The sequence below is a fragment of the Aptenodytes patagonicus genome, chromosome Z (assembly GCF_965638725.1).
Source record: "Aptenodytes patagonicus chromosome Z, bAptPat1.pri.cur, whole genome shotgun sequence".
Lineage (NCBI taxonomy): Eukaryota > Metazoa > Chordata > Aves > Sphenisciformes > Spheniscidae > Aptenodytes > Aptenodytes patagonicus.
In genome coordinates this window covers 41113154-41184856 of record NC_134982.1, presented here as the reverse complement: position 1 = coordinate 41184856, position 71703 = coordinate 41113154, and the positions used below count along the sequence as shown (strand labels likewise).

At 38.6% G+C, this 71703-nt stretch overlaps 1 long non-coding RNA gene across 1 annotated transcript; it reads left to right on the top strand.

The window, feature by feature from the left end:
- The first annotated feature begins 45681 nt into the window (after positions 1 to 45681).
- LOC143172686 (uncharacterized) lies at positions 45682 to 60295 on the top strand. Its single transcript, XR_012997392.1, has 3 exons — positions 45682 to 45822; positions 55263 to 55376; positions 60220 to 60295. It is a non-coding gene; the product is annotated as an uncharacterized LOC143172686 (long non-coding RNA).
- The last annotated feature ends 11408 nt before the right edge of the window (positions 60296 to 71703 follow it).

Below are 71703 nucleotides of genomic sequence, written 5' to 3'. Positions count from 1 at the left end.
CAAGCCATTAATAATGTTTTCTGCATAATACTTGTCATAGACTTCTTGGGCAAATCACTTCAGAATTAGATTTTGTTTTCAAAAGGCAATACGTATTCTAACTATATTAAAAGTTTCTCTGGAAATCCATTATCAAAAAAACCCATCATAACAAAAAAACACTTTCAACATGTACCTTACTGTGGGGTAAACAAAGTCCCATAGATATTGTGATTACTCAGCAGCCACACTTAGTTGGATTTTACATTTTGCTAAAAAAAGTGTTGCTCTGAAAACTGCATCTGAGAACCCAGTGAGTCTCTATGAGTAAGCACCTGCCTGAGACTTCAGAGAGCATGAAAAAAATCACTGTAAGAAGTGTGCACTATCCAATTTAGTGTTTTATAACAGCTGAGGCTATGCAGATAACAAATCTAAACTTTCTTTTTAAAATGAAGATGTCATGGAAATCAGTATCTTCAATTTTGGATTAATTATTGGATCACAATTGATTCTATTTTGCTGCCACAGGCCACAGTTTGTTTTCTACCGCTCTGTGTTAGCAGGAATTTCCTAAAGCTGTTGTTTTAGGAATTTTAGGAGTTTCCTACTGCTCTTCATGTGAGAGGGAATGAATTGCCATACTCATGGGAAGGAGGCTTTTGAGGCAGTCATCCAGGCAGCTCTATAGCAGCCAACACACTAGGAGCAGACCCAAGGGAACAGGCAGGTATAAGCCACTTGCCTGACCTTGAAAACGATCCCTCCTGAGCATCTTGACAAATTTTTGTCACCAATGTTGTCAAGCACAGGCATTAGTGCCCAGACAGATATGAACACACCAGAGCTGTCAGCCATCTTAGCAGCCACTTCTAGCAATTCTGTACATCCTGCATAAATTATGCCCCCACTCATCTGTACTGTGACTACATGTGTTGGTTACCTGAATGATGCAGCATTTGGCAACCTGTCCCCAGGTTTTAGGTCTGTTCATTGCATGTAAGCCCTTTCTACAGCTTTCTTTTTCTAGTCTTGGAGCATAGAAAGCTCTAAAATAGTTATCAGCACTCAACATAGACTTAAGCCTGAAGCTAATGTCATAACAGCTTTACATCAGCACAACTTAATGAGTTTAGTCACTTTACTGTTAAACTACTCCAGCAGTGGAACAAGGTCAGGCCTTTATAAGAAGAGGTGATTGTTGTGGTTTAAACCAGCAGGCAGCTAAACACCACACAGCCGTTTGCTCACTCCCCCTCCACCCCAGTGGGATTGGGCAGACAATCAGAAAAAAAAGTAAAATTAGTGGGTTGAGATAAAGACAGTTTAATAGGACAGAAAAGGAAGGGAAAATAATAATGATAAAAGAATACACAAAATAAGTGATACACAATTGCTCGCCACCCGCTGACCGATGCCCAGCCAGTTCCCAAGCAATTGTCGCCCACCCCCGCCCCCACCAACCCCCCCCCAGTTTATATCCTGAGCATGATGTCACACGGCATGGAATATCCCTTTGGCCAGTTTGGGTCAGCTGTCCTGGCTGTGCCCCCTACCAGCTTCTCTCTGGCAGGACATGAGAAGCTGAAAAGTCCTTGACTAGTGTAAGCACTGCTCAGCAACAACTGAAACATCTGTGTGTTATCAACATTATTCTGATCCTAAATCCAAAACACAGCACTGTACCAGCTGCTAGGAAGAAAATTAACTCTATCCCAGCCGAAACCAGGACAGTATCCACCCCTTGTTCTATACCATCTACGTCATGTCCAGGTCCCACTTTCCAATACATTCCAACTAATCATGACCACTTTTTCTGTCTTTTGATATATATACACACAGATATAATTCCCTATAAAATATTCATTGTGTTCACTTAGTTCATAACTTTGGGCTCCATCTGTCAAAACAGTCCTTCAGGGCAGGAGAGATGGTGCATGCTGTTGGATTTTTGCATGCCGAAGCCAGTTCTGGTTCCATTATCACTGTACTTTGCTCGATTTTTATCAAAGTTCATTTTTCATTAATCTGGGTGATTCTTACTGTAATACCATTGATATGGCATATGGTCACCATACAAATGATGATATACAATGTTATATAGTAATTAACATCATACAATTTAATTCATTGGCTATTCTCACCCAAAATCAAACTCCCTTGAGGTACACATCAGACTTGCCCATCCTCCCACATCACCCACCAAGTGCACCCAGGTCCTTGAGCAAAAGCAGTCCCACGGGTGGGTTTGCCTTTGCCCGAGGCAGGAATAACCCAGACTGTCTTCCCCAGCATATTTTTTATGTGCACTACAGGGACTTTATCCTCTTCTACAGCACATAAAAGTTTTGACTGGGCAGGGCCAGCTCAATTGGCAGATCCCCTCGTGTTGACTGACTGGGTGATTTGGCTAAATGTGTATCCCAATGTTTGAGCGTCCCACCACCCATTGCTCTCAGTGTAGTCTTTAGCAGTCCATCATATCGTTCGATTTTCCCAGAGGCTGGTGCATGATAGGGGATGTGATATACCCACTCGATGTCGTGTTCTTTGGCCCGGGTGCTTATGAAGTTGCTTCAGAAATGAGTCCCGTTGTCTGACTTAATTCTTTCTGGGGTGCCATGTCACCACAAGACTTGCTTTTCAAGGCCCAGGATAGTGTTCCGGGCAGCAGCATGGGGCACGGGATATGTTTCCAGCCATTCGGTGGTTGCCTCCACCATGGTGAGCACGTGGCGCTTGCCTTGGTGGGTTTGTGGGAGTGTGATAAAATCAACCTGCCAGACCTCTCCATATTTATATTTCAACCATCGTCCTCCATACCAAAAAGGCTTTAACCGCTTGGCTTGCTTGATTGCAGCGCATGTTTCACATTCATGGATAACCTGTGCTATAGTGTCCATGGTCAGGTCCACGCCTCGATCACGAGCCCATCTGTATGTTGCATCTCTTCCTTGATGGCCTGAGGTGTCATGGGCCCACCGAGCTATAACAATTCACCCTTATGTTGCCAGTCCAGATCCACCTGAGCCACTTCAATCTTAGCAGCCTGATCCACCTGCTGGTTGCTTTGCTGTTCTTCAGTGGCCCGACCCTTGGGTATGTGAGCATCTACGTGACGGACTTTTACAACCAGGTTCTCCACCCGGGCAGCAATATCTTGCCACAATGTGGCAGCCCAGATGAGTTTACCTCTGCACTGCCAGCTGTTCTGCTTCCATTGCTGCAACCACCCCCACAGGGCATTTGCCACCATCCATAAGTCAGTATAGAGATAAAGTAGAATCATAGAATCATAGAATTATAGAATAGTTTGGGTTGGAAGGGACCTTTAGAGGTCATCTAGTCCTCTAGACTAGAGGACTGCCGTGGGCAGGGACATCTTCAACTAGACCAGGTTGCTCAGAGCCCCGTCCAACCTGACCTGGAATGTTTCCAGGGATGGGGCATCCACCACCTCTCTGGGCAACCTGTTCTTGTGCTTCACCACCCTCAGCATAAAAAATTTCTTCCTTATATCTAGACTAAACCTACCCTCTTTTAGTTTAAAGCCATTCCCCCTTGTCCTGTCGCAACAGGCCCTGCTAAAAAGTCTGCTGCCATCTTTTTTATAAGCCCCCTTGAAGTACTGACAGGCTGCAATAAGGTCTCCCTGAAGCCTTCTCTTCTCTAGGCTGATTGCATCCCAGGATACGACTGGCCTTCTGGGCTGCGAGTGCACATTGCTGGCTCATGTCCAGCTTTTCACCCACCAGTACCCCCAGGTCCTTCTCGGGAGGGCTGCTCTCCATCCCTTCATCCCACAGCCTGTATTGATACTGGGGGTTGCCCCGACCCAGGTGCAGGACCTTGCACTTGGCCTTGTTAAACCTCACGAGGTTCACACGGGCCCACTTCTCCAGCTTGTCCAGGTCCCTCTGGATGGCATCCCGTCCCTCTGGCGTGTTGACCGCACCACCCAGCTTGGTGTCATCTGCAAACTTGCTGAGGGTGCACTTGATCCCACAGTCTGTGGCATTGATGAAGATATTAAACAGTACCGGTCCCAATACGGACCCCTGCGGGACGCCACTCATCACCAATCTCCATCTGGACATTGGGCCGTTGACCACTACCCTCTGGATTGGACCATCCAACCAATTCCTCACCCACCGGACAGTCCACCCATCAAATCCATACCTCTCCAGTTTAGAGAGAAGGATGCTGTGGGAGACCGTGTCAAAGGCCTTACAGAGGTCCAGATAGATGACATCTGTAGCCCTTCCCATGTCCACTGATGCAGTCACTCCATCAGAGAAGGCCTTCCCTAGTCAGGCAGGACTTGCCCTTGGTGAAGCCATGCTGGCTGTCTCAACTCACCTCCCTGTCCTCCATGTGCCTTAGCATAGCTTCCAGGAGGATCTGTTCCATCATCTTCCCAGGCACAGAGGTGAGACTGACTGGCCTGTAGTTCTCCGGCTCTTCCTTTTTTCCCTTTTTAAAAATGGGGGTTACGTTTCCCCTTTTCCAGTCAGTGGGAACTTCTCCGGACTGCCACGACTTCTCAGATACAACGGGTAGTGGCTTAGCAACTTCATCTGCCAGTTCCTTCAGGACCCATGGATGGATCTCATCGGGTCCCATGGGCTTGTGCACCTTCAGGTGCCTTAGATGGTCTCAAACCTGATCTTCTCCTACAGTGGGTGGCTCTTCATTCTCCCAGTCCCTGCCTTTGCCTTCTGTGGCTTGGGCGGTGAGGCTCGAGCATTTGCTGGTGAAGACCAAGGCAAAAAAGCCATTGAGTACCTCTGCCTTCTCCCTGTCCCGGGTAACCAGGTCTCCTGGGAGGTGGGCCCGGAGAGGGCCCCCATTTTCCCTCGTCTTCCTTTTATCCCCCATGTACCTACAGAAGCTTTTCTTGTTGCCCTTGGTGTCCCTGGCCAGATTTAATTCTACCAGGGCTTTAGCTTTCCTGACCGGATCCCTGGCTGCTCCGACAATTTCTCTGTATTCCTCCCAGGCTACCTGTCCTTGCTTCCACCCTCTGTAGGCTTCCTTTTTGTCTTTGAGTTTGTCCAGGAGCTCCTTGTTCATCCATGCAGGCCTCCTGGTGTTTTTGCCTGACTTCCTCTTTGTTGGGATGCATCGCTCCTGAGCTTGAAGGAGGTGACCCTTGAATCTTAACCAGCTTTCTTGGGCCCCTCTTCCCTCCAGGGCTTTGTCCCATGGCACTCTACCAAGCGGATCCCTGAAGAGGCCAAAGTCTGCTCTCCTGAAGCCCAGGGTAGTGAGCTTGTTGTGCACCCTCCTCCTCAGTGCCCTAAGGATCTTGAACTCCACCATTTTGTGGTCGCTGCAGCCCAGGCTGCTCTTGAGCTTCACATGCCCCACCAGCCCCCCCTTGTTGGTGAGAACAAGGTCCAGCATAGCACCTCTCCTCGTTGGCTCCTCTGCCACTTGGAGGAGGAAGTTATCATCGACGCATTCCAGGAACCTCCCGAATTGCTTATGCCCTGCCGTGTTGTCCCTCCGACAGATGTCAGGGTGGTTGAAGTCCCCCATGAGGACCAGGGCTTGTGAGCATGAGGCTGCTTCTATCTGTCTATAGAGGGTCTCATCCGCTCTGTCTTCCTGGTCAGGTGGCCTGTAGCAGACCCCCACCATAATGTCACCTGTCCCTGCCTTCCCTTTAATCCTGACCCACAAGCTCTCAGTTGGCTCTTCATCCATCCCCAGGCAGAGCTCCATGCACTCCAGCTGGTCATTGACATAGAGGGCCACACCCCCTCCTCATCTCGCCTGCCTGTCCTTCCTAAAGAGCCTGTATCCCTCCATCCCAACACTGCAGTCATAGGAGCCATCCCACCACATCTCCGTGATGCCAAGAAGGTCGTAGCCCTGCAGGCATGTGCACGTCTCTAACTGTTCTTGTTTATTCCCCGTGCTACGTGCGTTTGCATAGAGGCATTTAAGTTGGGCCTCCGATGAAGCTGTCTTAACAGCTGGAGTTCCTTTGTGCTGCTCTTCAGGCGCTCTCCTGCCAACCTGTGTTCCTTCTCCAGGCTCTGGGCATCTGTTGCTGGGCCTGGCATCAAACTGGTAGGAGTGGGATGGATTGAGGTTCCCCTCCCCCGGCATTTCTAGTTTAAAGCCCTCTTCACCAGCTTGGCAAGCCTATGACCCAAGATGCTCTTCCCCTTCTCTGGCAGATGGACCCCATCAGCCCCCAGTAAACCAGGTTTCTCAAAGCGAGTCCCATGGTCTAATTAGCCGAACTCTTGGCTGTGGCACCAGTCCTGTAACCATTTGTTGACTCGCCAGATTCAACTCGCCCTTTCAAACCCCTTCCCTTTGACAGGGAGGATTGATGAGAAGACTACTGCTGCTACAGAGTCCCTTACCGCCGTTCCCAGGGCTCTGTAGTCCTTCTTGATAGTCCTCAGACTGCTCCTGGCTGTGTCACTGGTGCCCATGTGAAACAACAGCAGCGGATAATAGTCAGTGGATTGTATAAGGCTTGGTAGCCTCTCGGTGACAACCCTGATACGAGCCTCCGGTAAGCAGCACACCTCTCGAGAGTGCGTCAGGTCGGCAAATGGGTGCCTCTGTACCTCTCAGAAGAGAGTCGCCTACTACTATCACCCGTCGCCTTTTCTTAGTTGCGCTGGTTGTTATACAGGGGGCAGATCGGGCTGCCTTACTCAGCTCCAGTATGGCCATAAGTACTGGCCATTTTTCTCATTCAGCAATGTCTAAAGCCAGCTGGATGGCCTTTACTTCTGCAAACTGACTCGATTCACCTTCTCCTTCAGCAGTTTCTGCGACTTGTCGTATAGCACTCCACACAGCAGCCTTCCACCTCTGATGCTTTCCCACAGTACAACAGGACCCATCAGTGAACAGAGCATATTGTTTCTCATTTTCTGATTATTTATTACACAGTGGGGCCTCTTCAGCATGGATCACCTCCTCCTCTCGTGATATTCCAAAATGTTTGCCCTCTGGCCAGTCCATGATCACTTCCAGGATTCCTGGGCGGCTGGGGTTTCCTATTCGAGCCCCTTGTGTGATCAGTGCGACCCACTTACTCCACGTAGCATCAGCTGCATGATGTGTACAGGGGATCCTCCCTTGAACATCCAGCCCAGCACCGGCAGTCGGGGTGCCAGGAGGAGCTGTGCTTCAGTACCAACCACTTCCAAAGCAGCTCGAACCCCTTCATATGCTGCCAATATCTCTTTTTCAGATGGAGTATAGTGGGCCTCGGATCTTCTGTATCCCCGACTCCAAAACCCTAGGGGTCGACCTTGAGCCTCCTCTGGTGCTTTCTGCCAGAGACTCCAGGTAGGGCCATTCTCCCTGGCTGCGGTGTAGAGCACATTTTTTACATCTTGCCCTGCCCGGACTGGCCCGAGGGCTACTGCATGAACCATCTCCTGTTTAATTTGTTCAAAAGCCTGTCATTGCTTAGGGCCCCATTTGAAGTCATTCTTCTTCTGGGTCACTTGATAGAGGGGGTTTACAATCAGGCTGTAATTTGGAATATGCATTCTCCAAAACCCACAATGCCTAAGAAAGCTTGTGTTTCCTTTTTTGCTAGTTGGTGGAGACCTGGCTGTTATTTTGTTGATCACATCCATTGGGATTTGATGACGTCCATCTTGCCATTTTATTCCTAAGAACTGGATCTCCTGTGCAGGTCCCTTGACCTTACTTTGTTTTATGGCAAAACCAGCTTTCAGAAGGATTTGGACTATTTTCTTCCCTTTCTCAAAAAATACTTCTGCTGTGTTGCCCCAGACGACAATGTCATCAACGCATTGCAGGTGTTCTGGAGCTTCCCCCTGTTCCAGTGCAGTCTGGATCAGTCTATGGCAAATGGTGGGGCTGTGTTTCCACCCCTGGGGCAGTCGGTTCCAGGTGTACTGGACACCCCTCCAAGTGAAAGCAAATTGTGGCCTGCACTCTGCCGCGAAAGGGATTGAGAAGAACGCATTAGCAATATCAACTGTGGCATACCACTTGGCTGCCTTTGACTCCAGTTCATATTGAAGTTCTAGTATGTCTGGCACAGCAGCACTCAGCGGTGGCATGACCTCATTCAGGCCACAATAGTCTACTGTTAGTCTCCACTCCACATTAGACTTCTGCACTGGCCATATGGGACTGTTAAAGGGTGAGTGAGTCTTGCTGATCACTCCTTGGCTCTCCAGTTGATGAATCAGCTTGTGGATGGGAATCAGGGAGTCTTGTTTGGTGCGATATTGCCACCACTGCACTGTTGTGGTAGCAATTGGCACCTGTTGTTCTTCGACCTTCAGCAACTCCACAACAGAAGGGTCCTCCGAGTGACCGGGCAAGCTAGACAGCTGTTTAATTTCCTCCGTCTCCAAGGCAGCTATAACCAAAAGCGCACCAGTACCCTTTTGGGTCCTTGAAATACCCTCTCCTGAGGTAGTCTATGCCAAGGACGCATGGAGCCTCTGGGACAGTCACAATGGGGTGCTTCTGCCACTCATTCCCAGTTAGGCTCACTTCAGCCTCCAATACAATTAGCTGTTGGGATCCCCCCCACCAGTCCAGAAATACAGATGGGTTCTGCCCCTTTGGAGCTTGATGCCATTAAGGTGCACTGTGCACCGGTGCCTACTACAGCCTTATACTCCTGTGGGTCTGATGTGCCAGGCCACCGAATCCACACAATCCAGTAAACCTGATTGTCCCTTTTCTCCACCTGGCTGGAGGCAGGGCCCCTCTAGTCCTGGTCATAGGACATTCGTTATTCATTTCTTGTAAATATGAGTCAGAAGTCTCTTCATTAAGATCAGAAGTGAGATCAGCCCTTCTCCTCTGTCTGGGGAACTGCCCACTGGAAACTGGAGCAGCAATTTTCCTGGAAGAACGCACTTTTGTGACTGTTTTCCCTTGCAACTCACGTACCCATGCCTCTAGGGTTGAGGTAGATTTTCCATCCCACTTCCTCTTGTCCTGTCTGTGGTCATGCAGGTAAAACCACAGGGTGGCCCGTGGTGTGTACCCACTATATCCTCTCTCTTGAGCAGAGGGATGCCTACTTCTAAGGGCTGAGATACTGGTCCGTACAGGTGGGGAGTAGGACCTATCCTCTTTGAGTTGCTGGATCTCCCAGGACAGTTTCTCCACAGCCAAGACAAGGGAGAAAGAGAGATTTTCTTCGTATTGCCAGAGTTGGCCAGCCAATTCATCCACTGTTTGTTCCTCACCATCTTTCTAAGTCATTACTGCCAATGGGTTGGCATATGACGATGGTGTGCTCCGTACAAACTTCCACCACATGGGTCGTGTGGACTTTACTTCATCTGGATCTTTGGATAACTGCTCATTGTTCAGGTCATCATAAATCACCTCCAGCATGGCTAATTCCCTCAGGTACTTCCTTGAAGGGATACCTTTCCTTCATGCCTGACAGGAGTCACCTCCAGGGCTTGTGCCCCTTTTTCAATCGCTTTGTCAATGCCCCTTTCCCTAGAAAGGGATCCCAGCTGTTTGGCTTCCCTACCCTCTAATTCCAGGCTACTGGCCCTGTTATCCCAGCATCAGAGCAGCCAGGTGACAATGTGCTCACCTGGATGACAGCTGAAATCTTTTTGCATGTCTTGCAGCTCACTTAGGGACAGGGATCGGGTGGTTACCATCTCATTTATGGGTTCTGCCTCTTCCTCCTCCTGTACCTGTGATGGCCCTGGTTCATCTTCACCCCTTACTAAATGAGCTGATTTTCTTGTGTATTTCTTCTTGTGTATAGGGGTGACTGATACCGGCACAGGTTGCTTCTCTGGTTCAGTCGCAGTGCCTGTTGCTGGGGTTGGAGTAGCCGCCATGCCTGTTGCCAGGGTTTGAGCAGCCACAGGGGTAGATCTCTGGATGGTATACTTAAATAGTTATTTAACCCTAAACAAGACGTGAACCACATTCAGGAGAGAGAGCAATAGGAACATGCTGGTTTGAACATGCCAAGGATATTCAAAATTCTCAAGAGCTGTTGTAACTTGCCTGAAGGAGAAAGGGAAGGTGAAGGAGCGGGGGAAAGTGTCCCCGTGTCTCCCCCCTAGACTGGTTCTCCGAAGAGAAAAGCTAAGGAGTGGAATTATTAATAGTTTCCGAGAGGTGGCTCCTGAGCTACAGAGATGACGGCAATGCTGAGTACAAATATCAGATTAGTCTCACAACCAGTAATTTTTTCACATCATAAACCAGTAGTGTTACACAGTGCAGCAAAATGATGTCCGTGATCCAGTTCCCAGAGGTGAGAAACAGCACAACAGGGAACACGTACAGCAAGTAAGGTGTTGCATAACACAACTTTGAGAGCAAGCACGACGACTTTGAGAGTAAATTAATCAACAGTGTGACCAGGGACCATTAAACCAATATGATGAATGCTTATAACAAATTTGCCTTAACACGCTCTGTCAGATCTGTCGTTATCTCAACCCTTATTGCCCCACATTGGGCACCAAAAGGACTGCTGTGGTTTAACCCAGCAGGCAGCTAAACACCACACAGCTGTTTGCTCACTCTCCCCCCCCCCCCCAGTGGGATGGGGGAGAGAATTGGAAAGAAAAAGTAAAATTAGTGGGTTGAGATAGAGACAGTTTAATAAGACAGAAAAGGAAGGGAAAATAATAATAATGATAATGGTAAAAGAATATACAAAATAAGTGATGCACAATGCAATTGCTCACCACCCGCTGACTGATGCCCAGCCAGTTCCTGAGCAGCAGTTGTCATCCCCCAGCCAGCTCCCCCCAGTTTATGTACTGAGCATGACATCACACAGTATGGAATATCCCTTTGGCCAGTTTGGGTCAGCTGTCCTGGCTGTGCCCCCTCCCAGCTTCTCGCTGGCAGGGCATGAGAAGCTGAAAAGTCCTTGATTATTGTAAGCACTGCTTAGCAACAACTAAAACATTGGTGTGTTATCAACATTATTCTGATCCTAAATCCAAAACACAGCACTGTACCAGCTACTGGGAAGAAAATTATCCCAGCTGAAACGAGGACAGTGATTTACATTTTAGGTGTGGTTTTTCGCTCTTTGGGTTGCATGTGTTTTCAGAGTTTGCAAATATTTTAACACCTTTGGTGTATCCATTAGTTCTAGTATGCATTCCTAAGAAACATAAATGTGGCATAATGTTATGCTCACAAAAGCTGAATATCTCCTGGTAGATGGTAATGCACTCTGCAGAGGGGAAGCAACATTTTAACATATGAAGAAATTATCATATTACTCATCATATTTTGACTCAATCATTTGCAGATCAGTGGAGGATGAAGGACTGTTTGGCACTTGTCCATCAATTTTGGTCTTCATTCTGCTGTAAAATGTACTAAGAGTCGCCAAGTCAAGCTAACAGGAGCTTAAGGACTTCGGACAAGCCCATCCTCTAAATGATGTCTGGCATGACTGAATCTACAAGTGTGTCATTTATTATGGGTTTATTTCAGGCATATCTATGTCCATGGCAGTGAAACAATGTATGTCATTTTGGAGGAGATACAACAATTGTGTAATACAGTATACTATTGTTATTAAACTTTTTTCAGGCAAAACATCCTCTTGAAGTGAACTACATGTCTGTTGCACCTCAGGGATAAAATACACATTTTATCACATGTATGCAGAATAAAAAGTACAGTTTAGTTTAACTTGATATATATTGGAAGTTAAGGTAAGCAGCAAATATCTGCCACCCTAAAGGAAGTATTTAGCATGCTCATTTAGCTGAGAAATAATACAAACATTTAGCACATGCTCCATGTTAACTGTAAGTCAGATTTTCATTAAGAGAGTGAAAAATATTTAAATGTTCTATAAAACACTTGTATATCTGAATCTAGGTGTCTAGGAAAATCCTAGGCACAACACTGCTAAATTTGTTGCCAAGCAACAAATCTCTAGTTCCAAAACTCACAGTCATGTTCCTGTAAAAAACTTCAACGAGAAAAGTGTCCCCCCAGAACAAAATTAATGGATTAGTCTTTGCCAGTTTTTGGAAAATTAATATAGCAGACAATTTTACACAAAGTGTTTTAGTCATTGTGCTACTTTTTACAACGTGTTCCCTTGCAGCTGAAAAGAACAGCACCAGAGCAGTCGGGAAAATGCCTGAGTTTTATGAAGTGTCAGATATTGAAGGAATAGAAGACGAAGCCCCTGGAGTGCAGCACTGTTCAGACTGCGGCAGTATGTGAGCTGACAGGTTGGCTCTGAAGTAGGTGATTCACTGGGATGCCCAGAATGGGATAATCAGAGTTGCTCAGGGCAGGTGGGATCTGTCTGTCCTTCTACCTGGAATTGTTTGTGTTGATGACTGTCTTAAAGTACTATCTTGGAGTTTGTTGTTTCTGACTTTTTTATTGTTAAGAAAAAAAGAAGTTAACTGTGAGGGGATCTATTTGCACTTTGTCATGGTGAGCTTGGTTGAATTGGAGCTGACCGAGCTGTGTAAAGAGCCTGTCACATGAAGATCTATCTTCTATTTCTTCATACAAATGAACCCTGTTTTTTTTCAAGGGCTGCCTTTTTAATTCTTGCTGTCTTTGAAGACAGCAGTGTGTCTGAATAAAAAACCCTCTTCTGCTGCTATTTTCTTCTGTGGATGACTACCTGTAATAAACCAGAAGAAAGAGCTTTTACTGGGCAAAGAGATTTAATTTAGCTGACTGTTTATTCTTTCTTTTGGGTGGGTTTTTATTACCTTTATGAACTCTCATGTTTCAACGTGTTTTAGACTTTTTTGAAGACAGCTGCTTTATCAGAAAAGTGTCGGTTGAGTATGACTGCTCAAATCAGCTATTTTCTGTATCAAAATAACTTCTGCATTGAAAGAATTTGTGCTGCTCCTAGGGGACGTGTGTACTGAATTAATATTGACTGAGTCCCAAAGATTTTTTAAGACAGTGTACTCACCTGACATACATTGCTCTCTGATTGGCATTTTAACATGCTGTTCTTCATAAATAAATATCATTCTCAAAAGTACTATAGGGATTCCACAATATTGCTTTATTAATGATTGAGGTATCAACAGCAGATTTTTAGAATATACATGATTAATCCTCAGTACTTGTATTATGTTTTCTTTCAAACGGCATTAATATATCCCTTAAAAACTAGATTAATGAATTGTTAAAATGAATTATCTTGCAGCCTATCTTTAACATAAAGGCATTTATTCCTGAAAACCTGATAAATGAATACAGTGTCTACTATAAACATTACATAACAGACTATTACAAAATGTTTAGTAGAAGTTCAAACCTTTTGCTTCTTACCCATTCACTATTTTCATTGATAAAAATTTGTTGAATTCAAGACCTAACTTTCATGGCTGAATTCTCTCAAATCTACTCAAGTTACTTGAAAGACTGCAGTAGTGAATAGTCTTATATTGCCAATTCCTTACCGTTCATAGTGTACTTTGACCATTTGAAATGCTATGCACGTGGTTAGGATTTGTCAGGGCAGTATTTGTAAACAGTATCTCTTGGAATAAAGGAAAACAAAGTAATTTAGGGCTCAGTTCTCATTTAATTTACATCCGTGCTTAGCAAATCCAGACTAACAGTGGAATCATTTCAATTTATAGCATGTGTAATCAGGATTAAGCCCTTAGGCTTTGTGGTAATGAAGGCAGATGTGGTTGGATTTTTATGGTACATTATCAAAAGTGCTTTGATCAGGTTCCCAAGCATTAATAGTCAGTTAATTTTTTTACTGTTATGTGAGAAACTTCTTGCAGTTTAGTTTTCTGTTAATAGTTATTGGTAGCACTTTTCATATGGTACCTGAAGTGACATCTCAATCCAATGGATATAATCACTATTTATTTTACAAAGGGCTATGCTCAATAGTTGCAACTGTTTTTCTTCTGAGGTTACATCCGTCTTTCCTGAAATCCTTCTATTTTCCTACTTCTGATATTGTTACTTTCTTTAACACTCCAGATATTCTAACAGTAGGTCAAGAAAAGAAAGCTCAGCAATTATTCCCGGTTATCTTTTTCTGTCTTCAACAGCAAAAAAAAGCTCATGGGAGTTGTAGGAGCAAGAGGAGTGTGTAGTGTTTTTACTCCTTTTACTGTCTATCATTCCATTTTAGTGTTGTAAACTGGGTCTTAATCAGCTGTGAATAACCAGCATGAGTGAGAAAAGGCCAGTATCAAAATGTGGGAGACTTAAAGGTATTAAGTTCTGAGCTAACATATATTTACCAAAGAAAAGGCCAGACTTCAATTACAGTTGTGCTGTTGGTGCTGTTACAGACACAGCAAAGACAAGTTAGCCTGTGTGTGCACCTCTAATATTGGTGGCTGACCAAGGAGTTTTCAAATTGTTACTAGGCATTAAAAAAAGAAAATCAAACTAGCAAAGGAAGAAAATCCTATAGTTGTTTTAGAATTGTTAATATGAAATAGAACTAAAAATACATGGCAAAGTAGAAATTAACTATATTTTAGCAAATCAGTTAGCATTTACACAGCTTGACCAGAGACAAGTTCTTCTTTTTTACATCCAATAGCAGGGCTGAGAGGTCAGTTTGCAGTTGTGTAGAATACAATTTAGAATGAAGACCTATTGCAGAAAAATTAAGAATGCTTGACTTACTATGGGGTTTAATACTGTACTTAAAAATTGAAGCATTCTAATTTCTGTAGAGTAAATATTGCTTAAGCAAGGCTTGCACATACCTTCTTTAAGTAGTTGAGAGATTGGGGAAGGTTTGATAAAGAGTTGGCCAGTGTTTAATTAGGAAAGTTAATTTTATATTGAAATGTAGTACAAACATTAACAAAACCACCTGCTTTAACTGACTTTGCTTGCTTGTTTTTCTGCTCAAGCTGTTCAACAGAAGTTGGGTTTAGTTCTTAGAAACCACATTTTTCTCCAAGTTTAAAGATATCCTAAAATTATTTATCACTTTAATGGGGAGCTTGCACCACCAGAGTTCTGTTCTTTTCTTTCTTCCCTCTGTACAACTCACATCTAATAAGCAATTCCAAAATGTAACTGCTTCATCAGAAAGACTACCATTATTCTCATATTTTGCTATTAGAATGTCTCATGCCTTTCTTCATCATCATTTCTTCTTATACACATTTTGGGCTATTTTTATATTTGTAATAAAAATCTCTATTTATTGTAATTTTTATTTCTGTCTGTGAAATTCGTATATCCAAATGAGGTTTTAAGGTACCTCATTTTCTCTTTCACCATGGGTGTTGAAATTAATGAATTTTGTGTATATTGATAATTTTTTTCTTTATTGAATTTTTTTGAGACCTGCTGTCTTAATAGGGAATTACATTTTGAAATATTTCTTTCCTCCTTCCTTTAAAAATTTTCTACTCTTTCACACAGAAAAAAAAATAGGTGGAAGATTTAGAATAAAAATGTATTCACTGGATTGTTAAATCTTGAAAAAGCTCTGAACCAGGGAATTCATTAAATGCTACTTACCGTTCATTTCCTTCTCCTACCCAAACTATTTTGAGTTCTTTACAAGAGTGAATGGAAGTAATCTGCTTGTTCTCAGCAAGGTAATCCTAAATAGCATTGCTAGTTAGTTGTGGAATACTGCAGACATAATTTGGTTTATTATGTACTGATTAACTTCCTCGGACACTTGTGCATTAAGTTTTATTAGCTAGGTTTTAATTTACAGGCCTTAATTCCTTGTCTCATTAGATTTCATTGTCAGCATTTCTTTTCCATTCTTTTGCTAAAATTTCTAAGTTTCTCTTTTTTCAGTATTGTTAAATTGATGCTCATTAATTTAACCAAGTTAGTGCAGCAAGTGCGTATGAACTTTTCTAATATGAACAATCTAATGTCTGTAAATTCTGGAGGAGTGATTTCTGAATGAGCACTGGTTTAATAAAACTTTTCAAATTAATTTGAAAAACACTGTAACCAGAGACCAAGGGCTGACCATTCTCAGTAAAAAAAACAAGTGGGCTGCTAAAACCAAACTCTTGCATAGATTTTCAAGTATGTGCTTGCATGCGAAACAGAAGTTTGGGTCTCAGGTAACCAAGCAGCTTCTATTAATGCATCATTGCAATTAAATAGGTAATAAATGTTTGTTCTGTTGAGTGGAAGATTTAAAAATGCCTAGAGAACATTTAGTTGAAGAAAGCATCTAAAGAATATAAGCCAAGTACCAACATTATATCAAAGGCAAATCTTTTTTTTAAAAAAAAAAAGATGAAAAAAGGAAAAAAAAGGAAAAAAGAAGGGATTCTGCAGGCAGCCTTGTTTTCCATTAAACTGTATTTAGTAAACTGCCTTTGTACTAAGGCATGTAATACATTATAACCCATGGACTTTCAATCTCATTAAAAAGTAAGGGTAAAATTCATTTAGCCTTAAAGTCCAGGTTTTCTGAATATATGTAAATAGAAAGGTGGTATTGGCTTACCTCACCAAGGGCCAGGAGACGGGGAGACGTAGTGATATAGAAAATTGGGACCTGCTTCCTATTTCCCATTTCCACCTACCCAGCCATTGCTATAACCTGAAGAATAAAATATTCTCAGTTCTTCTAACTCCATGATCCTGGAGTCCCAGGAGAGATACAGCTAAATGGGTGTCCCGTTCCTCCCTACCCTCAGCCTATTGCTACTGAAATCCTTCATTCTGAGGTACTAAAACCTCTCATCTCCACTATGTGCAGGTACCTCTCTTCACAATTCCCTGCCTCAAACACCGAAACACATACTGCTTAAGAAAGATGCTTCATAAAGTCCTGAAGGTTGTTTGAACTCAGGCTACCATATTTTTTATTGTCGTTAATTTAGAAGATTATTGTTTAACTTTTTTAACAATGATTCTCTACTCAACATGGAAGATTAAAGTTAAATGAGAAAACTAATATCTGCCATCAAACATGATAAAAAATAAATAATAAATTGGGGATTACAAGCTATAGCTATTTGTGCTGTTTACTATTTTTTGAGTTTAAAGTGCTCCTACCATGCCTTACTCTACTGCTTGCAGCAATGTTTCTGAATATTGTTGGCTCCCGGAATTCACTAACACAGAGTGGGAGGAAGGGGGACTGTCCCATCATGAACAAAAGTTCCTACACAACTTGTTCATCAGAGCAGCACATCTTTTATATTTGTGCCTATGTTTTTAATTTTGTTTAAAACTGCCAGTTTTTCATCATGATGAGATCCTCACCTTTATAAGGAGTCATGGCAAAAGAGGTCATGAAGGAGGCAATGAAGAGACACCACTTTCAAGGAAAAGTTTGGTCTGGATTCTGAATTCATGGGCACCAGATCAAGCATGGTCTAGCAAAACAAGCCTGACTGTGGAATTTTCATCAGCTTCATTTTGCTCAACCCTTTTAAGGAAATTATTGTATTTCTGGGCTGTTGGAACACTCTTTTCTAGAAATTCAGAATGGAGATGAACCAGGTGGCAGCTATTGAAAATACTTTCTATCCTTTCTGTAGAAGTGTCAGTTTTACTGTATGTACCTTGAGATTTCATCTGAACATTTTTCTTTGCCCATTCATAGTTGCTTACTGTGGTTGTCTTTATTATAGCTGTATGAAAAATGTCTAGAACCCTATTCAAGACTATACAGACACAGCAGAACTGTAAAGCTACCTCTGTTTGTTGATATGTAGCTTAAACACTGCCTATATTTAGGAGCAATATCTGGAAATCCTACTCTTAGCCAGATCTTTACATAAATAATACATCAGTGAAGTGATATTGATGTAGTGGTGGTGTGATGATTTTAATGGCAATTTAAGCTCAGGTGCTAATATAAATAGGAATGAACTTTGTTCTTTATCTGCTAGGAGTGAAATTGTATTGGTGTTTTATTTGAGTGATGTCTGGGAGTTCCTTAATCTTCTCATAAAGCAATTTCATGTTCACAGACTGTTAATGATTTACTCGCCTTGCTGGACTGTCTTCTGCATCTGCTTTTTGTTATACCACTAAGACCTATAAAGTTTTGCACTGATTTCAACTCACAGGGTGGTACATTTCCAGACTCAAACTCAGTATAAGGCTTGTCTGTGTGTTTTTATTTCATCTGTGTTAAATGACTTGGTAACGATATTATTCAAACCTTTTAAAATTTAAAAAAAAAAAAAAATTGATAACACCACTGTATTACTCCATTTTGTTAAGCATAGTGGTGGATTCAGTATAAAAGTAGTGTAACATTGAGGTGAATCAGAAACCTTAGAGGAGATCTGTAGAAGAGCAAAGTAAATAAGAAACTGAGATAATGAGATACATAGAAGTCAATAGAAACTAGGACTCCTGCAACACAGGCTTTTTGAAGACATTGCCAGAGATTTGAAATGAAGTTAAATATCTACTACTGCTTAACTTGCAGCCATGCAACCTTGGGCTCTAGTCTGTGAACATCACAAAAATTGAGTGACTTTGGCAACTTTGAATAGATGATTTCAAAGAGAAAAAACTGGCTGCTGCAATATTTCTTCTCTGAGGATATGGGACTTCTCCAGGAATGATGCAAAGTAGGATATAAGAAATCTTTTATACTTTCTTTCTTACATAGTGGCTAGGTGTGAGCAGAATGTAAGGGCAAGAAGTACTTCTGTATTGCACTGAGATGAGGAATAATTATAGTATGACTAGACATATTTGAACTAGTTAGAGGATAAGAACATCTTGGAATGCATCCACTGAGGATGCATTAGAGCAGACTTCAGTGAAGGCTGGGTGACACAATGTACTGTGACCCTTTTACCAACACAACTGCAGAATTAGGTAGAAATCATTTGCTTACACTTCCAGCATGCATTTCCAGTACAGCACAGTAATATTTAAAGATGCAGAATAAGGAGTTAAGGAGTCACAGTTGACAAGGGGCTGTCTGAATACACAGGAAGAAGTATGCCATGCCTTTGGAAGCATCGGAGTTGCATTTCTAGTTTAGGGGGTGGAACAACCTGAGGCAAAATTCCTGCTGGAGAGTTCTCCCCACAGCACTCCACTGGCCTAATAAGGATTTTTCTGGCAAAAGAAAGAATGTCAATCAAAATGCTATTTTGCCAAGGCAAAAGAAAGGAGAAAATCCTGCCTGGAGTTTTGACTGCTGGCTTGCTGGAGTGCTCAGATTTCCATGGTCTGTATCTCCAGAACCCCTGTAAAAGCTGAGGCAATATATGAGGCTGTTTAAATATCTGAAAACCCTGGTCCTTGGGACTTCAGTCCAAGACTTCAGTCAGGAGGCTCAGTATTTCTATTTAACTAAAGTGGTATGGAGAGAATTTGGGGGATTCCCACTCCTTCCTCTATTTTTCCCACCATCTACCATTTGTATTCTACAGTTTATTCTGACTGAAGACAAAATGGAGTAATTCACACTATATTTCTGAATGATACAATCCACAAATACCCAAACTTCTTTTTCCTAACCACCATGCTATGTCATGACACCCTAAATCATCTATTCCAGAGCAACCTTGGCACCTGGGATTGAATGATACAGAGTGTGTTTTGACCAAAATGCTTAAGACTAGCCTTTGAAGTGCAGAGGGGCTTAAGCCACACTGTGGGTGGCTCCCCCATGCCTTTAAGGTGCCATTTTCTATGTATACAGTTTCAGTCCAAACTTATTGAAATAACGTGAAGCTGTTTTCCTCTTCTCCAAGTGTATCTGTGGCACAGATAGGTGCCGAGAAGGAATGAAGCCTGCTAGGATTGTGCTGAAAGTGCAGTTTCTTCATAATTTTACAAGGTTTTTCCCTGAAGGACGTATTCCAGACCGCACCTGGATTTTGTGTCAGAAGCAGCTCAGCAGTTTGCTTTGGAAGAGAAACTGAAAACTAACTAACAAGTGCAGTGGCCTGGGATCTCCCAGTAAATGAGAATGCTCTTTGGTTATGTAGTTGTACCCAAAGGGATTGCTTCTGGACCACTGATATTCCCAAATTGAATTTACTTTAATATGAACTTCATGTGTTTACTACTTCACCACACATTTTTCAACACAGTTTTTTTTCATATGACACAGAAGTACTTATTTCCAAATATTAAACCCTTGCTTCAGAATTATTTAACCTTGAGGACTGGACTTTCAATGAAATGGTTAATCTGTCTGGTTTCTCATCGTCCATAATCTTTTAAAGAACTGATTGCCATTCACTCATTTAATTTTCACTAAGAAGCAAAAATTAGCATCTATTTGAACAGGCTGAAAAATTATCACATTGCAACTGCAAGGACTATTCAATAGCTAAAACTACCACTTTCTTCCCCAACCCTTTTCACTGAATATGCCTGCATAAGCAATGATGGAAGCCACCAGCAGCAGAAGGGGTACCTGCCCTGGTAATTGCAGCTCCTAGCTCTATGCAGGAAAGGGTATCACTGAAGCATCCAGTGCGCGTCACCCCTCAACTAGGTCAGTGTGCTGGATGTGCTATATATCTCACTCAAGGCGATGCTTTTGGTGTTCATTTTTGAGTGGGGGAACTGCAAGCAGATCCTTGAAAGAAAGTAGCAGAGGTTCTGGTTTGTTGTGGTGATCCAGTTGTTTTGAAGCTGAGATGTGGAGTACAAGCACAAATTCATCTTCAGCTTTCTGCAAACATGTTATTTTCATTTTGGGGTAGCAAACAAACACAGGCATAGAGCTGTTGAGATGACCTTTCTCTGCAGGACAAAGTGATCATTGCAATGATTGCTAGCGGTTGTCACTGTTAGGGCGTAGTTAAGGTTTGCACTGACTTTTAAGAGACTAATCAGCTCAACTTGGGTACAACAAGTGCAGGTAATAAGGATGGATCCAGCATTACTACCTAGATATAGAATAAATAAATGGTGTCCATAATAGAAGTTTTTGGACTGGCACTTATCATGGAGGGACAAGGAGCAAAATGTTACATTAACAAGGGGTTAGGAGTTCAGTTCTTGTCCCATCTTTACCAGACAAATGATGATTTTTTTTTTTTTATGTCCAGGATCATTACCTACTTGTTAAAAATACAAATAAGAATAAATAAGGATTCACATTTCTTCTAAATACATTTTTGTCTTTTGAGGATATGAAAATGAAAAATGTGACCAGCTTTCCTTAAGTTTTTTTTTTAAACCAACAAGATAAAATTTGAAAACAACAGAATATTATAATTTTTTTCCCATCACACGAGGATGAGTTAATAGAGTCTATTAACTTCAAGAAGGTTAGTAATAAGCAAATTATGACAGATGCAAGGAACAAAAGGGAATATAGCTTTATTGTATAGAAAGGCTGAGTGAAAAGTCACAGGGCAATGTAATCATGCCTTTTCACACAGAGTAAATAGAAAAGACAATAAAGCTCAGTTGTGTGAACAGATAGCTGAAACAATGAAGGCCAGTACACTCCAAATACGTGGAGAGGTGTGAGCGGAAACTCAGTAATGTGGCCCAAACACTGATACAAAAGTGCAACAGCTAAGGAGCTTTGGGGCAAAGATATTACCATCTCAGTCAGATTAGTCTTGTTAGTGTGTCTTTCAAAGGAAGAGCTAAGAAAGAGATTCAGAATAAAGTGCTGACCAAAAGAAGCAAGGGATTGTGAGCAGAAGAATGATTACTTAAATTCTAAGGGGAACAGTACATCCATGCAGCTTTTGTAGATATACTTAAGGAATGGCTTTGTAGCAGTCCTGCTTCTGTCTTCAGGTTTTCCAGCTTACTGGAAAATGAGTGAAATAAAAAATAATTGCTGAATCATGAGGATCAGTTAACTGTTCAGATTGAAAGGAGGCAACACTTTTCCAAAGAAAAGAAATAGGAAGTGAGTTTAACAATCAAGATTCTTGGCAGTCAGCACAAAGAAGCTGAAGAAATAGCAACTCTGCATCAATGTGAAAAGTTGTCTGTCAGTAACACCACAGAGTGCTGACATGATCTCAGAGTCTGTAAAGTGTTTTGTGTACTCGTTGTCTTCAACTCTATTGGTGTTGCTATCAGCAGCAAATATTTTGGGACATCATGTTTTGGCCTTCTGTTTTCCATATCCATAAAATCATGAATGTTAGACAAAATTCAGGAAAGGAAATAGGTTTATTTTATTTCTACCACACAAGATGTATTATAGAAATACAGTTAAATACAAATACGACTGATTTTGCCTGGTGGGTTCCAACAATATTTTTACATATAAATACTATTTAAACTTGCTAAATCAGACAAGTAGTTGGTTGCACTTGCATAATGTAGATGATAAACACTACCAAGGTCGAATGGAAAGTATTTTTTATCTGCCATATCAAAGAGCAAGATGGATGAAAACTGATCCAAAATAGGTAATGCAGATTTTTATCAATAACTTCAATAGACTGACAGCCAGAAATGCTCTTCACACTGAACTAGTACTCTCTCCTTACAGTGCAGAATTATCTCGTGAACTTCATCCTTTATTATTACTAATCCAATTTAATGGGACTTCCACACTTTTAACAAGCAAAAAAATCTCAGTATCATGACAGTGGTTTGGGGATTTTCTCATGATCTATTTTTCTTCCTGCATCAGCACAAGAAGCACAGGGAATGTGAGGTTAGCAAGGAAACTGAAAAACTAATGAGAAAATAATGTAGCTGTGTATCCAAAGAACAGGTCACAGTTATCTTAACTAAGAGCAAAAGAAAAGGAATACTGACTACACACTGTTTTCATCTAAGGTAAAAAAGGAAAAGTCAAAGAAAAACGTCAAAGTTCATGGGACATTAATTGGCATTAAAAATGTGGCAGGCCAAATTAAAAAAAAAAAAAACAAACCACAAACCAAAAAAACAAGAAGGCAAAAAAAAGATCAATTGCACCTCCTTGTGGTATACAAAAGAAGTGATCAGTCTTTGACACATGGTTTTTTCCTAAATTGACACAATGACGGCAATTATGTTTGAATATACTCTAGAAATTATACAAGAAAAAAAACTCTAAATGCATCTCTTCAGAGATGTATTTCTTGTTCTGTGTCTGTGTACAGGATCCTGAAGCAGATTACTGGAAAAATGACATTAAATAGGGGCTTTATAATTTATAGGCTATTTGCATAGGAATTGGGCTACAGGAGGTATGTTTTCTGAGCAGTGTGAATGCACCGAAATCAACAATCAAATACTGTCACTGTTACATGAAATTATGACCCAAAGGCTGGCCACACTTCTACTGTGCCCGCTATTGACCCATTTCAAGGGCACCATGTCAGGTTCTTCCCCCCCCCCCTTTATTTTTCCTGCTTTTAAATATCTTCATGTAGTAGACCTTCTGCTAGAGGGTGTTTCCACTATGCTGACAGCCACAGGGGACTGTAGAGCATTTAAGGTTACATTTGGGCTGCATACGCATCCACAGGATCTTCAAGGATCAAGTACTAATTGTACCTTGCTCTCACTTAGAGGCAACATTCCCTACAGTCATGCCTTTGCTACTGTTTCACCTTTCAGGCTGTGGACAAAACAAAGATGGAACAAGATATCTTCAGGCAACTTGTTTTCTTCCAATGGGGTGCAGAACCGAAGCAATATTCAGCAAACCAAGTATGCGTTTCCCTGGTGTTGTATGGGAGAATCTTCTAGTTGGAAGTTGCTTTGTGAAGCTAAATAGCAGAGATCTGTAAATTTATCAGGGGAAAAAAAAAACAAAACAAAAACCCAAAACCCAACCAACTAACCACCCAAAGCCCCCCCAAAACCATAAAAAAAAAGCAAGAAACCCCAGCTGCTCTAAAGAGAGATTAAAAAGAAAAAAAAAAAAAAAAAAAAGAGTTTTACGAGCTTTGACGCTCAACTTTTATGTATCCTGGGGTTGGGAGCAGTTAGGGAGACCACAGCAATTTTATCTGTGTGTTTCTATTCTCTATTTGCTTATTCCACTCAAGACAGTACCAGTTGTTTTGGTCTTCTTCTTCTTTAAGAAGATTATCTCCATTTGAGATCATGTGTGTACACAAACATAGATTTTTAAGTCTGTAATATATTCTTGATTTGAGTAATACCCTTATTGTCTGGGGTACAGACAATTATTTCGGCAGTACAGGTATAAGCCAGGTAAAATCTATACCTCTAACATAATTAATTAAGATTTTCTGAAATTAATTTCTGCATTTATAGAAACTTTATTGCCTGAAAGTGTGTTCCATGGGCTGAGAAACAAATACGGAATTCAGAAAGCCGTCCAGGCAGCTTATTATTTTTTCATTATTGTTAAATATTGCTACTTGGAAAAGTAACTCAAAAAAGCTGAAATATTTTCTGTGTTTCCCAATATTCTTTCTGTTTTTCTGAACCATCATCTTATTTATAAAATACTGTAAAATACATTCAGAAGGATTTTTCCAGTAGAAGTAAATAATATAGCTCCATTTTCAGAAAATGCTTGCATAGCCTCTATATCCTCTTTAGTCTGGAATGCTTGCTTTGATAGTGATCTTTTCTGTCATTTCTCATTCCCTGACCAGAAAATCTGAGGAAAGTTTAATTTCCACAAACAGTAACCATTGAGAGCATCGCACAGCACTGCTTGCTTAACATAGAAGGTGGACAAGGGCTTGAGCTTCCCTGAATTGTCAACCAGTCTATGTGTCCAAAGTGTGAATGAAATGGCCTACTATGAAGAAACCTTCAAATAATGTTTGATGCTCGTAGTCACATCTTTGTTGTCAAATCACAGCCAGAGGATGCTAGTTTTTGCCATTGGGGACAATGAGATACAGAGAATTACTTGTTCTATGGAGGGGAAAGCATAAGTCCTTGCAGGTGGAGAGGTTCACAGCCTTTTGTACCCCCTGGTTGTTATTATCCCAAAAGCTTGCCTTAGCACTGGTCACAAACTGTGACAGTAATTATTTGCCTACACTGACACAACTTTGTTCATCCTTCCTGCAGCTGCCCAGAACTTCCATGCAACTGTCATCAGGCTTCTCAGGAGCTGTGGTGAAGGCAAAGCTCCTCATATAGTGCCTAGGCCTGAGATTCAGCTTGTGATGACCTGACATCGTTACCAGAAGGGTCATGGTAGGATTTGATACTCCAATAGGCCTGGAAATGTAGCTTTCAGCCTAGCAATCAAGAGGGGAGCTTTCAGTAGAAATACTGTGACATTTAGGAAAGCCTTAATTGAGAGTGGGCTCTTTATTTTGCCAAATTACTGCCTTGCTTTGTAATGATAGAGGCAACAATGCACTCTCTGTAGCATTTATTTCCATCTTTATGCATGTGCAGCCCCTTGTGTGATCTGGGTTGTGTAAGAAAAACCTGGGTTTGTTAGCTCGTCTGTTTACACTAGGAAAATGTTTATACATAAAAGAATCAAACACTTAAATGGCTAAAAAACTCTGCATTCAGAGTTCATCACACAAAATTTTTGGAAGAAAGTGGATGTGATTTCACATTTTAAATATATAATCTTAAATCCACTGGTAACAAGCCAATAAGATAAAAAAATAACAACTTTGTGCATTTTATGAAAATCTTCAAAATGAAAGAAAAATTTTGAGTCACATTTTTCATAATTTTTAGAGAATACCCAGTTTTTAAAATAATTCATTTCAGTATTACTATTCTACACAAGGAGATGTGTTCCAGTTCAACAAATATAGAATAAAACCCAGAAATGAACTAGATAAAAATAACTAAACTGAATAAAATTGATTGGAACTGGGAGTAGATTCCATGTGCAAGAACCCTACAGTAAAATGTCTTCATGGAGGAGAAGTCAATGATTTAATCTTTTAGATTAAAGAAACCTTCTGCCATTGGGAAGGCAACCTGTGCACTTCAGAAAGCAAAGGAAGCAAGGATACCTGGGAGATACTCTTAGCTACACATATCTGGGATTACAAACCCTAGAAAGTTATCTGGGTTATGTCTAGGGAGCCTTTATAGCCAGGATTCCTATTTATATTAGTCTCTGAATTAAAGCAATGACTGTTTCTTTGCAACTAATAATTATTCCACTGTTAAAAAGTTATGCACCATACTAACTAGGGCTTGGGGTTTGCTCAGTCTGCATTTCACAGGGCTATTCAGAGACCTCATCAAGGCACATTCTCAAGAGTCTCATCTCATAGTCTTTCTCAGTGCTGTCAATTCTATTGATTTTATTGTGACCATAGTTTGCAATGAATTTTCCTGACTGAATCATCTTTTCTGACAGCCTGGTATCTATAAAATCATGTTTTCATCAGAGAATATTAAGGTATTTTAACTGTATCAACAAAGCAGAGAAAGCTTACAAAGTTGAACTTTCAAGTGTTTATGAAAATAGAAGACGAAAACTTGCAGTAAAAATGGTTTGCAGTATTTTTTTTGCTGTTTAAATGCCTCAGATTTTTGGGGAGGTCTGTCTCGGGGGTTTTCAATAGTTGCACCTGACAGTACTGGATTTAGTTGTGTCCAGTGGAATTTCAATTGCAGTCAGAGAATTGCAGAATAACTTCAGTTTGAAAGCACCTCTGGAGCCGAGCCCAACCCTTTACCCACAGGAGGGCCCACTGAGGTAGAGAGACCCTGTCTGGCTGAGTTCAGAATATCTCCAAGGATGGAGATTGCACAGCATCTGTGGGAGCCTGGTCACTGACCACCTCACTGTGAAATTTTGTCCTGAAATCTAGCCGGAATTTCATGTGTTCCTATTGCCTCTCATCCTCTTGCTGTGCACCTCTGAAAATGCTCTGGCTCCATTTTCTCTATGACATCCCATCAGATAGCTGAAGGCAGCAGGAGGATCTCTCCCTAACCTTCTCTTTGTCTCTCCTCATGGGTCAGGTGCGCCAACCTTTAGCTACCTTGGTGGCTGTGCTCTGGGGTGAGTTGTAACCTGCTTTATGAAAAGCACAGATAAATTGGCCAGAAGTCAGAGGTTCCAACCAGCCATGCCTACTGCTGTGATAGGGAACTGTTACAGGCATGAAAGGCTGTGTCAACTGAACTCACCACTCAAGAATTTAATTGCTTGGTTGCTGTTTAATTATTTATTAGTGTTTATCATAGAATCATACAATCATAGGATCATTAAGGTTGGAAAAGACCTCTAAGATCATCAAGTCCAACCATCAACCCTACACCACCATGCCCACTAAACCACGTCCCTAAGTGCCTCATCTACTCGTCTTTTAAATACCTCCAGGGATGGGGACTCAACCACTTCCCTGGGCAGCCTGTGCCAATGTTTAACCACTCTTTCAGTAAAGAAATTTTTCCTCACGTCCAATCTAAACCTCCCCTGGTGCAACTTGAGGCCATTTCCTCTCGTCCTATCGCTTGTTACTTGGGAGAAGAGACCGACACCCACCTCGCTACAACCTCCTTGCAGGTAGTTGTAGAGAGCGATGAGGTCTCCCCTCAGCCTCCTTTTCTCCAGGCTAAACAACGCCGGTTCCCTCAGCCGCTCCTCATAAGACTTGTTCTCCAGACCCCTCACCAGCCTTGTTGCCCTTCTCTGGACATGCTCTAACATCTCAACATCCTTCTTGTAGTGAGGGGCCCAAAACTGAACACAGTATTCGAGGTGCGGCCTCACCAGTGCCGAGTACAGGGGCACGATCACTTCCCTACTCCTGCTGGCCACACTATTTCTGATAGAGGCCAGGATGCCATTGGCCTTCTTGGCCGCCTGGGCACACTGCCGGCTCATGTTCAGCCGGCTGTCAACCAGCACCCCCAGGTCCTTTTCCTCCAGGCAGCTTTCCAGCCACTCTTCCCCAAGCCTGTAGCGCTGCATGGGGTTGTTGTGGCTGAAGTGCAGGACCCGGCACTTGGCCTTGTTGAATCTCCTACAGTTGGCCTCGGCCCATCGATCCAGCCTGTCCAGGTCCCTCTGCAGAGCCTTCCTACCCTCAAGCAGATCAACACTCCCGCCCAACTTGGTGTCATCTGCAAACTGACTGAGGGTGCACTCGATCCCCTCATCCAGGTCATTGATAAAGACATTGAACAAGACCGGCCCCAAAACTGAGCCCTGGGGAACACCGCTCGTGACCGGCCGCCAACTGGATTGAACTCCATTCACCACAACTCTCTGGGCCCGGCTGTCCAGCCAGTTTTTTACCCAGCGAAGAGTACACCTGCCTAAGCCGTGAGCCGCCAGCTTCTCTAGGAGAATGCTGTGGGATACAGTGTCAAAGGCCTTACTGAAGTCCAGGTAGACACATCCACAGCCTTTCCCTCATCCACTAGGCGGGTCACCTGGCCATAGAAGGAGATCAGGTTGGTCAAGCAGGACCTGCATCTCATGAACCCGTGCTGGCTGGGCCTGATCCCCTGGTTGTCCTGCTCATGCCTTGTGAGCGCCCTCATGATGAACCGCTCCATAATCTTCCCCGGCACCGAGGTCAGGCTGACAGGCCCGTAGTTGCCCGGATCCTCCTTCCATCCCTTCTTGTAGATGGGCATCACATTGGCAAGCCTCCAATCATCCGGGACCTCCCCCATTAACCAGGACTGCTGATAAATGATGGAGAGTGGCTTGGCGAGCTCCTCCGCCAGCTCTCTCAGCCCTCTCGGGTGGATCCCATCTGGCCCCAAAGACTTGTGAGCATCCAGGTGGCGTAGCAGGTCGTTGACTGCTTCCTCCTGGATTATGGGGGATTCATCCTGCTCACCGTCCCTGTCTTCCAGCTCAGGGGGCTGAATACCCTGAGGATAACTGGTCTGCCTGTTAAAGACTGAGGCAAAGAAGGCATTAAGTACCTCAGCCTTTTCCTCATCCTTGGTGACAATGTCCCCCCCCACATCCAATAAAGGATGGAGATTTTCCTTGGCTCTCTTCTTGTCATTAATATATTTGTAAAAACATTTTTTGTTGTCTCTAACGACAGCGGCCAGATTGCGTTCTAGCTGGGCTTTTGCCTTTCTCATTTCCTCTCTGCACGACCTAACGAGATCCCTGTACTCTTCTTGAGTCGCCTGCCCCTTCTTCCACAAGTGGTAAACTCTCCTTTTTTTCCTGAGTCCCAGCCAGGCTGGTTGTCTTCCCCACCCGTTCTTACGGCACATGGGGACAGCCTGCTCCTGCGCCTTTAAGACTTCCTTCCTGAAGATCGTCCAGCCCTTCTGGACCCCTTTGCCCTTCAGGACTGTCTCCCAAGGGAGTCTCTCAACCAGTGTCCTGAACAGGCCAAAGTCCACCCTCCGGAAGTCCATGGTTGAGGTTTTGTAACTGCCAATTAGATTAGGCAAGACTTGGCTGGATGAGGTTGCTGGCCTTTTGCCAACCTTTCTGTTCTCTAAATGACACCTGGTGCAATATGAAGTGGGAAAGCGATGGTACTGGGTTATGACAAGTAAATTTTATTTGAAAATATCTCTCATTCCAAAAATGGATTTATTGAAAACCGATGAACTAGAAGAGCCCAGACTCCTCCTGTGGAGACATACATTTGCTATACAGTCAGAGCGGCTCCACTGAGGGGGGTCTCTTGACTATCAGTAGCAATCTAAATGGCTCTAAATATAAGTGCTGATGGTGGTACTTCAGGCCTAAGGGAACCACCAAATTTTCAACGGCTTTCCTCAAACTGAACAGCCTGAACAGCAGTTTTGCCTCTGGTTCAGGCAATGTCATACTTGGCAGATTTTTCCCTCAGGTGATGGATCAAGGTGAGCTGATGTGTCATTCTTGTTTTTTTTTTTAAAAGAAAAGGTTTTGGTGCTTAGTGGAATACATGCACATAGACACTGGGTGAGTGTGCTTAGTTTCACACTCAAGTGGTTAAAATGTGAAGGTACACACTACCCCTTCTTTCCCAATGAAGTACAAAAAAATGAACATGAGAGGGAGCCATAGCCTTTCTGAATGTTGGTATTACTGCAACTTGACATATATGGGGTGATCCCAGCAGGAACAGGCCATGGTTTAATCGGGCATTGAGCACAAGTTGAGATTTTCCTTATGGTTTGAAAGGTAGGGGGTTTTTTGGTTTAGACACTGATTTCTGCCATAAAGGTAAACTACAAGCACAAATTTAACTTGTGCCCAATTTTAAAATCACCCCAAGTTCAGTGTCAAGAGGTTAAAACATCTGTTCAGGCAGAATTGCATTCAGACCGTGGGACTGTTTAGATGCTCTAGTTTAGGCCATTTTCCTGCCTCCAGTGTGTTTTGGCACACTGACTTCAGCGCACATATGCTGTACGTAGCTCTGTTGCTGCAAAGAATCCCTGCGTCTTTGTAGCTCTTTTGGCATGCCCTGTTTTTGCATATGCTCTATGCCTGTAAATTGACTTATTAAGCATTTAAACTAGGGATTCTTGAAAATCAATATTCTTTTAATTACAGAGTAGAAAAAATTAACAAACTAAACAAGGAAATATATTAGTCTATATTTTCATTCTTGCTGTGATGGAAGGAAAGTTTAATATGGTTCGCTTCTCTAGAATAATTTATATAAAGCAGTACATTGGTTAGACATGCATCCAGTGGAGGTGAAGGCTGAACATGGCTCTCACAACTGAGGGGACACCTGAGTTGAATACATACAGTAAAGGGAGAAAAAATTCCACATCTGTGGTATTGTGTCCCAAAATTTTGGTAGCTCAGTTGCTGTTTTTCCTCAGTAAGGTGGTGATGACATTTTCTAAAGAAAATCAGCAAGGTTTTATACCTTTATGCTGCAATGTTTCTGGCATATCCAGTAAGACTTCTGTTTTCAGGCCATATATATAACTTGCCTTTACTCTGATCTTTAACTAGGCAGAAATGATACTGCACTGATCATGCTACACTTCCCAGGTGGCTGAAGGTTCTCAGCTAGGTGTCACAAAAATGATAACAAATCAGACACACAGGAAAAGGCATAGAAAAAGGCTAACTCTGATGCAAGGAAAACTTACTTATTGCTTCTCAGAAAAGAAAGTATGTAGAAGAAATGCAGCACACAGGACAGATGATAATCATGAAGCCAGTGTGACTCCTGTGGGAAGAGTGTTCTTCTGTTTTGGTAGCAGTTTAAACCATTCTTTGGAAATATTTTTGCAAAACATACTTTTATTTTGCAAATAGCTGTCTGAATTACAGTCTGCATGCTCTGTAATTTACTGCTCTCTTCCATGGCTTTTCTGGCATCACCAGCTCCTCCCTTTTTCTCCTCCCCTAAAATTTAGGAGCAGAAGAGTGTTTGAAAGTTTTTCAGTCTAGCCTCAATCAGTTACAGAAGCTCTCAAGGAACTGGCTGTATATATCAAGGTACAAGCTATTTCCAGCAATGCAACAAGTCAATATGCCTTCCTACTCAAATCCTGAAAAGGAATTATTTCCTAACAGAGTCTACCTCCATAAAAGAAGCAGAACCAAATCAGGAGTGACACATTTTAACTCTTTAAAAATTAATAATCATAGTTTGCAAAGAGAATACAGACTGTACTTAAAATACTGAATTTCTTCAGAGATTAGACTGGGTAAGACTAAACTGTTCATGTAAAGAATTGTGTATATATGCATAATCTATTCATATTTCTACAATAATTTGCCTTTAATAACTTGTTTCTCTCTGGATAAACTATTGATCATAGTTCTTCAATGCTATATAATTATATAATTTTACTTGCTGCATGATATACTAATTAAGAAATATTTATACAAAAATTATTAATTCAGTTAGAAAAATGGAGGTTTGAGGAACTTGTGTTTGTTTATGTTCATTAAAACTTAAGCTTGTAATGGCATATTATTTAAGAAGTTTCATGGTTTTCTTACTGAACTGTCATATATCAATAGCAAAAAACTATACATCTAGCATATGCTGCATATGTTTTTGATAAGCAAGATAATATGATGGTAATGAATAGCAATTTCAGCAGCACTGAGAGGAATAATAATGCATTTAACTTTAAAAAAGAAAGATCAAAGAATATGTATATCTTTTGGGGGTTAATTTTCTATGAGAACAGACGTGCTTCTGATGTGCATTTGAGAGTTATACAGTGGAAAAAAGATTCAAGAAAATTGTTCATTATTTAATGAATATTGTGTCTCACCAGCAACATCTTTAGATGTGAGGGCAGCTGAAGATTCTTACAAATGTTTTACTGACTGAGAATCTCTTTTTCTTTGTGGTGCCTGTATAATCCTACAGTTTTTCACCTAATAAAAATGAAAGAAGCAGGTAGTATCTGCAAGTCCAGCTATTACTTGAAATGTGCAGTGTACCTGTACTTAATGGAAGCTTCTGCTACATTTCCTCTTCCAAAAACATAAAGTTTATGTTCTCATGCAAAATTGTCCTTCCTTTATAATAGCTCTTCTCCCCCCCTCCCCCCCCCAGTCTAAAATAACGAAAAAAATCATAAAAGGAGGTACGTTTTTATTTAAGGCTGAGTGAAAAAGATAGATTACATTGTTAGCTTCACAGCAATTCAGAAGGTAAAGGGGACTTCAAGGGCTTCATGCAGCGTGTAAGACACCCTCTTAATGCAGGACGAGTTTTGTCAAGTATAAGCAGAATGATAATACTGGCAATAGCTAGGTTTTTCTTTTACTTCTCATAGAAGCATGTGTGCTTCTTAGTTGGTCTATGTGTGCCATGGGACACACTGTGTTGAACTTTTTTTTATTTCAGAATCGACATATGCAGAAATATTCACAGCACTGCTGAGCAGTTATGAGATGATAGGGCTGCCTGGATTTGCAGGTGTCTGTTGCTATAAAGTGTAAGAAAAGGATGAAGAGGCCTCTGGGTCCAACCCCTTGGCTGATTACTGGAAACTTGCTGCAACCTGGAGAAGATCCTCATATAATATTAATAAAATCAAGAGAGAAATATGGAGATATGTTTCAAACAAACGTGGGATCCATGCCAGAGGTAGTTCTGCGTGGCTTTGACACATTTAAGCAGGCTTTAGAAATACAAGGAGAAAGCTCTATTGGCAGATCAGATCTTTATAGTTTTTCTTTGACTGAAAATGAGGGATGCATGACTTTCAATAAGAAATATAGAGAAGGATGGAATGTCCACAAGGAGATTGCAAAAAATGCCCTGAGAAAGCTGTCATTGAAAGCAGACAAAAACCTCACATGCTTTTGTCTGCTACAAGAACAGATACACTTAGAAGTTTCAGAGGTTGTGAGAGCTTTTAGGGACCTCTCAGACACAGCGGGTAGCTTTGGTCGTGCTAGCTTCCTCACCAGATGTTTAGCAAGTGTCATCTGTAACCTGTGCTTTGGAAAAAGGTACAACCAAAATGACAGGGAGTTCCTCACAGTTCTTCGTTAACCATAACATCATGCAGATCTTCAGCTGTAGCAATGCTGCAGACCTTTTCCCTGCTTTTCATCATCTTCCTGACAATAAACTGAGATGTGTCTTCACTTGTGTTCAAAACAAGGAAAGGTTTCATGAATAAAAATATTCAGGAACACTATATCTCCTATGATCAGGTGAGAAGGTTTGTTGTTCTTAATCCTTCAAGGGCCCCTTGATTTCAAGTAACAAAAATTACAATTTCTCACTTTTTTTGTCCTTCAATTTATCAAGGAGTTATAGGGTTAGGGTACTGAGAAATTTATCATCTCCTATTTAAAGTGCATTTTTTATATCTCCTTCCTATGTTAAATTCTGAAGAATAAACAAATAATCCACATATTGCTTTGTAGAACTGCATTTGAGATATTACTGATACTCTGACTGCACTATATGAATGCCAAAAAAGTCAAAGTGGTGAAGCTATGTTGACAAATAAGCAGATTGTTTCCACTGTCAGTGACACATTTAGGGCAGGTATGGTTATATTTCAGAAAGGTATGGTTTTCCTTACTACTTTGTGAGTTATTGGGGTCTTCAATTTCTTCCCCTATTCTTCCTGCTCTCATTATTAGAAAGCACGAGAAAGCATAGTGGGAGCACTTTAATGTTTTAGCACGTTCCAGTATCCTTAAATAGAGAATAAATGTCAAACAGAAAAAGGACAAGAAGTTGTGATAATATATCCTAACAAGAACTATTCTTCTACAGCTAGCAGTGATGACAATTAATTCTTTTAAATACTTCCTTACCTTTAAAAATAAGTCAAAAGTAATTTTAAGTATTTAGGTGAAAAAGGCAGAAAAAACAGCAAATGTGTTGAGGGAATAGCAATCTTGGGACTATGGAGAGATCATAAACAGAAAAAGGTTTCAAGTGACGAAAAGCTGTCCTTCTAAGGACATTGATATTTTTATCGTCAACGTTTAAAAGTCTGCTTAATCAGCAACTTTCTTTTCCAAAACCCGAATATCTTCTAATTTCATCTTTTTGTAAGGCTGTGTAATTGCTGAAGTATCTCCAAAGCTGCAAGTGTGTACCTTTTCAACATATGGAATGCATCTTTTCTCTTATTAAGAAAGCAATATTCACCTTAAGAAAATTCAGAGGAATATACAATATTAAATATAAAATTCTCCCTTCTTTGTCCACTAGTTTGTGCAACATGCAGTATAATAGCCACAGCAGCAAAAATTAACGTTTTATCTGCAGGCTGGAAGAAGCATGTAGTTCTGAATATTTGGGTCTCATTATACAGCTCAGAAAAGATGTTTAGATTTGGGCTAAACAGAGCTTTATTAACCCTGCTGACACAAAACAAGGTAACAGTAACACAGATTCTGTTCCTGGAGTCTGTAGACATTTTCCTGCAAAGTAGTGCTTACTAATTTCAGAAAGCTCAAATTTTCAGTATTACTGTGCAAAGAGAGAAAGCAAAAGGCACACTGGGCAATAGGGGATATCTGGAACCATAGAGAGATGTATGGTCCTGAGCTAGAGGAAATAACACTACAGAACAAAAGAATATGTTTCATAAAAAATGGATCTGGATTATTTTTTAACTTAAATTACCCCACATTAATTTAGCTCTTGTTTTAGATCTCAGCAGGTACAAATTTTATGAAAGTATACATTAGGATCCAAAACCAATCCTTTCTTGAAGTTCAAAGTCTATAGGGTCACTATTCGGTCTGGACCCATTTATGCACAGAATGTGGGCAAGAAGCCCTGTATAGTATACAACGCATGGAATGCACTAACCCACTTACAGTCCTACTAATGACATATGCTTGTAGCTCCCACTCACAGCAATGAGAATTTCAGCTTAATTTTAGAACAGAACACATGCAATCTGAAAATCACACATAAATGGAATGCTTTTGAAAAGCTGACAGAAGGGTTGATTGGGTCCCTGCATCCCTATTACCCTGTTAGATCTCAAAACTCCTGAGTTTACTATCCAATAACTGTCATATTCAGTCAAAATTAAATATATTCTAGGAGACATTAATTCACTGTTTGGTTGACATGGGGAAAGGGAAAGATTCAAGCACCACTTAGGAGGTCTGGATCCTTCTTACGTTGTTATCAATGGCATAATTCCCATCTATACTAATGAGAGTGCAGTTGCTCATGCTAATGGTTGTTTCTGTGAGATTTTTCTCTTTGCAGCTCAAGAAAGTTCAGGGAGGGCAGAAGGGATTGTGAATTTCCATTACCTTAACATTAAAGATTTAATCCAACACTATTCTGCATCTGATTTTAACCTATCTCCATTTAAAAGAGAATTATCTTCAATGGAAATTGTGAACTTAAAGACTTATAATCTGTTGTGTGATTCAGTTTTTGAAAGAGATGATAAAGTAGAAGACAATTAAATTATGGCAATCCATACAAAATGCCTGGCAAAATTTGCCATGAAAATGGACTGCAGTGTTACTGTATTTTATTATTAACAACTGCTTTTTTAAAGATTGTGTGTAGTTTGACTCTTTAGTAAGTTAGTAATATTATGTGTCATGGTATCGGTATCTTAGGATGTAAAGAAATGGTGAAATAAAAATGTTGAGCCCATTTTAGTGCTAATTAATGGAAACTGCAGAAGTCTATTGTAATAGCAGTATAGTTCATTCCTGAACATCTGATACGAGCTTTGTTTTAATCTTTTCTTGAATTTTCAATATATTTTTCATTACTAATTCGTGAAATTATGATTACAAAATGTAAAGAAGATATTACAGTTCCTTTTAGTGTTATACAGAAAGATAAATTTAATAAATTTAGTTACTATAGTCTTGCCATCATATTTTTTAAAATATCAGCTGTCAGTTTTTCATATAATATAAATGTCTATTTTTAAACAAAAGAAAAACTCTTGCAATCGCAATCCTCTAAGATCAAGTATGATTTTACATCACAGGGAATATTAAAAATAATGTCTTCATTAATTTATATTATCATAAATCAAACATAATTACTTTCAATTGGTCTCTCTGTACTATAAAATATGTTTAAAAAATAAACTTCCCTCAACATATATCCTATTGCACTGTTTCTATGTACTACATTATTTATTATAGCCATTAAAATGACATTTTAAAGCAAAAAAAACCCACTTGAAACTATTGTTTAAGAACTAATTCCATAACTTGTTTTCATAGAGATAGTTTGTTGTCTTTCACTGAAAGATGATGTTTAATGCCATTTTGATTAATCATCAAAATCATAAATATGCTTATATGCAGTGTGTCATATAAAGTGCTTGTATGAGTTCTTCTGTCTTTCTGCAAAATTATGAATTCAGCCAAATTATTTGCATGTAAGACATACAAACAGGGTTTGCATGCAAGTAACTTCTTAATTTTCCTTTTGACTTTATTGAAATGCTACCAACTGCTCAACTGTGTTGTTAATCATTAGAATTGCAAGTGTAATTTTAATGCAGGTGCAATATAGGAATCCATATCAAAGCCCCACTGTACGAGGTACTTTTCAGATACGTAGAATACTGTATCCCCTATCAAGACTGTGTTTTCAATCTAAAAAGCTACCTACAGGTTAAATAGCAAAGTTACTTATTTTATTTTTATTGACAAATTCAAATTTGGAGTAGTAAAGTTAGAACATAAAGTAGTTTAAAAGGAGAAATTTCTCCTCTTCCTCTCTCTTCCTCTCTCTTCCTCTTCCTCCTCCTCGTCCTCGTCCTCATCCTCTTCCTCCATATTTGCATTGCACAGCTAATATAAATGTCTATAAAATTTTAAATATTTTTATTTTTCCATACATGTGTTGGTCCTTGTTTACACTTATGAAACTGATTTCTGTCTTGTTAGGCCAAAGGCAAGCACTATAGAAATTAAATCTTTTTTACAGAATAATTCTAATGACACATCTAAGGTAATATATAATGCTTAATTTTATAGGTTTTAATACAACTACAACTGGATTACTCTGGTGTTTAATCTAATTTTCTTTCCCAAAGCCCAGAAAACTATACAGCAGGAAATTGGTAAATGGGCTGAAAATTTGCCTATATAAAAATATTTTACACACAGATGACATATTATCTGTTTAACTTGAGAACTTCACTTGGATCTAAGATTCAAATATAGAGCAAAACAGTCCTTCTGAAGCATGCACCTCATTTTTCTTACAGTCAATGGAGAAAAGTTGGCAGTTTTAAAAGACTCCAGAGGGAGGGTGAGTCCACCTAAGTGAGCTTTTGTGTCTGTGTGGATCCCACCTACAGTTACAAAAATCTGATTCCCTTTTTTTTTTTTGTCTTCATTCTCTAGGTAGATATACAGAGAATAGTCAACATGAATAAGGGAGTTAGGCTATGGTCCAGTATTCCAGCTGGTCCAGAATAAAGAATCCAATCCATTCCCACACCCATCTGCAATTCCCTTCTCTTCTGGCCACAGACAAATTGGAATTGTAAAGTGGAATGTATGTTTAGTCTTATTTTTGTATAGTTTAAATGAAACTGTACATTTTAAAACTGGACAATTAGTGTCAAAGGTAGAAACCATCACAGTACAGACTTTGTAGGCAAAGAAACATTCGGATTTTTGTGGTGTTCTTTCATTTTTCATATACTCTGAATTTTAGACAGGGAAAGATTACATTTCTTGAGGCAGCTTCTGTGCTGCAATTCTGCACTAGTTGTGCCAGATGTTTTCTAGCTGTAGTGCATACGTTGTATGAACACTTTTATGTCTCTTTCAGCAGCATTAATCTTTACTTCTGCACATCCAGATGAAAACATCGGGCGGAGGCAGCTACTCAGATTTGAAGACAGGTCTTCAATGCCTTACAGGGAAACTTCCATTTATGAAGTGCTTGGGTGTTCATCATATGTGACTTTCACCGTTCTTCATTCATAAGTGATTATCCAAAGTTTTCAAATCTTAATGTAAAGAAAATGGGAATTCTTGAAGATATAGCACATACAGACTTAGTAAGGGCATGTGTTTAGAAGCTGAAGACTTAGGTTTTTCTACATTCCTGGTTATGAGACTAATTTCAGTAGTGCAGGACTCTGATCACTCATTTTTTCTTGTGCCTGTATCCTACATATTTCCTTTAGTTGCAACTATGCTTTATAAAGTAGATTTTTATATTATTTAAGGAGGCACAATAATAATAGTCTATATTCCAAATGAACTTAAGGAAAAGAAAATCACTCTTGAGTTATCATTTGTCTCTTTGTAAGCAAACTACACTGTGCAATTTGACATACCAGTTACTTTAGTATTCTGAAAATGCTCAAGCATGAAGAGGAAGAGAAGAAATAAAAAAATGAGCTCTATTGAAAATTATTTTTATTTATTTTGAAATTAAATTTCTATAATTTAAAAAATGGAGAGGAATTCAACTACATTTCCATTGCAAATTTCATTTGCCAATAACAACACTTCACCTACCAAGGACATGTATAATGGTAGACTGAGGTGAACATGAATGCCTCATTCCATTATTTCCTTTTTTCCTCAGTACTACCAAAGTCACTATACTAGGCAGATATTTTATTCCCAGAGACACCTGTGTTTTCATCAGTCAACCATGGATGTAAGCTGGATTTCACTGCATGTTGTATTTTGTCATTATAGGCTGTATTGAATATTCAGAACTTCTGCTTTTCCATTGTAGTGGTACTGTTCATCTTCTTAGTCAAAAGTGAACAAATAATAGCTCTACTACTGTAGGCATATATTCTATGAATATAATTTGCAATTAATCTAAAACAAAATCATAGTGATATACCCTTAAGAATTATAAGACCGGCAAATCATGTCCAGTTGGCACTCCTCCTCAAAATCTCAGTATCAGATATGCCACAGTTATTTTTGCCTACCTGCCTCTGCTGGTGTATATGGAAGCTTTCCTATGTTAAAAGAATGAAACTAGCGCAATTTCACTTTCTGCTTCTTCGGAAAAAAATTTCTATTAAGATAAAAGCAAGTGCTTCATCACCTAGATTCACCCATCATTCACAGCTCCTATTTTAGTTATGAAGCCTGGATTTTCTTAGAAGCCATGTTGAAGGAAAAAAATTGTTCAGGGGTTAATTTAGGCTTCACTGTAGTATACATATGTTCTAAAAGTGTAACGTACTTTCTAGAGAGTAAAACTTTTTTTTTCCCTGAACTAGCAGACTGGTATTAAATCCTATCATAGGATTAGAAAATTAGACAGGCAAACACCCAGCCTTATTATGTTTATTTTTAGAACATTATGGATGAACCCAGGCCTATTCAACCCTGGAAGATTTGTCCATGACAACTGTCCAATAAACGAGTACTTAACTGAAAAATTAATGATCTTTGGACTTGGCAAAAGAAGGTGATTTGGATACAGCTTTGCTTATGTTAAAATCTTCATCTTAACAATGTTGCTACATCGACTGGATATCAACAGTTCACAAGGCCAGAATTTAGGTGTCTCCCCAAATTTTGTACTAGCAATGAAACCTGCGCAGTTTAAAATTTCAGTCTCACTGAGAACATAAATGTCAGTATATTTTGGCCCAATTTTTTACACAGACACATGTATTTTTGGAAATCTCTGACTCTGTGAGAAACAAAAGGCTTTTAACCTTTGTATCAAATGACCTTTGTTTAGTTGCACTTTTAGTTTGTTTTTTATAATTTAAGGACAATTTGATAAATATAGGATCATAGAGGATGCTGTATTTTGTCCTGACATTTTTCTGGTTTACTTTTACACAGTGCATAGGAGCTCCCTTTCTGCAGCATAAATTGTAGTCCATAAACAGAAAAGTAAAAATAATCTGAATTCTAAATTTAGTTTTTAAATGATCGCACAAAAGATTGTCAAGCCTTCTTTTTAGAACTTACTTGTGGCCTGTCCATGGCCTTTGGTAAAATAAGGTCATCTAAACTGAAGAAAAATGGGGAACAAAATACACATCCTGCATATGACGCTGTGGATGTGGTCAAATGGTTATGCATTACTATATTAGTATGTAAGTACCACAGGATACAGCAAAAAAAGAGCTTCATTTGATGAAGCTGTGTATCTAAAGGAGGCAATCAAAGATACTTAAAAGGACAGAGATAGTAAAAGTCAGCAAAAAATGCAATTCTCAGAAAAAAGGCTACTTGTTTTTTTCTGAAGAAACATTACATCAGCATTCCTATGGCTAAGTAAATATGTTCATGGTCTGTCATTTGTGCGTTGTTTCATTTAGCTAGGAGAATACCTGCTGAAGTATAAATAATTTCCTTTGTGTACTGACAGATGAACTGAATATATGTTACTATTCATGCTGTCTAACAAATTATTTCAATAATAGATTTCAAATCCATAAAACAACTTCAGTTTAAGTTCATTATTAGCAGACATGTATGACATTTCAGAGTATCCCCTGTAAAAAATGGATAAGAATAGTACACTTTGCACTCACTATATGGGTATGCTTGATAATATGTTTTGCAAAGGTTAAATATGGTTATTTCACTTGCATAAAATTTCAGCATTTGAGTCTAAATGTTAGGTGAGTAACTGATATTGCATCTTCTGGTTTACAAGAGAACAACGATGTACCCAGTAACATGGTAATCCTACTAAAGTTTTTAAAGATATCATTCACAATTTTTCTCTTTCTTTGCCCCCAAACTATTTGTCAGCATAAAAAGAACTCATTGTGCTGTCTCATAAATAACAAAAATGCTTGTAAGGGTTTTTTTTCCCCTTCTCCTGAGAATAGTTTCTCATGTTCATACCTTTTACAAAGCAGCAGTATTTAGGGAAACACAACACTTGTCTTGTCTCAGTATTAGTTAAAAGGAACTGTATTCATCCCCTTAGCCTCCTACAAATGCTGGGTGTGATCAGTGAACCAAATCCACCACAAACTCTGCAATAAAAAGGACTCGTCACAGCAAGAGGCCCCTAATTTCTCTGGCGTTGCCAGAACATTATAGAACTGATGTATGCTATCTCTTGAAGCACCCAAGCAAGCAGTTTCACAAAGAATGCTCTGTTTGTCATGTGGGGGACTTGTTTGCCTTGCAGAGCGTGCCATTAATGTCCTCACATGCTTATGGGACCAGAGAACGGGTTTAATTGCTGATTGCCTCTAGCCAACTTCAAATTATCGGGTTAAGTTTTGTGTGTTTCAACGAATTAAAGATGATTCGTAGTGCCAAAGCTGCAGATGTGGCTTTTGCCAAAGGGATACTGAAATGGAGGAACAAAGGAATAAAATGGCTGGTGGAAATTAAATGGAATCAACAGTAGGAACTTGGTAAGCAAGGAGAAGGCAAAGAGCTGAGACAAATAATGAGATTGAGGCAGAGGAGGTAATGGTGGGAGCAGAGGGCTCCAATGGGCTCAGTCTGCACTCATTGCACAGGTGAAGGCTGGGAGGACACACTTCTGATGCTGCCCTTGAACATACCAAAAAAATTACCACAAGTGCAAGCATATACTAAACTCTTGGGAAGCAGTAATCCTGCCTGCCCTGAAGCCACAGAGACCTCTGAGACTGCCCCATTGCCTGGATGCTGTGCTCGCTTGGAGGTCATACTCCAGCCTCAGCCCATGGCCACACTGTCCATGCCTCTGTCACACTCTGCCGCTAGCGGAGAGGGAGCCGGCACGGGCAAACCTGAGCTCTGCCCCAAACGCGGTGGAGATGCCACCGGCCGTGCTGTTTGTTAAGCCTGAGCTTGATGCCGGGGGTGCTGTAGAAACAGCTGGAGCCTGCGCCTTCAGCACCATCACTGCTCGTGGGCGCAAAGCGAGGCAAAAATTCCTGCTCGCTTCAGGATTATATTTGTGATAAAGAAAATAAAATGCATGCAGCATTTGGACAAAATAATCTGTCTGATATTAACTTTCAGTTATACTCCTGCATCTACAGCTACCATTATGAGAGTAGATAAAGAAGTAGTAGCACATTCCCATTGCTTTATACGACACTACTGAGAAACATAGCTTGGGAAATGATTCTTTTTGCTGTGACTTGAATTTGATGGGAGGCAATAGTTTTGGCTGTGCTGAATGAAACACGGGGGCTATGATTTCTCATTTAAGAGCAATTTGGGGTTCCAATATTTATTTCATATCATAACTGAGTAACAATTTAATATTTTATCTCTTTTTCTACCCTAAAAATATGTACTTACTAGTGTATTCAGCTTAGAATATCCCACAAGGATCAGAAAAGGTCTAGCATTGAAACGAAAAGTTTTCATGTGAGCAGAAATAAAGAAGACTAGGACTAGGCTACGTAGAGGATGTTTTAGTAAGAAAAAGTAGCACTGTTGTTACTCTTTCTTATGATGTGGAATTTGTGTCATATGATTAAATGAAAGAAAATGCATCTAAATAATTTTGAAATGTTTTTCTTAACCTGATTAGTTAATTTATAAAAAAAAATAGTACCAAATTAACAAGTTCACTAAAAGAAAAGAAAAAAAAAGGAAACATCAGTTACCAGAATAGTACTGTTCATTACTGACAGAAGGATATAATTATATAAAATATAGTAAGGAACATATTTCAGAAAATTAGCCAATGAAGTAAAAATCATCATTACTGGACACAGATGAAAAAAAATATTTATGACATTTAAAAAAAAAGTGGAGAAATGAAAAAAAGAGGGGGAAAAAAGCAAAGTAAAATGATGAAAAAGAGAAAAAAGTAGGTACTGCAAAGTGGAGAAATTTTTTCTGCCAGACTCTGAATGTAAAGTTCCCCCAGGGATGCCGGTTTCAGTAGCAGCTGAAACTGCTTTACTTTAACTCAGATTTACTTAAGTGCAGGAAAGATGAAAGCTTTAGAGTTTCCTCTAAAGAGTTAAATTTTAGAATGAATACTCTGAGGGCTTTCTTTGTCATTGACATTTCTGTCCAGAGCTGATCTATGCCATTTCCAAGAGTTGCACACCCACCACGCAGCACTTTGCTGTGCAAACAGGGGAGCCAGTGTCACTTGCCTGTTCACAACTTCATTTCTTCTGACTATTCATAGGTGAAAAGAACAGCCCTGCCGATTCTCATTCTTTGGAGAGGTGGGGAGGGGGGAGACCATTCATGCTCCACCACCATGTAGATACACAATCTTAGGTCCCTTGAGAGATTAAATCTAAAGCAGATTTCAAACCTATTTATTCCTGTTAACAGTAAAATATTTTGCAGTCTATCAGAGAAGAGAAATTTAAAACCTTACTTGTATTGTAACAGGATAAAAAAATCCTATTTATTAAAAATAGGCAAATCCATTAACTTAATCTTAACTTTTTACAATGAACAAGAAATCAGCATATGCATTTCTGATTACCCAGCAAACAACATGTGGGACATGTGTCAAGCCTTAGCTGAGGAACTGCAAAGCAAGGACAACCTTCTCTTAAATTACTAGGGAAATTGAACAGAATAAAGCTTGGCCCTAGGCAATTTGTTAAAAAACATGCACTATCTGAATTTATGGCCATTAAAATATTTAAGTAGATCAATAAGAAAACCAGGCTCATAACCAGACAGATTAGACTGCATGGTAATTTTCTATGCTCTTAAATAAGTTTTTAACCAGCAACAACAAGAAGAAAAACATCTCTCTGCAGTTGGCTTTATCAGATTTCTGTTCATTAAAGTGGGACCCAAACAGATAAACAGAAGGGGAACAGCTATCAAAAAAGTCCATGCTACCAGAATTTATCACTGTATAGCTAAGCTACTGCATTTGATAGGAAAAGATCACTGTTACCAGCAGTCTTGAATTCCACTGGGAATGTAAGAAAAAATGTGCTCCAGAGCCCATCTGCAGTTTCCTCAGACAGTGACCAGCACTTCTGAGGGCACATTCATTCAATGGGGAGCAGAGAGCTCTTCCTGTACAGTCAGGCATGCCTTCAGCCTTACTGTAGACTGTCAACATGAATAGAATCAAGGAATCACAGAACAGCCCAGGTTGGAAGGGACCTCAACAGATCAGCTGGTCCAACATTTCATGAGAAAGGGAGCCTAGATGAGATTATCTAACACCCTGTCCCATCGCATCTTGAAAACTTCCAGTGATGGGGACTACACCATGTCCCTGGGGAGGTTGTTCCAGTGATTGATTGTTCTCACTGTAAAAAAATTCTTTCTTATGTTGAGAAGAAACCTCTCTTGTTGCAACTTGTACCTCTTGCCCCTTGTCTTCTCCATGTGGCTCCTTTGGAAGGGAAAGCCTCCGTCCTTTTTGTAGCTGCCTTTTAAGTACTGGAATACTGTGATGAAGCCCCCCTGAGTTTGCTCTTCTCCAGTGAGAAGAAACTTAATTCCTTCAGTCTTTCCTCATAGGGCAGGTTCTCCAGCCCTTTGATAATCGTCGTGGCCCTCCTTTGACCCTCTCCAGTCTTTCTTGAAGAGTGAGGACCAGAACTGGACCCAGTACTCCAGGTGCAGCCTGACAAGCGCTAAGTAGAGTGGGATGATCATGTCTCTGTCTCTGCCAGTAATGCCCCTGAGGATGCAGCTCAGGATCCAATTTGCCCTGGTTGCTGCAGCAGCGCTTTGCTGACTCATGTTCAGCTTGTTGTCCACCAGGACCCCCAGGTCCCTTTCAGCAAGGCTGCTCCCCAACCACACAGATCCGAGCCTGTATTGAGCTCTTTGGTTATGTCGTCCCAGATGCAGGACTTTGCACTTGTCTTTGTTCAACTTCAAACAGTTCTTGCTAGCCCACTCTTACAGCCTGTCCAGGTCTCTCTGAAAGATAGCTCTCCCTTCTGGCGTGTCCACCTTCCCACCCAGTTTAGTGTCATCAGCAAACTTGGTGAGGGTCCTTTCAGTCCCATCATCCAGATAATTTATGAAGATGTTGAAGAGCGTGGGGCCCAGTATCAACCCCTGGGGGACCCTGCTTGTGACAGGCTGCCAGCCTGAGTAAAAATGCTAGTTCTTTTAAACAGAAGTCTCTTCAGAATTGCTCCTCTCATGCAATGACTGCCTTAAAAAATATGGACTCAAGGTCATGAGTTAAAATTGCACCAATTCTTCCTTTCCTTTCTCACTTGTATTACTCTGTCATATTCTGTATAGCTGAGGTATATGGAAAATGTCTTGTGTGTGGAAAATACGGTCTTGTATGGAAAACACTGAGGACCATACCCTAAGGTTAACCATTCCGCCTTTTCTGGTTTCATTTTCATGTTAACAATATTAATTACACATTGCCCCACTTTTCCTTTGCTCTTAGAGTGTATTAGAGGGTTTACGTTAACTGACTGCTACTGTTAGTTTGCTTTCTAATTCTCTAACATAGTTGTGGCCTTCAAGTAACCAAAAAAAAGTAAAATGTGACCTATCTTATTGCCAAATAAATTAGACATCAACAGTAAACTTCCATTTAGAGGCTATCTTCTCTAGGAAGAAGGAGGCTACTGTTATTTGTTTCAGGTGATGTCTATGACATTAATTTTTGTTTCTAGGTGATGAACAAGGTGGCATTACCCCTGGACTGTCTAATTGTTGAAAAGGTGAAAGGCTTTCATGTGAACTGCAAGCCAAAACCTGGAGGACAAGATGAGAGGAAGCCAGGACTGAAGAGGAGGTCCCATTTCTTTTCTTGCACCAAGGTCAGACCAAGTAGGGCCAGATCTGAGGGAAACCTGCTGTGATAAAAAGCATCCAAGTGAAGGCACATGTTTCCACTAATGATGGTGACCATTTCAGTTGAGGTGATTTTTAGTTTAGGTACAGTGAGATACATTTCTCTGGGAGATGAACAGTTCTGCCACCAGGCAAAGGCATGTTTTCTGTGGAACATGAGAAGGGATGAAAGCTCTGTCAGAAATTTGCCTTTAATGTTTTAAAAATCATAAATGAAAGCATTCACTGTCTGGAAAATCTGCATCTGAATTTTAGCAGGCAAATCTCATAGGTTTTTTCAGCTAGGTGCAATGTGATAACACTGATATTACTACTCGTCATAGATAATCTTTTTTCCCTCTTTTCTTTAGCAAAAGGTGTGAGCACAGTGAAAAGGAGACTTTATCTAACATAAGATTGAAAAAACCAACCCTCTCTAAATGAAAACTCACCTCCCCTATATATTCTGTCAATCCAGCTGACTTTGCATCATGCTGCCACTATCTTGCATTCCTACGGTGAAGCCTCTCCTTTTTTTATTATTATTATGATACCTTTTCCATCACACTATATGTGGAATAATGTTAAAACACATAAGAAAATATGAAATTCCAAAGCTATATACCTGACACAATGAATAGTCAGCTGTAAAATTAGGACTGGATTAGAAGTAGAATCTTAATGTTTCCTTTAATGCAAAATATTCTTTTATGTTCATGTACTATGCTTCAAATGAGCATAGTAAAAAAGAATTTGTCTGATGAGATTGAGATTTCGATGTTAGCTAAAAGTTAATGCAGTGGCAGATCTCACATGAGGGAGAAAGCACCTGGACTGAGAAGGGTTAATGTGAGAGCTTCAGATACCTGAAAAACAGGAAAGAATTGAGAACTGCACACAGGAGCACTGCTTTTATCTTACATATAAGCTGCCTTATGCTGAAAAAAGTCATGTCTGCAAAGCATCTCTGTGTTGTAGTGATACAGAGTACGTCAAATTTCTGCTGTAACAGTGATATAAAAAAAAGATATATAAAGTAATACCAGAGTTTTATCACTGTCTATGATAATCAGAAAGCCATCACCAAGGTGGACAAGCTAACCATCCTAGGAATTGGTGTGTTTCAAGTTTTGTGTCCTGGAGAGCTAAGGAGCAGCCCCTGAACACACCCTAGATCAGAAATGCTGTGCCTTTCAGGTTAGAACAGGGCAGAAAGATGCTGGTGAGATACAAACTTAATATTTCATTTCTTTCAGCTTTTGTTTCCTAGTCAGAGAGCTAAATTACAAATGCTATGCTACGGTAATGAAGCTCATAGGTACTTTGTACGCAACTAGTTAATAAATCATGTAACCAAAAAGTGAATTTGACTATTACCTGTATAAGTTAATTACAGACTTGTAATTAATGCAACATTGTTTTGATACTGACATGTTCTTCTGCTTACTCCTTGCAGAATCAGTAATGATCAGTACAGTTTTGCTCCCAGATCTCCTACCTATATCTTGTCTTTTAGTTACACCTCTTCTTACTTCCACACTGGCAAACAAGAGATGCACACATTGGAAATGCACAGGTTTAGCCTTCATGACTTTCAAACTAGAAATTTTCAAAGGCATGAAAAACCCAGTCAGGTCCATTTTATTCTATGAAAATTCAAAAGGTAAATTCCTAGCATCCGTTTGTGTTTCTGCAAATCTGCCCTGAATTAGAAAGGTCAGGTTCCTTCCTAAACAAGGAAAGGACATTTTTCTCAGGAAATCTGCTAAAGTAAACCTGGAAAAATTGTGTGTGGCTGCTTCTTATTTTAAACAAGTAGTTTGTAGCTTTGTATCACAAAATCTGCATGAAACAACCTATTGAACAAATGTTCAAGCAGACTAAATTGCCTATGCCTTTACATTTCAGCTGTGATGAAATGGCAGAACCATTTTGTTTCTGTTAGTGAAAAGCATTGCAGAAGATGATTGAGAGCGATGCTTAGTTCTGATTTGTGATATAAAGCTGTACACATCTGTCGCTACTCAGGAATCAATGGCTTTACTGTCTAGTTATGAAACACGCATAAGATCAATCCCTAGACCATTGATCTCGGAGTTTTTCTGAAGGGTATCGTCATTGCTTTTGCAGAAATGTACCGAGACTGATTCTCTTATACAATGAGAGTATTGTACTCTCTTTACCATGAGTCAGAACATATCTTTAAGAAAATATTAACTGCATTCGCAAGAATAGTTTTAGCAGGAATGTCTAAGGTACTTACAGCTGTAGATCCCATATATCTCAGATTACAATCAAGCCTATTACTTATGATACTTACGATGCCATGCAAAAGATTTTTGGGTGAAAATTTATCCCACTTTGTTGTTTCATTTTGAAATAATTTCAGAGACATTTCTAATGCTCTAAGTATAAACAATACAAAAAAGAACTGATAGAAAATATCCAGACTTAACAAATGATAATATAATAAGCACCAGTAATGACATCTTTTGAGCTGGTGGGTAATAATAAAGTAATTCTAAGTTTTTAATTGGTATTCATGGGAAGTTTCAGAGTATTTTAGAAAAGGGGGTTGAAAATTATTGCAGGCCTGCTTCTTTTTTCATATACGCCAGTGTTTTGTAATTCAACTTCATTGTCTTCCATGGTAGATATTAGACAACCCACACATCTACATTCTGAGGGTTTTATCTTACATTTTACTACTGATTTTTTTATTTTGTTTTTGGTTCCCCCCCCCCCCCCCCCCAGGATCAAATTTTTATTATAGTGGCTGTAGTGAATCTTTACCAGACATTCAAATACAGTTTCAGTAAGAAATTGATATGATCATATTTTACTCAAAAATAATTCACTATTTTATGAACTAGATTAAATATTTCCATTTGATTGCAGGTCAGAAGATTAGATATGCTAAATGAGAGTTATGTTATACAGAAGTTTTCCTATAGAGTACTTGACTTCTACAGCAAAGATTCTTCCCCAGTGAGAGAAAAGCATTTTTAAATGCAGCTTCTAAATAATGTAATTTTTCTAAATAATTATTTGTTATTTCAGTATACCAGTCTTTAATTTGATTACATTCTTTTTAAATCTTTTTTTGTTTGTTTGTTTCCATGTACCAGAGGAACAGTAAAATAACATTATCAGGGATTTATAATGTTGCTGTGATGTATCATGAGCATCGTTTAGAAGGGCAAACCAGGAGAAAATTTTCACATGACAGAAACAGTCAGAATTCCTTGGAAATAAAGTGGCCCTTCACACACACCACACACACACACACACCCCCCCCCCTTCATTTTTATCAGCTGAGGATGATCTAAGTGCCCTTTTTTCAGCTTTGGTATTTAAGTCCCTAGTTTGGTCTTGCTTAAATTACAGTTCTTTTTTTTTTTTAATGTAAAAATGCACTAAAATGCATTAGTCCCTTCTAAACCAGGAAGTAGTTTGGGAGCTGATAAGGGAGAAAGACCTGTTTTCTTTTCAGTTTAAAAATAAAAATAAAGTAGGAAAGTATAAGAACTACTGAAAAATACCCCAAACTAGTCATCAGTTCTCTAAGATATTAGGAACCAAAAATTACTGTGTTTAGTAGCATTTTCATTTTTCAGTTCTTTCAATAAGATCTAGATATCTTGGCTGTCTCAGTCAGAGACATATTTTTGCATTTTTAGCTTCGGAAATACAATTAAATATCTGACCCAAGGGGATGAGAAACAAATTGTCAGTTCGCTAATCTCTGTTAGTACATCCTTTACTTGAGCGATTCTTCTCAAAATCAAATCAAATCGACTTTGTTTTCTTATTCTTATTTTTGTTGCTCATGGTATATTTGTTAGTTTAATTAAGTTTAAAATATGTAACAGCTGCTATTTGAAATGCTGTTTTGTAAATCATTTTAATTAAGTTTAATTCCCAGCCTTAACATTACCATTAACAGTAAGTAAATATCAATTGCCTAGTAAAGAAATTAATCCTTTTCTATCTGTTGCAGAATTAAAAATAGATATAAAAGCTAGCAACTTGAACAATTGCATATGAAGCCATGAAATTGCTTCAGTAAACTTGCACAGACATGAGATTAAGTGAAGGCAGGAGCTAAATTATAAGCTTTAGAGTCAGACATTCAGAAGGGTTAGAAAAAGAATAATAAGAATTGTGTCAAACCTTCACAGATAAAATCTTTTCACATGAGGATTTTCTTTAAATAGTTAACAAAGATAACCAATAAAGTCAATAAAGAAGTTATTTCTTTTTGGACAGTTTATTTTATTTTACACTACTGAACATAAAATATTTAATTTTTTTACACTAGACAGGTCAATAGCTGCACCACAGTTCAAAAATCTCCTTTGACTTATAACAGAGCTCTGACTTGTTACATGACTTCCATACTTTAAAGCCGATTTAAAACTGCCCTTAGCTGTCTCACCACCAAATACATCAAAATTCTAACTGCAGCAGAAAATCAGTCGGTGGTCTATGTGTACATCCTGCATATAATTTGTATTTAGTTTTTACAAATATTTAGGCTTTTTCTCTGCCTGTGGTGGACTGGCACTGGTCCAGTCCTGTCTAATGCTTGGACTGATAGTCAATGGTGCTACATCCTGGAGTGGTATGTTCATCACTAAACACTCACAATCACCCTTTTCTTTACCCACTCTAGTTGTTTTTCTCTTGAGCATCATCACCATAATACATCTACATTTTAGTGACATCTATGTCCTTGTTTCTTTCCTCTTGCATTCCCTTCCAATGGTCTTACTGCAGAAAAGTGGACTAACAGCTCAATTGAAACAGGCCATAAATACATTAACGGCACTCGGGAACAGACATTGTGTTCCCAGCAGTATATATTTATAATACACTTATCAATTTGTTTGCATAAAAGCACTGTCATAGTGGTATGCTTCATCCGTAGAGAATCTTCTTTTTGGATAGGTAATTCTAACCTAGAAGAAGCACATAATGAACAGACATGCAGTTAAAAAAAATTAAAGGTTGTGGATGTTACCTTCTGAATGCCAGGTCAGTGCTCAAATAAAACTTGTTTTCAACTTAACACATAGGCAGTAACATTAGGAACTTGACTCAGTTGACTAGTGCAAATAAACCACTCATAGCCCCAAGTACCTATGCTTGGCAGCTGAAAAAACCCCAACCCTAAGAGTGCACATTTGGTATCTAAATTTGCAGTGTGTGTTTTCTTCTAGGTACTTAGTATTACTGTCTTCAACAACCATTTGTTAAAGACAACAAGTAGTTGTCTTCAACAACAAGCATCCTCTTTACCTTCATTTGGTTTTTGATTCATTAGAACTATGATTTCAAAGTTTATATTTTTAAGCTTTTCTTCATATCTATGATTTCTTCAATTTCATTTTTTATTGAGGGGAAAAAAAAAAGAGGGTGAAGAGTTAAAACACTATGGTACAAGAGCTAGCACTTTAAAACAAGCACTGAATAGTATTTTGAAGTGGGACAGAGTGAAGTTACTTTTGGAGGTTTGTACTTCACAGAGGAAAATTTTCCTTTGGAGCCACCTCTCTGCATATATTGCTTGTAGAGACATGTTAAATGCCCCATTTTAGACAGCAAATGCTTAGCGAGATGTATCCCATCCACTTGCAAGCAAATCTATACCTGTTTGACTCAAAGACTTCTTTGACTCACTTCACAGACTCTTTCAGGTTATTATAATGCTGGGGGTTTTTTTTTGCTTTGTGCTTTGTTTGTTTTTTTAAGATGTCTTAAAAATATTTCTTAAAAGGGGTAAAATTTTCAAAACACTTAAATGCCTGCATAAGTTTTCTGATATTTAGTGAACCACGGGCTTTTAATTCTTCCTATTTTCATTTTCCACTTCAGAGATACTGCAGAAAGTGTTTTTCTGCTTCAAGCTTTCTCTCCAATGTCCCTCTCCAAAATGGGGACCTTGTTCAAGTGTTCTCTCTCTCTTACTGTTCCTTTGTTCTTTGGTAAACTTAAAAAAACAAAACCAAAACAAACAAAAAAATGTAACCAATTATATAATTAATAATTACTAATGTAAATATTTTACAGTTTGTGTTCATTACTTACCAGTGAAGAATTTCTGTGCATTAACTTGGGATGATGGTTGTGTTAATGGCTATGTAGGGGAGATAATGATTTCAGGCAATTTTGGGGCTATTCACTTTGAGATTCAAGAGCAGTGATATGATAAACGTATTATTGCACTCTGGTTTTCATTGCATCACTATCTATGCGTTTGGGTCACTTTCAGCAGAGAAAATTTACTTCAAACTTATTTCTTTCAGTTATTTACTCTGATGTAAATGCAGATGAGACAATATTTCATTTGTAACCTACTACTAAACAGCAAATCTGTGCATCCCAAACTATTAGATATATGAACACATTAATGTACCTTTACTTGGAACAGGAATCCAGGGCCATCAAGATGCATAAAAAGATTTGTATGTAAACAGTAAAATGGATAAACAGATGTAAAAATAGAACATGGGAATCCTTTCATACACAGAAAGGTGCAACCATATAATTCACTAGTTAGCAAAGCTTTGTTATTCTTGAATGTAAATGTGCTTAGGGTCTACATGTATATAACTGCAGATCTCTGTATGTAATTCCCATTGAGATTTGCTTTTTGGAAAAACATGCATATACAGACATCACAGGATATAATCCAAAGCAAATCTCAAATCCCTTAAGAATAGTTAGGGAAAGGAGGGCTTTTTTTAATACCTTCTTTAAAATCATGTGGGATGATACATTGTAATGTATTACCTTGATTTCCATTTTAAACTTCTGCAGGAGTTCCTCTGGATAATGACTCTGTCTTCTCAGAGCATGTTGCAGGGTCATCTGGAGAGTTCCAGTAATTATATAGTTACATGTAATAAACATATAACCCAGTAGATCTTGTAAATTAGAAATAGTCACTCTCTCAAACAGAAGTTCACAACTGCCTTCCTTTCCCTGCCTAAACCACCAAAACCAGGTTTTGTGTTGCAGAATCACAGAAAAAGCAATCCAAATATTTGAAAAAGGTTTTCTACTAGTCCTCTCAGAAGAGCACAATGTGTTAAATTCATGCAATGGATATTTTTAAGTTTTCTTCAAAAGGGGTTACTTCCTTCTGAACTCTGCATTTGCTGTTGCGTTCAGTGCATGGCTGCCAAATCTGGGGGGATTCTGGATGTGTCTCCCTTGGACACCCACTGAGATATTTAGACACAATATACAAGAGACACCTGATTTTCAAAATGACAAAGATGCCAAAGAAAGGGTGAACAGTGGAGTATAAATGTGGAAACCATGTGTTTACAAGCCATGACCCAGCATTAAAATCCATATAGTAATTCATTGAAATGCACATAACTGAAAGTGTTTCATGGGGTACTCTATGGTATGGCAGCAGCATGCGTCTAAGCACCTTTTACTGCTGTACTGTTTTCCTATATTCAAAAGTGAGTTGGCTGAGGATAATTAGGCTTCTCGGAATTGACAAGAGGATTTCTCACCTGTCAAGGCTACATAAAGACAATCCCTTTTAATCCAGTTGGGGATTTCCCCTGTCTGGATACAATCAAACACAATTTTCTCTGTTTCAACATATTCTAATTCAGCCTTTGCTTTCCCAAGATTTCTGAGAAGCTTTGCTGAGAACTGTGTCCTGTCATTCAAAAAAAAAAAAAAAAAGAAAAAAGAAAAAAAGAGTTTGTAAGGAACTGGTTACTTAAACCGCAAGAAAGATGCAATTACCCAGAATATGAGGAAGAAACATCCCGTAAAAATGTAGGAAGAAAAAGATGTTGATGTTGTAGCACAGGCTTGCCAAATACTCTTATTTCAGCATATTTTATAATACACTGGATAAAACTTGTGTAAGCCAGTTAAGCTGAAATATTTTCCTGCTTTTTGTAGCTGGTGTTTCTAAGTTCCCTGATTTCTTTCTTAATATAAATGTAGATTCTACTTTGATTTTGTTCCCCCCATAACTATGCATAGAAATAATAATAGCATTCTTTAAAATGTATTTTCCCTCTGTGAAAACAGCTCATTATTTTTCTATATTATTTCTATCTTTGCTTTATTGACTATCCAATATACCTTTTGTCATCCATAGGTTCATTTCCATAAAATACTTCATAGGACAGAATGTCAGCCTGACAGTTATTAAAGGCTTCTTTCCGATCAGCCCTTTCATCCTCGTTCTTCCTGATAAGCTGACTGATGTACTGTTGTGCCCCAGGGACATCACAATATGTGGTGTGAACCTACCATGGATCAGAAATTAGATATTTCCTGTAAAACTGGCATATCTGTTTGTAATTCATGTAGTTCACATAACTGGAAGGATAGAAAAACATGTTTTTTCCATGATGCCATTCTCACGCTTCACTAATTTATCTTTTAAAATAATGCCAATTAAGGAGTGTACAAGTTGGCCTAATCAGTTTTCTGAAAGCTGATTTTCAGTAGGTATTTATGGTTCTTTAATTCTATGTGTTATTCTGAAAATCTCACCTGTAGCCTTTAAATCAATGTATATAAAATAAATTTTCTGATTTTTTAAGACAGTAACAATAATAAAAAACCCTGCACTTTTTTCCTTATTGAACTTTTTAGAAAACCCAGTAAATAATTTTTCATCTTTGCAGTAACCGAGTTCTTACCTTCTTGACAAGAGTTTTCAAGAATATTAGCACTGCGATTTGAGGTTTCATTGCCTTGTTATATCTTCTTTCACTTTGTAGGAGCTCAGTGACTTCTCTCTCTCGTTTCTGTAACGAATCCTGTATCTTTTGCAGCATGGTGTGTGCTTGCCAAAGATATCCCTTTTCCATTGACCATTCAGGCTTCTCTTCTTCATTAGCTACCTGGGAGGCATCAAAGATAACTCTTATAAGCTAAGCCAGGATCTAGATTTTCATTCCTTTCACGTGAAATGGCCAAGATTTTAATGAGCAAGGTAGAGCAAAAATGGAGAAAAGCAAAATAAATATCAAATAAGAAGGGCTGCTTGGTTCCAGCATTCAAAATACAGTTTTTATAATCCAAACAAGTAGATCTTTAAAAGATTTTATAGCAAAATTTATACTATCTAATATTGTAATGAGAAAAATAACACACTATCAGTGATTCCAGGAGAATAAGAATTTGTTTCATTACTGTGGTGTTTTAATCATTCATCACCAATTTATCATTCTCAAGCCATGTATATATTTTCACACAGTTTTTACAATCAGTTAATCCCATGGTTTACTTCAGCCTTTGCTAGTCAGCCTGATTGCCTTTGAAATACCTGCAATAATCCTAAAACCAACCAGTTACATTTCCATTTTTGTGCTCACTTGTTCTGTTTTTAATTGTAAAACCACTGACACATCTGCTTTTTCTCCTTCTGTCTTTTCAGACTTTTGCTGAAGAATTTCTATCTGGAAATTCATGAGGTCATGCACTCTTTCCACATATAGACTGATGTTGTGAAGTTCCTGCAAAGCTGAATTGAAAACAGTAGGAAAAACAGGTAAGAACAACTTAAGCATTTCTAATATGCAGTTCCTAGAATATTGTCTAGGCAGGCCAAATTATCTCTCTTTAGAAATCAAGAATTTATAATGAACTAGTAAATTTTAATAATCAAGAATTTCATTAATTTATTAAAACTCAAAGAATTTTAAAAGGATCATGCCTTGTTTTGTTTTAAAGTTCTAAAGGGAAAGCTACAAGTGCTGAAATAAACCTACTCAAAACCGATGCTGACTGTAATTAGCCCGTTATGCTAAGGAGTTTGGAGTCATGACAGACATTATTTGTAGCTTCAACATTCCTTTATTATTCCACCTATGACATGGTATTGCAATGGAAAAGCTTGTATTGACTTCAGCTGGTATGCACCTTAGTGTAAACAGAAAAACAAACAAGAAAGAAAATAGAGAGATCAAGAAACTGTGTCTGAAATACAAAACTCACTCAGTGTGTGCTGGGTATAAAGATAATCTAGGTCTTTACACAAGTTTTCTAGAATCCAGACCTGCAAGACAAGAAAAGAAAATAACAGGAAATCAGTGTTACCAGTTTTTGTTATATTTCCTTGGGGAGAATAATCAATAATAGTGAATTAATGTTGTTGCCACTTATAGGCACAGCCTACACAAATGGGCTGTTGTGCAGTAATTGGCTGTTACTAGAAAATAAAATATAGAAATAAACCAGAGACTGTTCAGACTCTAGTGTTTTCACGAGAGCCTGTACTAAGATGTCCTATGCTTATATTTTCTTTAGCATTTGTCCACGTTACTGGAATGAAAGAAAAGACAAAAATTATAGACACTCCAGAAATAGTTGAAGAACAAAAGCTTTTGGAAGCATAGTCCTAAGGCAGCCCTGAAGAAAAGGTTGTGTGTATCAAGTCTTGCCAGAATTATTTGGTCTAATTTGGTATTCCTTCTTCCTACAAGCCTTAGAACATTGTATCCTCATCAATTCTTACTCTTTATTATAATATTTTTGCTACATTTCCTTGATAAATAACAATTAGGTCAAAGGATTTGTAAAACCCATGATTTTTCACAGTTTATCAATCAGGAATAGGATATTATTGTGGTAGACATTGTTGAAAATGTTTGAAATGACAAAACCTTAACTTTAAATACTAGTGCTATGCAAAAATTAATCAAAAGGTGGTGCTACATCATTTAAAAAAAAACAAAAACAAACCACCAAAACCTCTTCCCCAAGACCTTCACTTTGAAATCCTACAGAAATCTGCATTCAGTTTTATAAATGCAAAAGAGAATCTGGCTCTGAGACTCACCCCCACCCCACCACAAGGTTAGCTAAGATGTCCCTGAATACACGTCTTGGAGTAGTGCAACAAAAATTGGCTGTTATAAAGCAACGTTGAAGACTTGCAAAATTACAGAAAGACTTGCAAGTACTATATGGAATAGAACACTGCACAGAAAATAACAATTATCAGACCATGCTCACAGATGCTATCTATAAAAAAACAACAAATTTCTTTCTTTTTCCACCTCTGCAGCTCTCTCAGATCTTTAGTAAACTGAAGTTGTATTATTACAGAGAAATTTGGAAAACCTGAGGATTTTAAGCACATCCCTTTTTCCTGGGAACTACCAAATGAAGTAGTTTTGCTGCTAGGTCAACCAATTGCATTGCAGTGTTGTAGCAGCTTAGATGAGGTGAAGCTTTTGTTGATTTTTAATGCCAATTGCTAAATAAAAAATAACCAATGTGCCTACTGTGATTTTAAAGTTCCTCAAAAGACATGAAATGTGAAATGAGAGAAAGAAATGACGATCTAATAATTTTTAGTGGAAAGAACAGTATAGTATGACAAAAAAAATGTACGTCATCTTCATTGGTGTTTGAAGGCCGAAAAACTACTTGGGTTGTCTGCAAAAAGGAAGGCAGGTGCATAGCAATTCAATATTAGCTGATTTAGATGTACATATCTAAAGGCAGACAGTGTAGTTTCCACATCCCTTAGGCTCCTGGAAACAGCACACACTGGAAATGGTAATGAGAACACTAACTCCAAAACGAAAACCGAAATTAGCTTTGTTTACCTTTTCTTCTTCCCATTTCTCTGTTTGTTGCTTCATTTGGTGAAGGATATCTTCCTTCTCTTGGATCAGTTGTCTGTTTCTTTCCCTCAGGCTCTGAAGGCAGTAGAACAAGGCAAAAGGGATTACAATTTCTACACCAGTGCTTCATTTTTCAAAAAGGCCTATAGTTTGGGTTTTTTTGTTCCACGCGGGTTGAGAAGTCATAACATTTGGACCAGGCTGCTAAGTCTTGGGGATCTTGCACAAAAATAATAAAAATTGATTGATTTACAATGGCCGCATGTGACCAGAGGTGGTGTTTTTTGGTTTTTTTTTTTTTTCATAAAAACAAAACTATTTCCAAGTGCATAAGCACAGACAGTACGGGAGAACCCAACACTGAGTTTTCATCAGAGGCACGAAGATAGGCCAAGCTATGAAAACTGTTTTGGAAACATACTGTGTAATGCTTTATTCATGTCCAGAAGGAGACAGACATAGTTTTGTATTAATTTCACAAACTGTGTGTCTTCATTTGACTGTCTGTCCCTAAGAAGAAATCATTACTTATACAGCCTGTTCTTGCAACCTCTGAAGTACCAGCCATTCTTATTCCCTTGTAAAAATTGTACTTCTTGGTTACCTTAACTGTATCTTGCAAGTGTGTGTTGCTCTTGTTTATCAGCTCTCGGTAAGCTTCTAACTGGGATTTCAGACTCCTCATTTTCTCACCATAATGTTTCTTTATAGTAGTTATAGTCTGTTCCTGTATTACAAAAGATTATTGAGAAAATGGACAGTGAGTGAAAACATGAAAGCTAAGCATGATAAAGAGAACAGTTTCCACAACAGGTAATGCTTGGTTCTCTTTCTTCAATGCTTTTTATTGTCTGCAAGCATTTCTTATTTAGCACAGGAGGTTTGTATTTTCACCCACTGCAGATTTTGAGTAAAACTTACTGCTAAAGTAATTTATCTTTTCTCTGTTTTTCTGCAGAAGTAAAAACCAAAGCCTTTCTGAGAGCAGACCAGAATGAATTCACTCTAAGCATAGCTAAACAATTTTAAAGAAATTAAATTGTGCTCAGAAAACAAAAGCTTGGAAGTATAAGATATAAGTAGCACAAAAAATAACTCTCAGCAACAGGAAACATCTAAATAAGGCAGTAAAATTTTATGAGAAATACAAACAAATCAGAAACTTTAAAAAGCACATATATTTCCGGTGCTTCTAGGAATGATTTTTATTTCAGAGACTTTAATTAATAACACATTACAGCGGCCAAAATGAAAGAGGTTCTGTGAAGAAAGATCATTGCAGTCCCTGTGTTTGCATCTGTGCCCAGCAGGCAATTCTCTCTTACTATGCATCTGTGTTCTTCCTGTTTCTCTTTCTCTTCCCCTTCAGATCATTACAGAGTTAATTGAAAGTGTAAGATGTGACTGTGCAAGGGTTACATTCCTAACGAAGTGCAGAAATGGATTTACACAGGTATTGCAGTGCTTGTGCAAATGTCATAACCTGAGAATAAGATGAAGTTCTGTTCCCTACCAAAGGATACCAAGCCTTTGTACACTATGTACAGGGAACTTTCTCTGTTTCTCAAATTTTTCTCAAATTTGCTTGACAGTCTGAAGAGTTTGTTCACTTCCCCTTGGAGGTTCCAGAGGAATTTCTGAATCTCTTCTCTCTGTTCGCCCAGAATAAACTTGGAAAACATACATCTGCATAGGAACTAAGGGCCTGTCTTACTCTGGATTGGAAAAGGAGAATGATGTGACAAATAAGCAGAGAGATGAAGCAGTGGCTGCACGAAAAGGTTTCAGAACAGTGTAGCCAAAGATGACGTGGTTAATTTCATATTTTGGGAGAATTACTGACTAATGGAATGCAGAAATGCTTCCACTAAGGAAAGTGAGGCATTGTGGGGTTATGGACAGTTGCAGGACTGGCACCCCTGGATCATCATTGTAACCTTGCAGGGGTTAACAGGTGGAGGGATTCTGCTATTCTGTAAACCTTCTTGACAAAATATTGCAAGGCTAAAGCAAAGCTAAGTGCAAAGTAGAGGAGAAAGTACCCACAGAGGAAGAGGCCATAAAACTTTCCACTTCGGCAATGAGGGAAGGCAGAACAGCTTGGCACAGCCCTTTACAAAAGATCATTCTTGAGAGGCACAACCTACATGAGCACAAGTGTTCTAGCCATGGTGTCAGTCGTTAGAGAAAGGTGGCATTTAAGAGAAAAGTTTAGTATCAAAAAAAGTTTAGAAAAATATCTGCAACTGTGCCAGACAAAAAGTAAAACCATATTTCACAAAGTTGTAAGATCAAATACACTTAAAGATACATTGACATTATTTCTGGAGACTTAGAATGTAATTTTGACTAATGGTATGACACAACAACAATGCTAATGCTCCAGAATAATTACCTGGTTTTCTTTCCTTGTATTGTCTAGTTGTCTGATTATCTTCATGTGTTTGTTTTTCATTTGCTGCATGTCTTTTACAATCTGTAGAGGATGAAGGAAATTATCAATTCAGAGCACTAGCAGCTCCAGTTATAATGAACCATCAAACAATTTTGAGGTACATTTCTCAAAGTGACATATACAGTACAGTGAAGAGTTTGATCTTGAAAACAGATAAATAGCCAACAGGACTGCAGGTCAAAGCTTTCAGGCTTCAACAACTAGAAAATATGTTATGTTATTAAATAAAAATCTGTATATGACTTGAAATGGATTTTCTTCTCTAGTCCTAGTATTGCATCTCCACCTCTTCCTTTTTACTATAGTGATCTGAATTGAATACGGAAGACACAGTCATTACAATTACTCTGAAGTTCTTGAAAAACAGCATTGTGAAGCTTATTACTGAGAAAAAAAGTGGGAAAAAAAAAAAGGTAGGCAGTGAAGAACATTGCATTTTTGCATTTAAGAGTTAGATAACACAAACTGGTTACAGAATACACTCAATTTTATTTTGTATTCCATTAAAATAATTTGAAAACCTGCAAAACTGATATAACTTTAAGGTGTACTACAGGCATTTATCATGACTAATGAAAACAGATATATACATAAAGGAGTGGCAAAGTGACCTTTTTCCTGTTTGAAAATGAGTCATTTAAGCTTAAAATTGCATCAGGAGCCTTAGTGACTCCGTTTTATTAACATTGTTTCTAATCCAATTCATAATAGTCACAAAAGGAAAATTCCACTATCTCCCATCCTAGTTTCTGCTGTCCACTTTTCTTTTGACATACTTGTCTGGTAGGTGCAATGTCAAATTACACAACACTGATACTTGTGCATCTTAAATGAGGCTAACAGATACTGCTGGATGAATTACAGCAGTAATGAACATGAAACAAAAATGAAAAAGGAAAAATCTCAGATTTTTTTGTGGTGGCTAATGCATTATTTTTAAACAGTTGTGGTTGTTAGCATTGATCTATGATGACAGATTAAATCTTTGTGAGTATTTACAAGCAGTTAATTTGGGAGTGAAAAATCTTACTATCTCACACTGTCACAGTTCAAATGATATAAAAGTAGCAGAGTAGCAATGTGGTATTGAAATATACTGTCCTATTTACCCCCCATCAAAAACACTATTGTAGAAGTAGAGGAATTTTAAAGAGACACAATTAAAAGGTTAAGACACAAGAAAAGGCTCTTCTAGGAGAAGACTAAAAAGATCGAGACGTGTTTATCCCTTTTATCACCCACAGAGCTCTGAATCGTCTTAACTAGATTGCTTCAGGTATTTGAACTTGTTTCTTACACCTAGCTCAGGGATCTGTGTCCTGTACCACAGAAGTCACCACAGAACTTTTTTGATGCATAATAAAAGAACAAGAGTACAAGAGCATATTTAATGGAATAAATAAACCAATGAAACCAATAAAACAGGAAATATATATATACATGGACACATATACACACAGATATTGCATAATATTAAATACACTGGCTAAGCAGAAAATCCAAAGTTATGCTAGTTACTGGTACCAGAAATATTGCAACAGCAACAAAACCTCACACTGCAAGTCAAAAGCCACTTTCAACAATCAAGAAACATGGTGAAAAATATATGGGAAGGCAAGGATTTTCTCCATATACAGTTACATGGAGTCTTTTATCTTTAGACACCTACCTGGAACAGGCAAATTTAAGCAACTTTATATCTTAAGATGGCATTTCCATTTTAATGTTTGTATTTTTATGTCAATATTCAAAATTTAAGTGCAGGCTTCCAAATGTGAAGAAGAAACCTACTAAGCAGTAAGATTGCGTGAATTTAATTAATATGACAAAAATTATCATCACAATTCATTTAGTATATCCTATGAAAAAAGACACTTAATTCAATTGTCAATTTTTTGTATTGTAAATTATTCATTCATGCTGGGGCTTTTTTTTTTGGGGGGGGGGAGGGGGTGTTTGTTAGTTGTTTTTTTTTTACCTTGATGATATATAATATAGCTAACTTGTATGGAATATATGGCACTTCTTCGGTTGTACATTCCTCCAACTCAGTTGCTTTGTGGTCAGCATCAGAACAAACTCCAGATGTGTTCAGATGATCTACTGTATAACAAAAATGACTTTATCAACTTGAAGTATAGAACTAAAATGCACAGCAACTCCAGATGTACATATTACATTTTAAAATTTTTATTAGAGATATGAAGTATAGTTTTAAAACAAAGAAAATGGATCTTTGGGAGAAGAATTTTAGCAACTCTGACTTGTCAGCTTTAATCTATGGACACCATCACACATAGTTATGTGGTTTGACAATTACTTGTCCGTGACTACTCTGATGTTAATTACTTACATATATTTATGTCATTAAAACTAAAAATGAAAACTTAGGTTAAATAAAAAAATCATGCAGAAATATGCTGCCTCTTAAGAAAACTGGCTTTTATTACAGCTAAGAAGAGGGCACTTTAAAGCCTCCTTCAGAACTACCCTTTACAAGTTGTTTGATAGACCCTGTTTATATCAGAGTATGATAGAAAATTTTAAAATTTCTCTTTATCTTCCTTTTTGTTGTTTAAAAGCATATAATTACTTCCCCCCCCCCCCAATGCGATCACTCTGGCTTAACACAGTAGGTGACTTCCTATTGGAAAATTATTTTGAGTATCATAATCTTCAACTAAGTATCATAATTAACTAACAGGTGTATAAGGTCAAAAGAGACTGATCTGATTACTTAGAATGGAGACATATAAATCCAAGCTACACAACTTCATTCAAGCAGAGCTCACATTAAAAAAAAAAAAAAAATCCTCCCCATTTATGTAATGTATCATGTGTTCCAGAAAATAAGAATAATATTTGCTATATAAATATACCTTTTTCTAGAGCTCTGTTTTCACTCCATCCAATCAGGGAATTCAGAAATGACCACTTGTTTACATTCATTCCAAGCTTGTGCAGCCATGAGTTTCCCTCTCCATCTGTTAACAAAATTCAGGTACTAAAATCAGGTGAAAATCATTGCAATTCTCTGAATTCTCTTGATTTGCTAATTCATTGGATTTAAATGTGGTATCCACTAATTCTGTTGGAACAAAGAGAGTTTTAAATGAGTAAAAGGGATACAAAAGAATGAGAGATTGGGAAGTAATTGAGAATGCTACAAGCATAAGAAGGATGTAATATTTGTTTGAGATTTAAATGGTTCCACCTGATCCTGAAAATAGAGATATATTGAATCCAAAGGCTGTATTCCAGACTTGTTTCCCATCTTCTGTCAAAATCTTTTCAAAATATAATTTTGAAAAATTATGAAACAAACTGGATTTTGCCCAATATCTTTGAATATAAGTGTATGTAGGGGTGGGGAGAATCGCATTGTTAGGTGCGATATATCTGACCCAGGTGTATTAATGAGCACTCTGGATGCGTGCAAGACTCCTGCTGAGAGAAAACCAAGCCACAACACCGAACATGAGCAACTTCTTCAAGTGTTCTGGTGTGAAAGGGAGAACAGTGTCTGAAAGAAGTCTTCTGACTCTTTGAATTCGTTGAAACAATTATCAGAAATTAAGAATTTTTGTCCACTGGGGAAATCCAAATGCATAGGTACCTTTCCTGAGATCCTGAAGCAATATTCATTTACTTCCACAGTGCAGTGATTTTCTACAACCAAAGGTCTGTCCCTTCACATTGCTTTTATTGGACATATTGTAAAGAATGTACTGTTTTAAAATATAGTCTATCCAGCTACTAGATGGAATCACCAGATCCTACTCGCATACAGCTATAAAAGTCGTTTTTCAACAGCCAGTTTTGATGATTTATAAAATACATAACTAAATAAATGTGTTGAGATGAGTATCCTGAGCTCAAGTTATTCTGCTTTCTGAATTCATTATTTTCATCACTATACATTACATACATATATAGAGATCAGCTTTTGTTTTGTGAATTATGTCAGTGAAAGATGCATGTTAAATTATATATAGAACAGCTACTTTTTAAAGGACTCTGACCTCTCACATCTGCATCCTTTTGGTTCATATTTGGCTTTCTTTCCACCACCTTGGAGACTATTTGAAGCCACAGTTATTCTTGAAAAAGACCTCCACTTTTGGCAAAATCAGCCCCTAGAGCATCAGTGTGTGCAGGCCAAGAGTGTAGGGTTTATCTTTCCATCTAGGATAAAGATTAATCTTAAACCCTTAATGGAAAAGAGACATACAGATATTGTTTCCTACTGGAAAAAATGCATTACTATGTCACCTGCTGAAATGACTGCAAAGTTTCCCTTCAGTCTATAGCAGTCCATTGGGAAGAAAGATACTTGAAACTCCCACAAGCTAATTCATGAATGCTAAAAATCAGTCTACACGTCTTCTCTTTAGCTTAGCATCTCATAGAGAATGTGACTCCCCAAACTACTGAATATACCTTTTCACACCACTCTTGTGAGTTAACTCACGCAGAACTGTGGTATGGCAGGGACGAGATATCTCTAGCAGTTCTTTCCTTTTCTTTTCAATGCCATCAGTCAGACTGGCTCCCAAAACGCATTCAAACCACCACAGTACCTTGCAATTTAATCCCTTTAGAATGTAAGCTTCCTCAAACCAGAAGCCTCTCGTTTCTCACTTTGCAATTAGAATCAAAGCACATGGCACAGATTAGGCAACCACATTGCTGTTTCTGAATAATTGCAACTGTATTTTTTGGCAGTTTTTAGAGAGTCTGGTTGGTTGCACACCTTGTTTTAGAAGTAACAGATACAGAACACATAATAAATTTAGTCCTGTTCTGCTGACTTTGGTTTTAATGGATATAAAACCAATAGGCATCTCTCATACATGAGGAGCTTGAGGACCACTTCCATTATCTATATGTTGAATCATGACAGGAACTCTCCCACTTAGTCCATATTCACATTCATCCATATTCAAGCTATATCAGCACTGATGATGCAATATGGGCTATAATGCTTATGCAGTTCTGCTTCTGTGAGACTACAATATGGTAATGGGGTACCAATCTGCCCTTTTGTGGAAAACAACGAAGTACACTCTCGTTCTGAACACCTGAGGCACAAAGTACTGCTTACCCTCCTCAGGTGTGTCTTCAATCACACATGAAGAATGTTCTTGTATCTCCTCTGAATAATCAATAACACTGCCTGGTAGAGGAACAGATGGGTGAATGGTGGTGTCTGCTTTACTTTCAGGATCAATTCTTACTGAATCTTCAGGGACTTGAGAGCCTGAAGGGATAAGTCTTCGCACCCATGCTTCTGGAAAAACAAGCAAAGTAATTGTTGTTAATAAAATACTAGGAGGAGGTATTCAGTTGAGAGGCTTGAGAACAGATATCATGAAACAAGACCAGATTTATAAGATCACACCCCAAAATGAATTTAAGATAAAAATACTACAAACTGTCAACCAATTTAGAAGTAAACCTGGATGAGTGTCTTAGAAATTGATCAGATCAAACCCATAGTTTTGGGTCTTTTCTTTGTGTCTCATTTGAAATCTAATATGATTTGGTGATTTAATCTTGGTTTGTAAAACTGTCAGATTTAGCTGAATTGGCAAACACATCAAAGTCCATGAAATAAAGATTCCAGAACTCACCATCTTCTACCCTGAATAAAACCTGCTAAGTCTCATGCAGTTTCTGCCCCAAAGCATATCTCAAACAAATTCCTCCATGTGTAGCTCTTGGCCAGCTTTTGTTTCTGGATCTCTTTAAGATGTCTACTCTTTTGTTATGACCAATTTCCACTGTGTCCCCACAAAATATTTTTCTTTTTGCTGAATTTCAAATAAACCAAAAAGATCTATTGGCGGAAAGCCTTCCATTTCTTTTTCACCTTGCCAGCCTCATAACTTCCATAGAGAAAGACACTGGTTTTCCAGCTCTTCACAGTGTATGGAACAGCTAGACAAAAACTCCCATATGAGGAAGAAAATAAATACTTGATTCTGAACCTGAAATATAAAAGATAGGCTTTTCAGGAAGCAAGCGGAACACATGCACAGGAATTAAAATCTAGGTGACAATAAGTTCAGCAACTGAACTCAGGTCATTACAGAGTTTCCAACTATCTAGCTGTGGGTCTCACCATTGATACTTGCTCACTGCCTGTCAACATTACAGTAAAAAGCCTAAAGCCTTTGAAAACGTGGCTTATGCACACTGAAAAGACCTTAAAATTACATTTCCAGAAGTAACAGAGGTCATCAAGAATTATGATGTTGGCAAAGTAATTACTGCAAGTAACATGGACTGGTTGAAATTGTGTACATCTAATGAGGCTGACAGAATGTTTTCATACAACAGTTTGAGAAATGCAGCTTGAGCAGGGATTGTGCTTCCTAAGGATAAAGGATCCTCACCTGACCTTCTTCTCTGTCCTTTTGTAACGCTCTCTTCAAAGTATTCCTGAGTTCCTTTCTCATGAAAAAAATCATAAGAAATTTAATTACCCTCTTTCTTGTCTGGGTGCTTTTCTTTTCAGAGTGGAATCTATTGCAGGTGACTACAGAACACTGAAATACAGCACACCAGAGCAGTTGTTAAAAATACCACTCACTACTCCATCTTGCAAAGAGCTTCTCAGATTGCCCTTTTACCCTCATGCATCTGTGTATCTTGTAATAGCTGCAGCTCTCCATTTTTATACAGAAGGTGTAGCTTAAACTCAGATTCACCTGTAGCCTGCACAGCAGGCTCCAATGCCAACAGACTTTTAATTTTATTTTTAATGCTTTATCAGGGTAAATAAGTAATTATTCCTCTCTCTGTATCCCTTTCCTGTAATACATACTTTTTTCTTCGTTATGCATAAGTGGTAGAAATGAAGACCTTTTTGAGACATGAGAAAGGTTTATCACTGTTGACCAAAATTTCTAGGGAGAAAACTTTTGTCTCCCAGGGTTTCATTACAAGACTTTATCACTTCCCCTAGACAGACTAAGTTCAGCAGTGAATTTCTTGCCCCTCTACTATTTTATCTCATTAATTAGCTTCACACTTCTCAAGAATCATATAGGTTTTTCATCAATAATGAAAAAGAAACAGCCTTTACTGTGTTCTGCTAGATATTTTTTTTTTTCCCCTGGTGATTTTGGGCCACCAAAAACTCAAGATAATTGTATGATGTTTCAGTTTAATATATTTAATAACAATAATTGCACTATAAGAAAGTTCAAGCTGGTTTCACTAATCCTTTCCTCCCACCATCACCACAGTTGGGAACTTTTTTTATGTTTCCCCAATCAATTTGCTCAGTAGCACTAGCCAAAGAAACAGCACAAGAATATGTTTCTATATAGATACCAGCTTCTGTTGTGGTTTAACCCCTGTCCCACTAGCAAGTAGGCAGGTGGGTCACAAGAAATTGGGAAGGGACACAGTGACAGAAACAGAGAAGGCCATGACACTGTGTAAGCACTGCTCAGCGATAACTAAAACATTTTGTGTTGTCAACAGTGTTTTGGTCGCAAATCCATAGCACCATACAGGCTGCTATGAAGAAAATTAGCTCTATCCCTGCTAAAACCAGTACAGCTTCCAAGTAGCCTGAAATGTAGGTGATATTAGGCTGGGAGTTGAGCAAAAACTTATTGAAGCTGGAAGGATAACAAAGGTTTTTATCCAAGTCACGTGTAATAAGCACTTGAACTTATCTATGCAATAAGAAAGTTAAAGCATAAAAACTGTCCAGAAAACAAACTTATGTAAGCTCTAGTGCTATCTGAGTGGGAAGGTTTGATGAAGGCTACATACAAATACAGTATTGTTTGATGGTACTGGCTATGAGAGAGAGACTGAGAAGCACTCTCACTCGCACACAGAAGCACTGTTGGAAGAGTGAAGGAAGCACCAAAGAAATGTTTATAAATACGTTTTAAGCTAAGATTAAAGGTGAGAGCAGCTTTTGAGTATAGCATTTACTAGTAAGAGGCTTGTATCTGTAAAGAGAAAGCTGTCATATGTTTGATTCTACTGTGGTTGGGATACAAACAAGGATTTTTCACACTCCCTTTTAATAAATAAGATTACACTATAAAGTACCTTAATCTATCATCAGTTTCAGCTCTGTACCTCAAATAATAGTGATTTAGAAGGAAAGGACTAAACTTAATAAGCTTTGATGATCTTTCATTCATGTAATCAGGATGCTTCTTATTTTGACTGACGTCGAAAGTCCTTATTCCTTTATGGCCAGGCTAACTGGCCTGCAATCTAATAGAAGTAATTCTCAGAAATCTTCATCTCGTGATCAGAACTTAGTCTAAATGAAAGTACTTTCACAATTCAAGAAGGTACCTAGTAAAATTCTTTCAGACTGTAAGATCTTCATTAGGTAAGTGTCTTCCTTTGTACTTGGAAAGAGCCTCACCACATAAAATAAATACAAACCCACATAGTTTTACTGACAGTGGACTCTACCCTAATATTTCCCTTGTAAGTAGGGGATTCCACCAAAGACTTCTCAAAAGAAATATCTATGCTTGATCTTGCAGAGCAGGACTTTTGATAGCAGATGCAGTGAAAAAATACCTGCTTCATCTGTATAGTAAGAGTGCAGACAGTAATCAATAATATAATATTAGAAGTAATTTGGAGTTTTATTTAACTTGCAGTCATTTATAGTATTTTAGACATAGCATAACTAGCTTTGGGGTTTGGAGTGGAGGATTGGATCATTCTACAAAGCTACATTTTACCATCCCTTCCTTCCCTGAGATATTGTCTATTTCTGCCTAGCATTATTTAAGATGTAAAAGGAAAGACTTATAATTTGAGAAATGGAGATAAACAGATTCCTTGGAGTACAACCTGGATAGATTTGTTTTCTATTAAAAAGGTTTAATAGAACCCCCCATGGCAGGTGAGTCAGACTACATGATCTTCAAAGGTCCCTTCCAACCCAAACCGTTCTATGATTCTATGGTTAATTTTCATGTCACCCTCACTCCCAAAAGTGGATCTCAATATGTTACTTCTTTTCACCTTTAACTCCCTGATCAGACTGTTTCCATGTTCAAGACTATTTTTTAAATTTAGAAAGACTATTTTTTAAATTTAGACCGATATCATTTTTACATAAAAGTTTTAATTTTCATGTAAAGTTTTAGTTCCTCTGGTAATACAGGAACTTTCTTCATGTCTTCCATCCATGGAAATTTAGCACACAGCACTCTTGTCACTCATTCTCTCAAGTGTTAGCTTGTTGTCCTGTGTGTACCTAAAACTGCTAAACGTTTGATGAGAAACACAAAATGTTCTCACATTCATAATCCTCACACTGAAGTGTAAATATGCACCTTGTGCAGTCTGCACGGAAAACAATGATCAGTCATCCTCAATGCAGATCATAATTTTGTAACCAGCTATCTCAGGAAGGAAGAACACCTGTCTGCGGCTACATCTTCACTGGGATGGTTAGGGGACTTAGGTGGCAGGCTGTGCTGAGAAACATATCTGCTTGGTTGAGATGAAATCTTAATTTATACTTTAAAACTGATGCCTGAGAAGCACAGAGGGTTTTTTTTTTTTTTTTTTTTTTTTAATTAGAAGTCACAATTTAAAATAGGAGCAGTCAGTCTCCTGGTTTATAGCATGCTTGGTTTATAGCTAGGCCATTCCCTGTTGATATTTTATGCTTAAGAATTAACAATGCACTTCAGATGCAGTTGTAGCTGAAAATAGCTGATCCCCTATCATGTTACTTCTGTGCTGTTTCATGCCAAGTCCAATAAAATTTACTAAATTTACTAATTTGCTTTAACATCTAGAGGTATCCAGCATAAATTCTGAGGTCTGTCTTGTAGCTTTATTGCATCCCACATGTTTCACCATTTAGCTATTTTTTTGCTATGGTGAATTCTATTTTACGCCTTGCACCAACATATACTGCTTTGTGACAGTTCTTTTCTTTTTATAGAAGTGGCCAGTAGCAATTCTGAAAGATGGACAGAAAGAGATGTATCTTCATAATACTGCTTAAAACAGGCAAACAAGATGGAAGAGGACCACTTATTTTGGGGGATGTAACTCCAAAGTCTCATAGCTTTTATCTTTTTTTTTTCCCAGTGCCAGAGAGTTTTTTCCCTAAAAAAATAAACACATCAAAGCATGCCAGCTTTGATGGAAAAACATGATTCTACAATATATCATTATTATTATATTATTATTTTTATATTGCCTTCTAAGGACACATTTTCCTCATGCTGTAAAAGTATTTGCATATTATAATCTGCATTTGTAAGTGATCAAAACAAAGTAAAACATAAAAAATACCATTGCACTGCACTCTCAATTTCCTCTTTCCTCTTAACAAATCCCTCCTGAAAAGAGATTAAAGAAAAGACAAAGCAGATGTGCCATGTTGTGCATCATTACATAAAAAGAATGTTTCAGAGAATCTCAGAGAAAAGGCAACTGGTCTGGCACTTCTTTTCTTTGCAGTCATGGAGTATTCCTTATGTTTTGCATCCTTAGTAGTAACTTAGTTGAAAGGTATAAATGCTGCTAGTGTAGTTACAGGAATATTCTACCAAAAGGAAAAGACAATTTATGACAAGCAAGTTGTGCCTGATTGCTCGTTAGAGTAATTTTAATACAGAATTGCAGGCAATGGTACATTTTGCTACAGTATTTTAATTTCATATTGACTAATAATCAGCTTTTTTTGCCAGGAGCAATCATCCAGTAGTACTCAGTTATCGGAGAAAATATACAGATTTAAACCTCAAAACTGTGTGTACTGCAGAACTTCTAAGATAGTGGCAATCAGTCCAAATGAAACACAAAAGAAAAATTGTAGTCCTTTCATTGTACCAAAAATACAACCTGGATAATGCATACATGCACATGAATCCTGTTGGGTTTTGTTTTTTTTTTTTCATTATAAAATCAAAATCTTCAAGATAACATTGACGAATATTCTGAAGAGGAGACATTCATGTGTAATGTCTCTTCCAGCAACCACTTCCTTTTGTGAGACAGAAGAAGGGAAAAAGATGGAAAAAAGATGCAAGAAGGAAACCTTTTTTTGACTGTATTGGGAATGTTTTCAATCCAATCACTGTCCTAAGGCAGTGTAACATAAATCTAGAGTTATTTGCTCTGACTGTATCTAATCGCTGGCAGCTATGGTCTGAGGGAAAACAGAAAGGGCTATGTGAAGGGCATAACTTCTGTCCAGAAAAGGCTGATATCTGTTAAGACTAATTATTTAATAAATGTAATTTTTGCCCTGTACAATAAATATAAAACCTAAGAATTTAACGTAAGTCGGTCACAAAGTCCAGATACAATGATTAATATTTTATTTGTCCATATTAACATCATATGAAGATATACTGTTATCTTTTGAGAAAATTGCCATCACCATCAACTTAAATATTTCTAAGTGCATCTTTATATCATCTGTTTTACTTCTCAGGAAATTCTTTCCTTCCTAGTCAGTAAAAATTAGTCTATGACAAAAATTCTCATTCTCTGCGTGTAAGATTTTTCCATTGCCTATTGAATTGTGCAATATATTTACAGAGTTTACATGTAACTCCAGGTTTATCTGTGAGTTTACTGAATGGAAAAGGGGTAGGACGAGATGACCAGTTCTGATATAATTATAGGCACATCAGAGCATTACCCTCAAAATGCTGCTATGCTCAGGATCTCAATAGCAATAGGCATTTTACAGGATCAGACCTTGTGAAATGGGAGCTTCATGCCCAGAAATACTGCATGCCAACTTTATCACTGAAACAAGC